Source organism: Eubalaena glacialis, chromosome 9, assembly GCF_028564815.1.
Source record: "Eubalaena glacialis isolate mEubGla1 chromosome 9, mEubGla1.1.hap2.+ XY, whole genome shotgun sequence".
Classification (NCBI taxonomy): Eukaryota; Metazoa; Chordata; class Mammalia; order Artiodactyla; family Balaenidae; genus Eubalaena; species Eubalaena glacialis.
Genome location: NC_083724.1, coordinates 94,109,197 through 94,179,661, shown reverse-complemented (window position 1 = coordinate 94,179,661; position 70,465 = coordinate 94,109,197).

Below are 70,465 nucleotides of genomic sequence, written 5' to 3'. Positions count from 1 at the left end.
CAAGCCGTCTTTCTCCTTGAGATACGGTGACTTCAGGTATGAGGTCCTCGAAGGACTTCAAAGCAGAGAGTTTTGCTCAGTACAGCTCAGAATAGGGCGATGAGGCAGACTTCCATGGTATGCTGGACTTGCTAGAACCGTGTTCCAGAGGCTGCTGGTGAGCTGAGGAAATCTAGCTTTCCCAAGAAAGAGTGCAGTTTGTTATGCTTCACTCGGCCTACAGAGGGGCACAGTGAAGGGCCTACGGGTGTGAGTGTGGCCCGGCAAGCCCAGGGGAGCCCTGGGGTACTCAGAGTTCTTGTACGGAAACGGGTACTGGCACGAGTGGGACTGGAGTCCTGAGAAGATTAGTACCTTTAAACTAATGCAGAACTGTGACTAAGGACTCAAGGAAAAGGCTGCACAACTACCCTTTTGGAGGGCTAATCAGAGCTGTAGGCCAGGGTAGAGTGCACGTCAAGATTCCCCTTAGCTCTAGTGCAGGGCAGGATATGCTCCTAACCAGAGCCTGGAAGCACCCGCTTTCTTTCGAGATAACTCATGTTCTTCCAGAGCCATGCCTGGAGTGAATACAAGTCCCACAACCACAGTGTTTCTCAGGTAGCTTTAAGGCCGCTTGAATGGAGCTTTCAAGACGGGAAAACAAGGCTTGACTCCTAAGGCCGCCATTTCCAGGTTGACACGCAGAAGAAGCATCTGTGCTTTCTAACAAGTCAAAAGAGACCTAGCTACTCCCTGGGTCTTGGAGAATCCACTTTCCTATGCCGGGTGTTCTGCGTGTAGCGAACTGCCTAAATGAAAGAATTCCCTAGGTGTCCTGGCTCCTGGGCATCTTCCAAAAGCCTGTAGCATTATACCAGAAAGTGTGCTCTAGTTGCACTTGGACCACAAGCCGACTTTCTCCTAGAGGTAGGTTGACTTCAGCTATGAGGTGGTAGAAGGAATTGTAAGCAAAGAGTTTTTCTCAGTACAGCTCGGACTACTGTAAGCAGGCAGACTTGCATGGCATGCTGCACCTCCTAGAATCATGTTCCTGAGGCTATTGGTGAGCTGAGAAAATCTAGGTCCCGCGACGAAGTGTGCATCATGCTCTCCTTCACTCGGCACAGACACGGGTACTCCGAAGGGTCTACGTGTCTGAATGTTGATCTTCGACTCAGGAGAGCCTGGGGGTGCTCAGTGCCTTTGTAGGGAAGCGAGTGCTGCCGCGAGGGGTCTAGGAGTCCAGAAAAGCTTACTAGCCTTCAGCTAAAGCAGAAGAGTGACTAAGGCTTCATAGAAGCTGTTGTACGCCTATCCCGCTGCATGGCATATCAGGGCCCTCCTTCGAAGCTAGGGCTCACTTTGAGTTTCCATTTAGCTACATAACAAGGCAGGATGAGCTCTGACTCAGAAACTGAAATACCCTGTCTCTTCGTGTAACCTCTTTTTCCCTCTCACAGCCATGCCTGCCGTGAGTATAAGCCTGACAACCACAGTGTTTTTAAGGGAGCTTCAAGGCGCATAAGAAGAGCTTTCAAGGTGGGAAAACAAAGCCAGTCGCATGAGGCACCATCACCAGGTTGACACGCAGCATAAGTGTCCGTGGGTACTGGCAGGTCAAAAGAGACCTAGCTACCTCCCTGGCTCTTCCCTGATTCAACTTTTCTGCATAGGGCGCTCTGCGTGTAGCGAACTGCTTAGATGAAAGACTGCCCTAGGTCTCCTAGGGTCCTGTGCCTCTCCCAAAAACCTGAAGTGTTCCACACAAAACTGTGCTGTAGTGGAAGTTGCTGTGCAAGCTGCCTTTCTCCTAGAGATACGGTGACTTCAGGGATGAGGTCCTAGAAGGACTTGTAAGCAGAGAGTTTTTCTCAGTACCGCTCAGACTAGGGCAACGAGGACGACTTCCATGGTATGCTGGCCTTGCTAGAACCGTGTTCATGAAGCCGTTGGTGAGCTGGGGATATCTAGCTCGCCCAAGGAAGAGTGCAGCGGGTTACCCTTCACTCGGCCTACCCAGGGGCACCCTGATGGGCCTACGGGTCTGAGTGTGGCCCAGCAAGCCCAGGGGAGCCTGGGGGTACTCAGTATCCTTGTACGGAAACGAGTGCTGCCGCGAGGGATCTAGGAGGCCTGAAAAGCTTACTGGCGTTCAACTAAAGCAGAAGAGCGCCTCAGGCCTCATGGAAGCTGTTGCACGCCTACCCCGCTGTAAGGCATATCAGGGGCCGCCTTCGAAGCGAGGGCTCACTTTGAGTTTCCCCTTAGCTATAAAACAGGACAGGATCAGCTCTGATTTAGAAACTGAAATACCCTGTCTCGTCGTGAAACCTCTTTTGCCCTCTCACAGCCATGCCTGCCGTGAGTATAAGCCTGACAACCACAGTGTTTTTAAGGGAGCTTCAAGGCGCATAAGAAGAGCTTTCAAGTTGGGAAAACAAGGCCAGTCGCATCAGGCACCATCACCAGATTGACACGCAGCATAAGTGTCCGTGGGTACTGGCAGGTCAAAAGAGACCTAGCTACCTCCCTGGCTCTTCCCTGATTCAACTTTTCTGCATAGGGCCCTCTGCGTGTAGCGAACTGCTTCGATGACAGACTGCCCTAGGTCTCCTAGGGTCCTGTGCCTCTCCCAAAAACCTGAAGTGTTCCACACAAAACTGTGCTGTAGTGGAAGTTGCTGTGCAAGCTGCCTTTCTCCTAGAGATACGGTGACTTCAGGGATGAGGTCCTAGAAGGACTTGTAAGCAGAGAGTTTTTCTCAGTACCGCTCAGACTAGGGCAACGAGGACGACTTCCATGGTATGCTGGCCTTGCTAGAACCGTGTTCATGAAGCCGTTGGTGAGCTGGGGATATCTAGCTCGCCCAAGGAAGAGTGCAGCGGGTTACCCTTCACTCGGCCTACCCAGGGGCACTCTTATGGGCCTACGAGTCTGAGTGCGGCCCAGCAAGCCCAGGGGAGCCTGGGGGTACTCAGTATCCTTGTACGGAAACGAGTGCTGCCGCGAGGGATCTAGGAGGCCTGAAAAGCTTACTGGCGTTCAACTAAAGCAGAAGAGCGACTCAGGCCTCATGGAAGCTGTTGCACGCCTACCCCGCTGTAAGGCATATCAGGGGCCGCCTTCGAAGCGAGGGCTCACTTTGAGTTTCCCCTTAGCTATAAAACAGGACAGGATCAGCTCTGATTTAGAAACTGAAATACACTGTCTCGTCGTGAAACCTTTTTGCCCTCTCACATCCATGCCTGCCGTGAGTATAAGCCTGACAACCACAGTGTTTTTAAGGGAGCTCAAGGCGCATAAGAAGAGCTTTCAAGGTGGGCAAACAAGGCCAGTCGCATCAGGCACCATCACCAGATTGACATGCAGCATAAGTGTCTGTGGGTACTGGCAGGTCAAAAGAGACCTAGCTACCTCCCTGGCTCTTCCCTGATTCAACTTTTCTGCATAGGGCCCTCTGCGTGTAGCGAACTGCTTCGATGACAGACTGCCCTAGGTCTCCTAGGGTCCTGTGCCTCTCCCAAAAACCTGAAGTGTTCCACACAAAACTGTGCTGTAGTGGAAGTTGCTGTGCAAGCTGCCTTTCTCCTAGAGATACGGTGACTTCAGGGATGAGGTCCTAGAAGGACTTGTAAGCAGAGAGTTTTTCTCAGTACCGCTCAGACTAGGGCAACGAGGACGACTTCCATGGTATGCTGGCCTTGCTAGAACCGTGTTCATGAAGCCGTTGGTGAGCTGGGGATATCTAGCTCGCCCAAGGAAGAGTGCAGCGGGTTACCCTTCACTCGGCCTACCCAGGGGCACCCTGATGGGCCTACGGGTCTGAGTGCTGCCCAGCAAGCCCAGGGGAGCCTGCGGGTACTCAGTATCCTTGTACGGAAACGAGTGCTGCCGCGAGGGATCTAGGCGGCCTGAAAAGCTTACTAGCGTTCAACTAAAGCAGGAGAGCGACTAAGGCCTCATGGAAGCTGTTGCACGCCTAACCCTCTGTAAGGCATATCAGGGCCCTCCTTCGAAGTTAGGCCTCACTTTGAGTTTCCCTTTAGCTATAGAACAGGACAGGATCAGCTCTGACTCAGAAACTGGAATACCATGTTTCTTCATGACACCTCTTTTTCCCTCTCACAGCCATGCCTGTCGTGTGTATAAGCCCGACACCAACAGTGTTTTTCACTTAGCTTCAAGGCGCATAAAAGGAGCTTTCATGATGGGAAACAAGGCTAGTCCCATCAGGTCCTGTTTCCAGATTGACACGCAGCGTAAGTATCTGTGGTTTCTAAGAGGACAAAAGAGACCTAGCTAGCTACTTGGCTCTTCCCAGAATCAAGTTTTCTGCACAGGGTGTTGTACATGTAGCGACGTGCCTAGACAATAGACTGCCCTAGGTCTCCTAAGAGCCCTGTGCATGTCCCCAAAGCCTGAAGTGTTACACAGAAAACTGTGCTTTAGTGGAAGTGGGAATGCAAGCCGTCTTTCTCCTTGAGATACGGTGACTTCAGGTATGAGGTCCTCGAAGGACTTCAAAGCAGAGAGTTTTGCTCAGTACAGCTCAGAATAGGGCGATGAGGCAGACTTCCATGGTATGCTGGACTTGCTAGAACCGTGTTCCAGAGGCTGCTGGTGAGCTGAGGAAATCTAGCTTTCCCAAGAAAGAGTGCAGTTTGTTATGCTTCACTCGGCCTACAGAGGGGCACAGTGAAGGGCCTACGGGTGTGAGTGTGGCCCGGCAAGCCCAGGGGAGCCCTGGGGTACTCAGAGTTCTTGTACGGAAACGGGTACTGGCACGAGTGGGACTGGAGTCCTGAGAAGATTAGTACCTTTAAACTAATGCAGAACTGTGACTAAGGACTCAAGGAAAAGGCTGCACAACTACCCTTCTGGAGGGCAAATCAGAGCTGTAGGCCAGGGTAGAGTGCACGTCAAGATTCCCCTTAGCTCTAGTGCAGGGCAGGATATGCTCCTAACCAGAGCCTGGAAGCACCCGCTTTCTTTCGAGATAACTCATGTTCTTCCAGAGCCATGCCTGGAGTGAATACAAGTCCCACAACCACAGTGTTTCTCAGGTAGCTTTAAGGCCGCTTGAATGGAGCTTTCAAGACGGGAAAACAAGGCTTGACTCCTAAGGCCGCCATTTCCAGGTTGACACGCAGAAGAAGCATCTGTGCTTTCTAACAAGTCAAAAGAGACCTAGCTACTCCCTGGGTCTTGGAGAATCCACTTTCCTATGCCGGGTGTTCTGCGTGTAGCGAACTGCCTAAATGAAAGAATTCCCTAGGTGTCCTGGCTCCTGGGCATCTTCCAAAAGCCTGTAGCATTATACCAGAAAGTGTGCTCTAGTTGCACTTGGACCACAAGCCGACTTTCTCCTAGAGGTAGGTTGACTTCAGCTATGAGGTGGTAGAAGGAATTGTAAGCAAAGAGTTTTTCTCAGTACAGCTCGGACTACTGTAAGCAGGCAGACTTGCATGGCATGCTGCACCTCCTAGAATCATGTTCCTGAGGCTATTGGTGAGCTGAGAAAATCTAGGTCCCGCGACGAAGTGTGCATCATGCTCTCCTTCACTCGGCACAGACACGGGTACTCCGAAGGGTCTACGTGTCTGAATGTTGATCTTCGACTCAGGAGAGCCTGGGGGTGCTCAGTGCCTTGGTAGGGAAGCGAGTGCTGCTGCGAGGGGTCTAGGAGTCCAGAAAAGCTTACTAGCCTTCAGCTAAAGCAGAAGAGTGACTAAGGCTTCATAGAAGCTGTTGTACGCCTATCCCGCTGCATGGCATATCAGGGCCCTCCTTCGAAGCTAGGGCTCACTTTGAGTTTCCATTTAGCTACATAACAAGGCAGGATGAGCTCTGACTCAGAAACTGAAATACCCTGTCTCTTCGTGTAACCTCTTTTTCCCTCTCACAGCCATGCCTGCCGTGAGTATAAGCCTGACAACCACAGTGTTTTTAAGGGAGCTTCAAGGCGCAGAAGAAGAGCTTTCAAGGTGGGAAAACAAAGCCAGTCGCATCAGGCACCATCACCAGGTTGACACGCAGCATAAGTGTCCGTGGGTACTGGCAGGTCAAAAGAGACCTAGCTACCTCCCTGGCTCTTCCCTGATTCAACTTTTCTGCATAGGGCGCTCTGCGTGTAGCGAACTGCTTCGATGACAGACTGCCCTAGGTCTCCTAGGGTCCTGTGCCTCTCCCAAAAACCTGAAGTGTTCCACACAAAACTGTGCTGTAGTGGAAGTTGCTGTGCAAGCTGCCTTTCTCCTAGAGATACGGTGACTTCAGGGATGAGGTCCTAGAAGGACTTGTAAGCAGAGAGTTTTTCTCAGTACCGCTCAGACTAGGGCAACGAGGACGACTTCCATGGTATGCTGGCCTTGCTAGAACCGTGTTCATGAAGCCGTTGGTGAGCTGGGGATATCTAGCTCGCCCAAGGAAGAGTGCAGCGGGTTACCCTTCACTCGGCCTACCCAGGGGCACCCTGATGGGCCTACGGGTCTGAGTGTGGCCCAGCAAGCCCAGGGGAGCCTGGGGGTACTCAGTATCCTTGTACGGAAACGAGTGCTGCCGCGAGGGATCTAGGAGGCCTGAAAAGCTTACTGGCGTTCAACTAAAGCAGAAGAGCGCCTCAGGCCTCATGGAAGCTGTTGCACGCCTACCCCGCTGTAAGGCATATCAGGGGCCGCCTTCGAAGCGAGGGCTCACTTTGAGTTTCCCCTTAGCTATAAAACAGGACAGGATCAGCTCTGATTTAGAAACTGAAATACCCTGTCTCGTCGTGAAACCTCTTTTGCCCTCTCACAGCCATGCCTGCCGTGAGTATAAGCCTGACAACCACAGTGTTTTTAAGGGAGCTTCAAGGCGCATAAGAAGAGCTTTCAAGGTGGGAAAACAAGGCCAGTCGCATCAGGCACCATCACCAGATTGACATGCAGCATAAGTGTCCGTGGGTACTGGCAGGTCAAAAGAGACCTAGCTACCTCCCTGGCTCTTCCCTGATTCAACTTTTCTGCATAGGGCCCTCTGCGTGTAGCGAACTGCTTCGATGACAGACTGCCCTAGGTCTCCTAGGGTCCTGTGCCTCTCCCAAAAACCTGAAGTGTTCCACACAAAACTGTGCTGTAGTGGAAGTTGCTGTGCAAGCTGCCTTTCTCCTAGAGATACGGTGACTTCAGGGATGAGGTCCTAGAAGGACTTGTAAGCAGAGAGTTTTTCTCAGTACCGCTCAGACTAGGGCAACGAGGACGACTTCCATGGTATGCTGGCCTTGCTAGAACCGTGTTCATGAAGCCGTTGGTGAGCTGGGGATATCTAGCTCGCCCAAGGAAGAGTGCAGCGGGTTACCCTTCACTCGGCCTACCCAGGGGCACCCTGATGGGCCTACGGGTCTGAGTGCTGCCCAGCAAGCCCAGGGGAGCCTGGGGGTACTCAGTATCCTTGTACGGAAACGAGTGCTGCCGCGAGGGATCTAGGCGGCCTGAAAAGCTTACTAGCGTTCAACTAAAGCAGGAGAGCGACTAAGGCCTCATGGAAGCTGTTGCACGCCTACCCCGCTGTAAGGCATATCAGGGCCCTCCTTCGAAGTTAGGCCTCACTTTGAGTTTCCCTTTAGCTATAGAACAGGACAGGATCAGCTCTGACTCAGAAACTGGAATACCATGTTTCTTCGTGACACCTCTTTTTCCCTCTCACAGCCATGCCTGTCGTGTGTATAAGCCCGACACCAACAGTGTTTTTCACTTAGCTTCAAGGCGCATAAAAGGAGCTTTCATGATGGGAAACAAGGCTAGTCCCATCAGGTCCTGTTTCCAGATTGACACGCAGCGTAAGTATCTGTGGTTTCTAAGAGGACAAAAGAGACCTAGCTAGCTACTTGGCTCTTCCCAGAATCAAGTTTTCTGCACAGGGTGTTGTACATGTAGCGACGTGCCTAGACAATAGACCGCCCTAGGTCTCCTAAGAGCCCTGTGCATGTCCCCAAAGCCTGAAGTGTTACACAGAAAACTGTGCTTTAGTGGAAGTGGGAATGCAAGCCGTCTTTCTCCTTGAGATACGGTGACTTCAGGTATGAGGTCCTCGAAGGACTTCAAAGCAGAGAGTTTTGCTCAGTACAGCTCAGAATAGGGCGATGAGGCAGACTTCCATGGTATGCTGGACTTGCTAGAACCGTGTTCCAGAGGCTGCTGGTGAGCTGAGGAAATCTAGCTTTCCCAAGAAAGAGTGCAGTTTGTTATGCTTCACTCGGCCTACAGAGGGGCACAGTGAAGGGCCTACGGGTGTGAGTGTGGCCCGGCAAGCCCAGGGGAGCCCTGGGGTACTCAGAGTTCTTGTACGGAAACGGGTACTGGCACGAGTGGGACTGGAGTCCTGAGAAGATTAGTACCTTTAAACTAATGCAGAACTGTGACTAAGGACTCAAGGAAAAGGCTGCACAACTACCCTTCTGGAGGGCAAATCAGAGCTGTAGGCCAGGGTAGAGTGCACGTCAAGATTCCCCTTAGCTCTAGTGCAGGGCAGGATATGCTCCTAACCAGAGCCTGGAAGCACCCGCTTTCTTTCGAGATAACTCATGTTCTTCCAGAGCCATGCCTGGAGTGAATACAAGTCCCACAACCACAGTGTTTCTCAGGTAGCTTTAAGGCCGCTTGAATGGAGCTTTCAAGACGGGAAAACAAGGCTTGACTCCTAAGGCCGCCATTTCCAGGTTGACACGCAGAAGAAGCATCTGTGCTTTCTAACAAGTCAAAAGAGACCTAGCTACTCCCTGGGTCTTGGAGAATCCACTTTCCTATGCCGGGTGTTCTGCGTGTAGTGAACTGCCTAAATGAAAGAATTCCCTAGGTGTCCTGGCTCCTGGGCATCTTCCAAAAGCCTGTAGCATTATACCAGAAAGTGTGCTCTAGTTGCACTTGGACCACAAGCCGACTTTCTCCTAGAGGTAGGTTGACTTCAGCTATGAGGTGGTAGAAGGAATTGTAAGCAAAGAGTTTTTCTCAGTACAGCTCGGACTACTGTAAGCAGGCAGACTTGCATGGCATGCTGCACCTCCTAGAATCATGTTCCTGAGGCTATTGGTGAGCTGAGAAAATCTAGGTCCCGCGACGAAGTGTGCATCATGCTCTCCTTCACTCGGCACAGACACGGGTACTCCGAAGGGTCTACGTGTCTGAATGTTGATCTTCGACTCAGGAGAGCCTGGGGGTGCTCAGTGCCTTTGTAGGGAAGCGAGTGCTGCCGCGAGGGGTCTAGGAGTCCAGAAAAGCTTACTAGCCTTCAGCTAAAGCAGAAGAGTGACTAAGGCTTCATAGAAGCTGTTGTACGCCTATCCCGCTGCATGGCATATCAGGGCCCTCCTTCGAAGCTAGGGCTCACTTTGAGTTTCCATTTAGCTACATAACAAGGCAGGATGAGCTCTGACTCAGAAACTGAAATACCCTGTCTCTTCGTGTAACCTCTTTTTCCCTCTCACAGCCATGCCTGCCGTGAGTATAAGCCTGACAACCACAGTGTTTTTAAGGGAGCTTCAAGGCGCAGAAGAAGAGCTTTCAAGGTGGGAAAACAAAGCCAGTCGCATGAGGCACCATCACCAGGTTGACACGCAGCATAAGTGTCCGTGGGTACTGGCAGGTCAAAAGAGACCTAGCTACCTCCCTGGCTCTTCCCTGATTCAACTTTTCTGCATAGGGCGCTCTGCGTGTAGCGAACTGCTTCGATGACAGACTGCCCTAGGTCTCCTAGGGTCCTGTGCCTCTCCCAAAAACCTGAAGTGTTCCACACAAAACTGTGCTGTAGTGGAAGTTGCTGTGCAAGCTGCCTTTCTCCTAGAGATACGGTGACTTCAGGGATGAGGTCCTAGAAGGACTTGTAAGCAGAGAGTTTTTCTCAGTACCGCTCAGACTAGGGCAACGAGGACGACTTCCATGGTATGCTGGCCTTGCTAGAACCGTGTTCATGAAGCCGTTGGTGAGCTGGGGATATCTAGCTCGCCCAAGGAAGAGTGCAGCGGGTTACCCTTCACTCGGCCTACCCAGGGGCACCCTGATGGGCCTACGGGTCTGAGTGCGGCCCAGCAAGCCCAGGGGAGCCTGGGGGTACTCAGTATCCTTGTACGGAAACGAGTGCTGCCGCGAGGGATCTAGGAGGCCTGAAAAGCTTACTGGCGTTCAACTAAAGCAGAAGAGCGACTCAGGCCTCATGGAAGCTGTTGCACGCCTACCCCGCTGTAAGGCATATCAGGGGCCGCCTTCGAAGCGAGGGCTCACTTTGAGTTTCCCCTTAGCTATAAAACAGGACAGGATCAGCTCTGATTTAGAAACTGAAATACCCTGTCTCGTCGTGAAACCTCTTTTGCCCTCTCACAGCCATGCCTGCCGTGAGTATAAGCCTGACAACCACAGTGTTTTTAAGGGAGCTTCAAGGCGCAGAAGAAGAGCTTTCAAGGTGGGAAAACAAGGCCAGTCGCATCAGGCACCATCACCAGATTGACATGCAGCATAAGTGTCTGTGGGTACTGGCAGGTCAAAAGAGACCTAGCTACCTCCCTGGCTCTTCCCTGATTCAACTTTTCTGCATAGGGCCCTCTGCGTGTAGCGAACTGCTTCGATGACAGACTGCCCTAGGTCTCCTAGGGTCCTGTGCCTCTCCCAAAAACCTGAAGTGTTCCACACAAAACTGTGCTGTAGTGGAAGTTGCTGTGCAAGCTGCCTTTCTCCTAGAGATACGGTGACTTCAGGGATGAGGTCCTAGAAGGACTTGTAAGCAGAGAGTTTTTCTCAGTACCGCTCAGACTAGGGCAACGAGGACGACTTCCATGGTATGCTGGCCTTGCTAGAACCGTGTTCATGAAGCCGTTGGTGAGCTGGGGATATCTAGCTCGCCCAAGGAAGAGTGCAGCGGGTTACCCTTCACTCGGCCTACCCAGGGGCACCCTGATGGGCCTACGGGTCTGAGTGTGGCCCAGCAAGCCCAGGGGAGCCTGGGGGTACTCAGTATCCTTGTACGGAAACGAGTGCTGCCGCGAGGGATCTAGGCGGCCTGAAAAGCTTACTAGCGGTTCAACTAAAGCAGGAGAGCGACTAAGGCCTCATGGAAGCTGTTGCACGCCTACCCCGCTGTAAGGCATATCAGGGCCCTCCTTCGAAGTTAGGCCTCACTTTGAGTTTCCCTTTAGCTATAGAACAGGGACAGGATCAGCTCTGACTCAGAAACTGGAATACCATGTTTCTTCGTGACACCATCTTTTTTCCCTCTCACAGCCTTGCCCTGTCGTGTGTATAAGCCCGACACAACAGTGTTTTTCACTTAGCTTCAAGGCGCATAAAAGGAGCTTTCCATGATGGGAAACAAGGCTAGTCCCATCAGGTCCTGTTTCCAGATTGACACGCAGCGTAAGTATCTGTGGTTTCTAAGAGGACAAAAGAGACCTAGCTAGCTACTTGGCTCTTCCCAGAATCAAGTTTTCTGCACAGGGTGTTGTACATTGTAGCGACGTGCTAGACAATAGACTGCCCTAGGTCTCCTAAGAGCCCTGTGCATGTCCCCAAAGCCTGAAGTGTTACACAGAAAACTGTGCTTTAGTGGAAGTGGGAATGCAAGCCGTCTTTCTCCTTGAGATACGGTGACTTCAGGTATGAGGTCCTCGAAGGACTTCAAAGCAGAGAGTTTTGCTCAGTACAGCTCAGAATAGGGCGATGAGGCAGACTTCCATGGTATGCTGGACTTGCTAGAACCGTGTTCCAGAGGCTGCTGGTGAGCTGAGGAAATCTAGCTTCCCCAAGAAAGAGTGCAGTTTGTTATGCTTCACTCGGCCTACAGAGGGCACAGTGAAGGGCCTACGGGTGTGAGTGTGGCCCGGCAAGCCCAGGGGAGCCCTGGGGTACTCAGAGTTCTTGTACGGAAACGGGTACTGGCACGAGTGGGACTGAGTCCTGAGAAGATTAGTACCTTTAAACTAATGCAGAACTGTGACTAAGGACTCAAGGAAAAGGCTGCACAACTACCCTTTGGAGGGCAAATCAGAGCTGTAGGCCAGGGTAGAGTGCACGTCAAGATTCCCCTTAGCTCTAGTGCAGGGCAGGATATGCTCCTAACCAGAGCCTGGAAGCACCCGCTTTCTTTCGAGATAAACTCATGTTCTTCCAGAGCCATGCCTGGAGTGAATACAAGTCCCACAACCACAGTGTTTCTCAGGTAGTTTTAAGGCCGCTTGAATGGAGCTTTCAAGACGGGAAAACAAGGCTTGACTCCTAAGGCCGCCATTTCCAGTTGACACGCAGAAGAAGCATCTGTGCTTTCTAACAAGTCAAAAGAGACCTAGCTACTCCCTGGGTCTTGGAGAATCCACTTTCCTATGCCGGGTGTTCTGCGTGTAGCGAACTGCCTAAATGAAAGAATTCCCTAGGTGTCCTGGCTCCTGGGCATCTTCCAAAAGCCTGGAGCAATATACCAGAAGTGTGCTCTAGTTGCACTTGGACCACAAGCCGACTTTCTCCTAGAGGTAGGTTGACTTCAGCTATGAGGTGGTAGAAGGAATTGTAAGCAAAGAGTTTTTTCTCAGTACAGCTCGGACTACTGTAAGCAGCAGACTTGCATGGCATGCTGCACCTCCTAGAATCATGTTCCTGAGGCTATTGGTGAGCTGAGAAAATCTAGGTCCCGCGACGAAGTGTGCATCATGCTCTCCTTCACTCGGCACAGACACGGGTACTCCGAAGGGTCTACGTGTCTGAATGTTGATCTTCGACTCAGGAGAGCCTGGGGGGTGCTCAGTGCCTTTGTAGGGAAGCGAGTGCTGCCGCGAGGGGTCTAGGAGTCCAGAAAAGCTTACTAGCCTTCAGCTAAAGCAGAAGAGTGACTAAGGCTTCATAGAAGCTGTTTGTACGCCTATCCCGCTGCATGGCATATCAGGGCCCTCCTTCGAAGCTAGGGCTCACTTTGAGTTTCCATTTAGCTACATAACAAGGCAGGATGAGCTCTGACTCAGAAACTGAAATACCCTGTCTCTTCGTGTAACCTCTTTTTCCCTCTCACAGCCATGCCTGCCGTGAGTATAAGCCTGACAACCACAGTGTTTTTAAGGGAGCTTCAAGGCGCAAGAAGAAGAGCTTTCAAGGTGGAAAACAAAGCCAGTCGCATGAGGCACCATCACCAGGTTGACACGCAGCATAAGTGTCCGTGGGTACTGGCAGGTCAAAAGAGACCTAGCTACCTCCCTGGCTCTTCCCTGATTCAACTTTTCTGCATAGGGCGCTCTGCGTGTAGCGAACTGCTTCGATGACAGACTGCCCTAGGTCTCCTAGGGTCCTGTGCCTCTCCCAAAAACCTGAAGTGTTCCACACAAAACTGTGCTGTAGTGGAAGTTGCAGTGCAAGCTGCCTTTCTCCTAGAGATACGGTGACTTCAGGGATGAGGTCCTAGAAGGACTTGTAAGCAGAGAGTTTTTCTCAGTACCGCTCAGACTAGGGCAACGAGGACGACTTCCATGGTATGCTGGCCTTGCTAGAACCGTGTTCATGAAGCCGTTGGTGAGCTGGGGATATCTAGCTCGCCCAAGGAAGAGTGCAGCGGGTTACCCTTCACTCGGCCTACCCAGGGGGCACCCTGATGGGCCTACGGGTCTGAGTGCGGCCCAGCAAGCCCAGGGGAGCCTGGGGTACTCAGTATCTTTGTACGGAAACGAGTGCTGCGCGAGGGATCTAGGAGGCCTGAAAAGCTTACTGGCGTTCAACTAAAGCAGAAGAGCGACTCCAGGCCTCATGGAAGCTGTTGCACGCCTACCCCGCTGTAAGGCATATCAGGGGCCGCCTTCGAAGCGAGGGCTCACTTTGAGTTTCCCCTTAGCTATAAAACAGGACAGGGATCAGCTCTGATTTAGAAACTGAAATACCCTGTCTCGTCGTGAAACCTCTTTTGCCCTCTCACAGCCATGCCTGCCGTGAGTATAAGCCTGACAACCACAGGTGTTTTTAAGGGAGCTTCAAGGCGCAGAAGAAGAGCTTTCAAGGTGGGAAAACAAGCCAGTCGCATCAGGCACCATCACCAGATTGACATGCAGCATAAGTGTCTGTGGGTACTGGCAGGTCAAAAGAGACCTAGCTACCTCCCTGGCTCTTCCCTGATTCAACTTTTCTGCATAGGGCCCTCTGCGTGTAGCGAACTGCTTCGATGACAGACTTGCCCTAGGTCTCCTAGGGTCCTGTGCCTCTCCCAAAAACCTGAAGTGTTCCACACAAAACTGTGCTGTAGTGGAAGTTGCTGTGCAAGCTGCCTTTCTCCTAGAGATACGGTGACTTCAGGGATGAGGTCCTAGAAGGACCTTGTAAGCAGAGAGTTTTTCTCAGATACCGCTCAGACTAGGGCAACGAGGACGACTTCCATGGTATGCTGGCCTTGCTAGAACCGTGTTCATGAAGCCGTTGGTGAGCTGGGGATATCTAGCTCGCCCAAGGAAGAGTGCAGCGGGTTACCCTTCACTCGGCCTACCCAGGGGCACCCTGATGGGCCTACGGGTCTGAGTGTGGCCCAGCAAGCCCAGGGGAGCCTGGGGTACTCAGTATCCTTGTACGGAAACGAGTGCTGCCGCGAGGGATCTAGGCGGCCTGAAAAGCTTACTAGCGTTCAACTAAAGCAGGAGAGCGACTAAGGCCTCATGGAAGCTGTTGCACGCCTACCCCGCTGTAAGGCATATCAGGGCCCTCCTTCGAAGTTAGGCCTCACTTTGAGTTTCCTTTAGCTATAGGAACAGGACAGGATCAGCCTCTGACTCAGAAACTGGAATACCATGTTTCTTCGTGACACCTCTTTTTCCCTCTCACAGCCATGCCTGTCGTGTGTATAAGCCCGACACCAACAGTGTTTTTCACTTAGCTTCAAGGCGCATAAAAGGAGCTTTCATGATGGGAAACAAGGCTAGTCCCATCAGGTCCTGTTTCCAGATTGACACGCAGCATAAGTATCTGTGGTTTCTAAGAGGACAAAAGAGACCCTAGCTAGCTACTTGGCTCTTCCCAGAATCAAGTTTTCTGCACAGGGTGTTGTACATGTAGCGACGTGCTAGACAATAGACTGCCCTAGGTCTCCTAAGAGCCCTGTGCATGTCCCCAAAGCCTGAAGTGTTACACAGAAAAACTGTGCTTTAGTGGAAGTGGGAATGCAAGCCATCTTTCTCCTTGAGATACGGTGACTTCAGGTATGAGGTCCTCGAAGGACTTCAAGCAGAGAGTTTTTGCTCAGTACAGCTCAGAATAGGGCGATGAGCAGACTTCCATGGTATGCTGGACTTGCTAGAACCGTGTTCCAGAGGCTGATGGTGAGCTGAGGAAATCTAGCTTTCCCAAGAAAGAGTGCAGTTTGTTATGCTTCACTCGGCCTACAGAGGGGCACAGTGAAGGGGCCTACGGGTGTGAGTGTGGCCCGGCAAGCCCAGGGGAGCCCCTGTGGTACCTATCAGAGTTCTTGTACGGAAACGGGTACTGGCAACGAGTGGGACTGGAGGTCCTGAGAAGATTAGTACCTTTAAACTAATGCAGAACTGTGACTAAGGACTCAAGGAAAAGGCTGCACAACTACCCTTTTGGAGGGCAAATCAGAGCTGGTAGGCCAGGGTAGAGTGCACGTCAAGATTCCCCTTAGCTCTAGTGCAGGGCAGGATATGCTCCTAACCAGAGCCTGAAGCACCCGCTTTCTTCGAGATAACTCATGTTCTTCCAGAGCATGCCTGGAGTGAATACAAGTCCCACAACCACAGTGTTTCTCAGGTAGCTTTAAGGCCGCTTGAATGGAGCTTTCAAGACGGGAAAACAAGGCTTGACTCCTAAGGCCGCCATTTCCAGGTTGACACGCAGAAGAAGCATCTGTGCTTTCTAACAAGTCAAAAGAGACCTAGCTACTCCCTGGGTCTTGGAGAATCCACTTTCCTATGCCGGGTGTTCTGCGTGTAGCGAACTGCCTAATGAAAGAATTCCCTAGGTGTCCTGGCTCCTGGGCATCTTCCAAAAGCCTGTAGCATTATACCAGAAAGTGTGCTCTAGTTGCACTTGGACCACAAGCCGACTTTCTCCTAGAGGTAGGTTGACTTCAGCTATGAGGTGGTAGAAGGAATTGTAAGCAAAGAGTTTTTCTCAGTACAGCTCGGACTACTGTAAGCAGGCAGACTTGCAATGGCATGCTGCACCTCCTAGAATCATGTTCCTGAGGCTATTGGTGAGCTGAGAAAATCTAGGTCCGCGCGACGAAGTGTGCATCATGCTCTCCTTCACTCGGCACAGACACGGGTACTCCGAAGGGTCTACGTGTCTGAATGTTGATCTTCGACTCAGGAGAGCCTGGGGGTGCTCAGTGCCTTTGTAGGGAAGCGAGTGCTGCCGCGAGGGGTCTAGGAGTCCAGAAAAGCTTACTAGCCTTCAGCTAAAGCAGAAGAGTGACTAAGGCTTCATAGAAGCTGTTGTACGCCTATCCCGCTGCATGGCATATCAGGGCCCTCCTTCGAAGCTAGGGCTCACTTTGAGTTTCATTTAGCTACATAACAAGGCAGGATGAGCTCTGACTCAGAAACTGAAATACCCTGTCTCTTCGTGTAACCTCTTTTTCCCTCTCACAGCCATGCCTGCCGTGAGTATAAGCCTGACAACCACAGTGTTTTTTAAGGGAGCTTCAAGGCGCAGAAGAAGAGCTTTCAAGGTGGGAAAACAAAGCCAGTCGCATGAGGCACCATCACCAGGTTGACACGCAGCATAAGTGTCCGTGGGTACTGGCAGGTCAAAAGAGACCTAGCTACCTCCCTGGCTCTTCCCTGATTCAACTTTTCTGCATAGGGCGCTCTGCGTGTAGCGAACTGCTTAGATGAAAGACTGCCCTAGGTCTCCTAGGGTCCTGTGCCTCTCCCAAAAACCTGAAGTGTTCCACACAAAACTGTGCTGTAGTGGAAGTTGCTGTGCAAGCTGCCTTTCTCCTAGAGATACGGTGACTTCAGGGATGAGGTCCTAGAAGACTTGTAAGCAGAGAGTTTTTTCTCAGTACCGCTCAGACTAGGGCAACGAGGACGACTTCCATGGTATGCTGGCCTTGCTAGAACCGTGTTCATGAAGCCGTTGGTGAGCTGGGATATCTAGCTCACCCAAGGAAGAGTGCAGCGGGTTACCCTTCACTCGGCCTACCCAGGGGCACCCTGATGGGCCTACGGGTCTGAGTGTGGCCCAGCAAGCCCAGGGGAGCCTGGGGTACTCAGTATCCTTGTACGGAAACGAGTGCTGCCGCGAGGGATCTAGGAGGCCTGAAAAGCCTTACTGGCGTTCAACTAAAGCAGAAGAGCGACTCAGGCCACATGGAAGCTGTTGCAACGCCTACCGCATATCAGGGGCCGCCTTCGAAGCGAGGGCTCACTTTGAGTTTCCCCTTAGCTATAAAACAGGACAGGATCAGCTCTGATTTAGAAACTGAAATACCCTGTCTCGTCGTGAAACCTCTTTTGCCCTCTCACAGCCATGCCTGCCGTGAGTATAAGCCTGACAACCACAGTGTTTTTAAGGGAGCTTCAAGGCGCAGAAGAAGAGCTTTCAAGGTGGGAAAACAAGGCCAGTCGCATCAGGCACCATCACCAGATTGACATGCAGCATAAGTGTCTGTGGGTACTGGCAGGTCAAAAGAGACCTAGCTACCTCCCTGGCTCTTCCCTGATTCAACTTTTCTGCATAGGGCCCTCTGCGTGTAGCGAACTGCTTCGATGACAGACTGCCCTAGGTCTCCTAGGGTCCTGTGCCTCTCCCAAAAACCTGAAGTGTTCCACACAAAACTGTGCTGTAGTGGAAGTTGCAGTGCAAGCTGCCTTTCTCCTAGAGATACGGTGACTTCAGGGATGAGGTCCTAGAAGGACTTGTAAGCAGAGAGTTTTTCTCAGTACCGCTCAGACTAGGGCAACGAGGACGACTTCCATGGTATGCTGGCCTTGCTAGAACCGTGTTCATGAAGCCGTTGGTGAGCTGGGGATATCTAGCTCGCCCAAGGAAGAGTGCAGCGGGTTACCCTTCACTCGGCCTACCCAGGGGCACCCTGATGGGCCTACGGGTCTGAGTGCGGCCCAGCAAGCCCAGGGGAGCCTGGGGGTACTCAGTATCTTTGTACGGAAACGAGTGCTGCCGCGAGGGATCTAGGAGGCCTGAAAAGCTTACTGGCGTTCAACTAAAGCAGAAGAGCGACTCAGGCCTCATGGAAGCTGTTGCACGCCTACCCCGCTGTAAGGCATATCAGGGGCCGCCTTCGAAGCGAGGGCTCACTTTGAGTTTCCCCTTAGCTATAAAACAGGACAGGATCAGCTCTGATTTAGAAACTGAAATACCCTGTCTCGTCGTGAAACCTCTTTTGCCCTCTCACAGCCATGCCTGCCGTGAGTATAAGCCTGACAACCACAGTGTTTTTAAGGGAGCTTCAAGGCGCAGAAGAAGAGCTTTCAAGGTGGGAAAACAAGGCCAGTCGCATCAGGCACCATCACCAGATTGACATGCAGCATAAGTGTCTGTGGGTACTGGCAGGTCAAAAGAGACCTAGCTACCTCCCTGGCTCTTCCCTGATTCAACTTTTCTGCATAGGGCCCTCTGCGTGTAGCGAACTGCTTCGATGACAGACTGCCCTAGGTCTCCTAGGGTCCTGTGCCTCTCCCAAAAACCTGAAGTGTTCCACACAAAACTGTGCTGTAGTGGAAGTTGCTGTGCAAGCTGCCTTTCTCCTAGAGATACGGTGACTTCAGGGATGAGGTCCTAGAAGGACTTGTAAGCAGAGAGTTTTTCTCAGTACCGCTCAGACTAGGGCAACGAGGACGACTTCCATGGTATGCTGGCCTTGCTAGAACCGTGTTCATGAAGCCGTTGGTGAGCTGGGGATATCTAGCTCGCCCAAGGAAGAGTGCAGCGGGTTACCCTTCACTCGGCCTACCCAGGGGCACCCTGATGGGCCTACGGGTCTGAGTGTGGCCCAGCAAGCCCAGGGGAGCCTGGGGGTACTCAGTATCCTTGTACGGAAACGAGTGCTGCCGCGAGGGATCTAGGCGGCCTGAAAAGCTTACTAGCGTTCAACTAAAGCAGGAGAGCGACTAAGGCCTCATGGAAGCTGTTGCACGCCTACCCCGCTGTAAGGCATATCAGGGCCCTCCTTCGAAGTTAGGCCTCACTTTGAGTTTCCCTTTAGCTATAGAACAGGACAGGATCAGCTCTGACTCAGAAACTGGAATACCATGTTTCTTCGTGACACCTCTTTTTCCCTCTCACAGCCATGCCTGTCGTGTGTATAAGCCCGACACCAACAGTGTTTTTCACTTAGCTTCAAGGCGCATAAAAGGAGCTTTCATGATGGGAAACAAGGCTAGTCCCATCAGGTCCTGTTTCCAGATTGACACGCAGCATAAGTATCTGTGGTTTCTAAGAGGACAAAAGAGACCTAGCTAGCTACTTGGCTCTTCCCAGAATCAAGTTTTCTGCACAGGGTGTTGTACATGTAGCGACGTGCCTAGACAATAGACTGCCCTAGGTCTCCTAAGAGCCCTGTGCATGTCCCCAAAGCCTGAAGTGTTACACAGAAAACTGTGCTTTAGTGGAAGTGGGAATGCAAGCCATCTTTCTCCTTGAGATACGGTGACTTCAGGTATGAGGTCCTCGAAGGACTTCAAAGCAGAGAGTTTTGCTCAGTACAGCTCAGAATAGGGCGATGAGGCAGACTTCCATGGTATGCTGGACTTGCTAGAACCGTGTTCCAGAGGCTGCTGGTGAGCTGAGGAAATCTAGCTTTCCCAAGAAAGAGTGCAGTTTGTTATGCTTCACTCGGCCTACAGAGGGGCACAGTGAAGGGCCTACGGGTGTGAGTGTGGCCCGGCAAGCCCAGGGGAGCCCTGGGGTACTCAGAGTTCTTGTACGGAAACGGGTACTGGCACGAGTGGGACTGGAGTCCTGAGAAGATTAGTACCTTTAAACTAATGCAGAACTGTGACTAAGGACTCAAGGAAAAGGCTGCACAACTACCCTTTTGGAGGGCAAATCAGAGCTGTAGGCCAGGGTAGAGTGCACGTCAAGATTCCCCTTAGCTCTAGTGCAGGGCAGGATATGCTCCTAACCAGAGCCTGGAAGCACCCGCTTTCTTTCGAGATAACTCATGTTCTTCCAGAGCCATGCCTGGAGTGAATACAAGTCCCACAACCACAGTGTTTCTCAGGTAGCTTTAAGGCCGCTTGAATGGAGCTTTCAAGACGGGAAAACAAGGCTTGACTCCTAAGGCCGCCATTTCCAGGTTGACACGCAGAAGAAGCATCTGTGCTTTCTAACAAGTCAAAAGAGACCTAGCTACTCCCTGGGTCTTGGAGAATCCACTTTCCTATGCCGGGTGTTCTGCGTGTAGCGAACTGCCTAAATGAAAGAATTCCCTAGGTGTCCTGGCTCCTGGGCATCTTCCAAAAGCCTGGAGCATTATACCAGAAAGTGTGCTCTAGTTGCACTTGGACCACAAGCCGACTTTCTCCTAGAGGTAGGTTGACTTCAGCTATGAGGTGGTAGAAGGAATTGTAAGCAAAGAGTTTTTCTCAGTACAGCTCGGACTACTGTAAGCAGGCAGACTTGCATGGCATGCTGCACCTCCTAGAATCATGTTCCTGAGGCTATTGGTGAGCTGAGAAAATCTAGGTCCCGCGACGAAGTGTGCATCATGCTCTCCTTCACTCGGCACAGACACGGGTACTCCGAAGGGTCTACGTGTCTGAATGTTGATCTTCGACTCAGGAGAGCCTGGGGGTGCTCAGTGCCTTTGTAGGGAAGCGAGTGCTGCCGCGAGGGGTCTAGGAGTCCAGAAAAGCTTACTAGCCTTCAGCTAAAGCAGAAGAGTGACTAAGGCTTCATAGAAGCTGTTGTACGCCTATCCCGCTGCATGGCATATCAGGGCCCTCCTTCGAAGCTAGGGCTCACTTTGAGTTTCCATTTAGCTACATAACAAGGCAGGATGAGCTCTGACTCAGAAACTGAAATACCCTGTCTCTTCGTGTAACCTCTTTTTCCCTCTCACAGCCATGCCTGCCGTGAGTATAAGCCTGACAACCACAGTGTTTTTAAGGGAGCTTCAAGGCGCAGAAGAAGAGCTTTCAAGGTGGGAAAACAAAGCCAGTCGCATGAGGCACCATCACCAGGTTGACACGCAGCATAAGTGTCCGTGGGTACTGGCAGGTCAAAAGAGACCTAGCTACCTCCCTGGCTCTTCCCTGATTCAACTTTTCTGCATAGGGCGCTCTGCGTGTAGCGAACTGCTTAGATGAAAGACTGCCCTAGGTCTCCTAGGGTCCTGTGCCTCTCCCAAAAACCTGAAGTGTTCCACACAAAACTGTGCTGTAGTGGAAGTTGCTGTGCAAGCTGCCTTTCTCCTAGAGATACGGTGACTTCAGGGATGAGGTCCTAGAAGGACTTGTAAGCAGAGAGTTTTTCTCAGTACCGCTCAGACTAGGGCAACGAGGACGACTTCCATGGTATGCTGGCCTTGCTAGAACCGTGTTCATGAAGCCGTTGGTGAGCTGGGGATATCTAGCTCGCCCAAGGAAGAGTGCAGCGGGTTACCCTTCACTCGGCCTACCCAGGGGCACCCTGATGGGCCTACGGGTCTGAGTGTGACCCAGCAAGCCCAGGGGAGCCTGGGGGTACTCAGTATCCTTGTACGGAAACGAGTGCTGCCGCGAGGGATCTAGGAGGCCTGAAAAGCTTACTGGCGTTCAACTAAAGCAGAAGAGCGACTCAGGCCTCATGGAAGCTGTTGCACGCCTACCCCGCTGTAAGGCATATCAGGGGCCGCCTTCGAAGCGAGGGCTCACTTTGAGTTTCCCCTTAGCTATAAAACAGGACAGGATCAGCTCTGATTTAGAAACTGAAATACCCTGTCTCGTCGTGAAACCTCTTTTGCCCTCTCACAGCCATGCCTGCCGTGAGTATAAGCCTGACAACCACAGTGTTTTTAAGGGAGCTTCAAGGCGCAGAAGAAGAGCTTTCAAGGTGGGAAAACAAGGCCAGTCGCATCAGGCACCATCACCAGATTGACATGCAGCATAAGTGTCTGTGGGTACTGGCAGGTCAAAAGAGACCTAGCTACCTCCCTGGCTCTTCCCTGATTCAACTTTTCTGCATAGGGCCCTCTGCGTGTAGCGAACTGCTTCGATGACAGACTGCCCTAGGTCTCCTAGGGTCCTGTGCCTCTCCCAAAAACCTGAAGTGTTCCACACAAAACTGTGCTGTAGTGGAAGTTGCTGTGCAAGCTGCCTTTCTCCTAGAGATACGGTGACTTCAGGGATGAGGTCCTAGAAGGACTTGTAAGCAGAGAGTTTTTCTCAGTACCGCTCAGACTAGGGCAACGAGGACGACTTCCATGGTATGCTGGCCTTGCTAGAACCGTGTTCATGAAGCCGTTGGTGAGCTGGGGATATCTAGCTCGCCCAAGGAAGAGTGCAGCGGGTTACCCTTCACTCGGCCTACCCAGGGGCACCCTGATGGGCCTACGGGTCTGAGTGTGGCCCAGCAAGCCCAGGGGAGCCTGGGGGTACTCAGTATCCTTGTACGGAAACGAGTGCTGCCGCGAGGGATCTAGGCGGCCTGAAAAGCTTACTAGCGTTCAACTAAAGCAGGAGAGCGACTAAGGCCTCATGGAAGCTGTTGCACGCCTACCCCGCTGTAAGGCATATCAGGGCCCTCCTTCGAAGTTAGGCCTCACTTTGAGTTTCCCTTTAGCTATAGAACAGGACAGGATCAGCTCTGACTCAGAAACTGGAATACCATGTTTCTTCGTGACACCTCTTTTTCCCTCTCACAGCCATGCCTGTCGTGTGTATAAGCCCGACACCAACAGTGTTTTTCACTTAGCTTCAAGGCGCATAAAAGGAGCTTTCATGATGGGAAACAAGGCTAGTCCCATCAGGTCCTGTTTCCAGATTGACACGCAGCATAAGTATCTGTGGTTTCTAAGAGGACAAAAGAGACCTAGCTAGCTACTTGGCTCTTCCCAGAATCAAGTTTTCTGCACAGGGTGTTGTACATGTAGCGACGTGCCTAGACAATAGACTGCCCTAGGTCTCCTAAGAGCCCTGTGCATGTCCCCAAAGCCTGAAGTGTTACACAGAAAACTGTGCTTTAGTGGAAGTGGGAATGCAAGCCATCTTTCTCCTTGAGATACGGTGACTTCAGGTATGAGGTCCTCGAAGGACTTCAAAGCAGAGAGTTTTGCTCAGTACAGCTCAGAATAGGGCGATGAGGCAGACTTCCATGGTATGCTGGACTTGCTAGAACCGTGTTCCAGAGGCTGCTGGTGAGCTGAGGAAATCTAGCTTTCCCAAGAAAGAGTGCAGTTTGTTATGCTTCACTCGGCCTACAGAGGGGCACAGTGAAGGGCCTACGGGTGTGAGTGTGGCCCGGCAAGCCCAGGGGAGCCCTGGGGTACTCAGAGTTCTTGTACGGAAACGGGTACTGGCACGAGTGGGACTGGAGTCCTGAGAAGATTAGTACCTTTAAACTAATGCAGAACTGTGACTAAGGACTCAAGGAAAAGGCTGCACAACTACCCTTTTGGAGGGCAAATCAGAGCTGTAGGCCAGGGTAGAGTGCACGTCAAGATTCCCCTTAGCTCTAGTGCAGGGCAGGATATGCTCCTAACCAGAGCCTGGAAGCACCCGCTTTCTTTCGAGATAACTCATGTTCTTCCAGAGCCATGCCTGGAGTGAATACAAGTCCCACAACCACAGTGTTTCTCAGGTAGCTTTAAGGCCGCTTGAATGGAGCTTTCAAGACGGGAAAACAAGGCTTGACTCCTAAGGCCGCCATTTCCAGGTTGACACGCAGAAGAAGCATCTGTGCTTTCTAACAAGTCAAAAGAGACCTAGCTACTCCCTGGGTCTTGGAGAATCCACTTTCCTATGCCGGGTGTTCTGCGTGTAGCGAACTGCCTAAATGAAAGAATTCCCTAGGTGTCCTGGCTCCTGGGCATCTTCCAAAAGCCTGTAGCATTATACCAGAAAGTGTGCTCTAGTTGCACTTGGACCACAAGCCGACTTTCTCCTAGAGGTAGGTTGACTTCAGCTATGAGGTGGTAGAAGGAATTGTAAGCAAAGAGTTTTTCTCAGTACAGCTCGGACTACTGTAAGCAGGCAGACTTGCATGGCATGCTGCACCTCCTAGAATCATGTTCCTGAGGCTATTGGTGAGCTGAGAAAATCTAGGTCCCGCGACGAAGTGTGCATCATGCTCTCCTTCACTCGGCACAGACACGGGTACTCCGAAGGGTCTACGTGTCTGAATGTTGATCTTCGACTCAGGAGAGCCTGGGGGTGCTCAGTGCCTTTGTAGGGAAGCGAGTGCTGCCGCGAGGGGTCTAGGAGTCCAGAAAAGCTTACTAGCCTTCAGCTAAAGCAGAAGAGTGACTAAGGCTTCATAGAAGCTGTTGTACGCCTATCCCGCTGCATGGCATATCAGGGCCCTCCTTCGAAGCTAGGGCTCACTTTGAGTTTCCATTTAGCTACATAACAAGGCAGGATGAGCTCTGACTCAGAAACTGAAATACCCTGTCTCTTCGTGTAACCTCTTTTTCCCTCTCACAGCCATGCCTGCCGTGAGTATAAGCCTGACAACCACAGTGTTTTTAAGGGAGCTTCAAGGCGCAGAAGAAGAGCTTTCAAGGTGGGAAAACAAAGCCAGTCGCATGAGGCACCATCACCAGGTTGACACGCAGCATAAGTGTCCGTGGGTACTGGCAGGTCAAAAGAGACCTAGCTACCTCCCTGGCTCTTCCCTGATTCAACTTTTCTGCATAGGGCGCTCTGCGTGTAGCGAACTGCTTAGATGAAAGACTGCCCTAGGTCTCCTAGGGTCCTGTGCCTCTCCCAAAAACCTGAAGTGTTCCACACAAAACTGTGCTGTAGTGGAAGTTGCTGTGCAAGCTGCCTTTCTCCTAGAGATACGGTGACTTCAGGGATGAGGTCCTAGAAGGACTTGTAAGCAGAGAGTTTTTCTCAGTACCGCTCAGACTAGGGCAACGAGGACGACTTCCATGGTATGCTGGCCTTGCTAGAACCGTGTTCATGAAGCCGTTGGTGAGCTGGGGATATCTAGCTCGCCCAAGGAAGAGTGCAGCGGGTTACCCTTCACTCGGCCTACCCAGGGGCACCCTGATGGGCCTACGGGTCTGAGTGTGACCCAGCAAGCCCAGGGGAGCCTGGGGGTACTCAGTATCCTTGTACGGAAACGAGTGCTGCCGCGAGGGATCTAGGAGGCCTGAAAAGCTTACTGGCGTTCAACTAAAGCAGAAGAGCGACTCAGGCCTCATGGAAGCTGTTGCACGCCTACCCCGCTGTAAGGCATATCAGGGGCCGCCTTCGAAGCGAGGGCTCACTTTGAGTTTCCCCTTAGCTATAAAACAGGACAGGATCAGCTCTGATTTAGAAACTGAAATACCCTGTCTCGTCGTGAAACCTCTTTTGCCCTCTCACAGCCATGCCTGCCGTGAGTATAAGCCTGACAACCACAGTGTTTTTAAGGGAGCTTCAAGGCGCAGAAGAAGAGCTTTCAAGGTGGGAAAACAAGGCCAGTCGCATCAGGCACCATCACCAGATTGACATGCAGCATAAGTGTCTGTGGGTACTGGCAGGTCAAAAGAGACCTAGCTACCTCCCTGGCTCTTCCCTGATTCAACTTTTCTGCATAGGGCCCTCTGCGTGTAGCGAACTGCTTCGATGACAGACTGCCCTAGGTCTCCTAGGGTCCTGTGCCTCTCCCAAAAACCTGAAGTGTTCCACACAAAACTGTGCTGTAGTGGAAGTTGCTGTGCAAGCTGCCTTTCTCCTAGAGATACGGTGACTTCAGGGATGAGGTCCTAGAAGGACTTGTAAGCAGAGAGTTTTTCTCAGTACCGCTCAGACTAGGGCAACGAGGACGACTTCCATGGTATGCTGGCCTTGCTAGAACCGTGTTCATGAAGCCGTTGGTGAGCTGGGGATATCTAGCTCGCCCAAGGAAGAGTGCAGCGGGTTACCCTTCACTCGGCCTACCCAGGGGCACCCTGATGGGCCTACGGGTCTGAGTGCGGCCCAGCAAGCCCAGGGGAGCCTGGGGGTACTCAGTATCCTTGTACGGAAACGAGTGCTGCCGCGAGGGATCTAGGAGGCCTGAAAAGCTTACTGGCGTTCAACTAAAGCAGAAGAGCGACTCAGGCCTCATGGAAGCTGTTGCACGCCTACCCCGCTGTAAGGCATATCAGGGGCCGCCTTCGAAGCGAGGGCTCACTTTGAGTTTCCCCTTAGCTATAAAACAGGACAGGATCAGCTCTGATTTAGAAACTGAAATACCCTGTCTCGTCGTGAAACCTCTTTTGCCCTCTCACAGCCATGCCTGCCGTGAGTATAAGCCTGACAACCACAGTGTTTTTAAGGGAGCTTCAAGGCGCATAAGAAGAGCTTTCAAGGTGGGAAAACAAGGCCAGTCGCATCAGGCACCATCACCAGATTGACATGCAGCATAAGTGTCTGTGGGTACTGGCAGGTCAAAAGAGACCTAGCTACCTCCCTGGCTCTTCCCTGATTCAACTTTTCTGCATAGGGCCCTCTGCGTGTAGCGAACTGCTTCGATGACAGACTGCCCTAGGTCTCCTAGAGTCCTGTGCCTCTCCCAAAAACCTGAAGTGTTCCACACAAAACTGTGCTGTAGTGGAAGTTGCTGTGCAAGCTGCCTTTCTCCTAGAGATACGGTGACTTCAGGGATGAGGTCCTAGAAGGACTTGTAAGCAGAGAGTTTTTCTCAGTACCGCTCAGACTAGGGCAACGAGGACGACTTCCATGGTATGCTGGCCTTGCTAGAACCGTGTTCATGAAGCCGTTGGTGAGCTGGGGATATCTAGCTCGCCCAAGGAAGAGTGCAGCGGGTTACCCTTCACTCGGCCTACCCAGGGGCACCCTGATGGGCCTACGGGTCTGAGTGCGGCCCAGCAAGCCCAGGGGAGCCTGCGGGTACTCAGTATCCTTGTACGGAAACGAGTGCTGCCGCGAGGGATCTAGGCGGCCTGAAAAGCTTACTAGCGTTCAACTAAAGCAGGAGAGCGACTAAGGCCTCATGGAAGCTGTTGCACGCCTAACCCGCTGTAAGGCATATCAGGGCCCTCCTTCGAAGTTAGGCCTCACTTTGAGTTTCCCTTTAGCTATAGAACAGGACAGGATCAGCTCTGACTCAGAAACTGGAATACCATGTTTCTTCGTGACACCTCTTTTTCCCTCTCACAGCCATGCCTGTCGTGTGTATAAGCCCGACACCAACAGTGTTTTTCACTTAGCTTCAAGGCGCATAAAAGGAGCTTTCATGATGGGAAACAAGGCTAGTCCCATCAGGTCCTGTTTCCAGATTGACACGCAGCGTAAGTATCTGTGGTTTCTAAGAGGACAAAAGAGACCTAGCTAGCTACTTGGCTCTTCCCAGAATCAAGTTTTCTGCACAGGGTGTTGTACATGTAGCGACGTGCCTAGACAATAGACTGCCCTAGGTCTCCTAAGAGCCCTGTGCATGTCCCCAAAGCCTGAAGTGTTACACAGAAAACTGTGCTTTAGTGGAAGTGGGAATGCAAGCCGTCTTTCTCCTTGAGATACGGTGACTTCAGGTATGAGGTCCTCGAAGGACTTCAAAGCAGAGAGTTTTGCTCAGTACAGCTCAGAATAGGGCGATGAGGCAGACTTCCATGGTATGCTGGACTTGCTAGAACCGTGTTCCAGAGGCTGCTGGTGAGCTGAGGAAATCTAGCTTTCCCAAGAAAGAGTGCAGTTTGTTATGCTTCACTCGGCCTACAGAGGGGCACAGTGAAGGGCCTACGGGTGTGAGTGTGGCCCGGCAAGCCCAGGGGAGCCCTGGGGTACTCAGAGTTCTTGTACGGAAACGGGTACTGGCACGAGTGGGACTGGAGTCCTGAGAAGATTAGTACCTTTAAACTAATGCAGAACTGTGACTAAGGACTCAAGGAAAAGGCTGCACAACTACCCTTCTGGAGGGCAAATCAGAGCTGTAGGCCAGGGTAGAGTGCACGTCAAGATTCCCCTTAGCTCTAGTGCAGGGCAGGATATGCTCCTAACCAGAGCCTGGAAGCACCCGCTTTCTTTCGAGATAACTCATGTTCTTCCAGAGCCATGCCTGGAGTGAATACAAGTCCCACAACCACAGTGTTTCTCAGGTAGCTTTAAGGCCGCTTGAATGGAGCTTTCAAGACGGGAAAACAAGGCTTGACTCCTAAGGCCGCCATTTCCAGGTTGACACGCAGAAGAAACATCTGTGCTTTCTAACAAGTCAAAAGAGACCTAGCTACTCCCTGGGTCTTGGAGAATCCACTTTCCTATGCCGGGTGTTCTGCGTGTAGCGAACTGCCTAAATGAAAGAATTCCCTAGGTGTCCTGGCTCCTGGGCATCTTCCAAAAGCCTGTAGCATTATACCAGAAAGTGTGCTCTAGTTGCACTTGGACCACAAGCCGACTTTCTCCTAGAGGTAGGTTGACTTCAGCTATGAGGTGGTAGAAGGAATTGTAAGCAAAGAGTTTTTCTCAGTACAGCTCGGACTACTGTAAGCAGGCAGACTTGCATGGCATGCTGCACCTCCTAGAATCATGTTCCTGAGGCTATTGGTGAGCTGAGAAAATCTAGGTCCCGCGACGAAGTGTGCATCATGCTCTCCTTCACTCGGCACAGACACGGGTACTCCGAAGGGTCTACGTGTCTGAATGTTGATCTTCGACTCAGGAGAGCCTGGGGGTGCTCAGTGCCTTTGTAGGGAAGCGAGTGCTGCCGCGAGGGGTCTAGGAGTCCAGAAAAGCTTACTAGCCTTCAGCTAAAGCAGAAGAGTGACTAAGGCTTCATAGAAGCTGTTGTACGCCTATCCCGCTGCATGGCATATCAGGGCCCTCCTTCGAAGCTAGGGCTCACTTTGAGTTTCCATTTAGCTACATAACAAGGCAGGATGAGCTCTGACTCAGAAACTGAAATACCCTGTCTCTTCGTGTAACCTCTTTTTCCCTCTCACAGCCATGCCTGCCGTGAGTATAAGCCTGACAACCACAGTGTTTTTAAGGGAGCTTCAAGGCGCAGAAGAAGAGCTTTCAAGGTGGGAAAACAAAGCCAGTCGCATGAGGCACCATCACCAGGTTGACACGCAGCATAAGTGTCCGTGGGTACTGGCAGGTCAAAAGAGACCTAGCTACCTCCCTGGCTCTTCCCTGATTCAACTTTTCTGCATAGGGCGCTCTGCGTGTAGCGAACTGCTTAGATGAAAGACTGCCCTAGGTCTCCTAGGGTCCTGTGCCTCTCCCAAAAACCTGAAGTGTTCCACACAAAACTGTGCTGTAGTGGAAGTTGCTGTGCAAGCTGCCTTTCTCCTAGAGATACGGTGACTTCAGGGATGAGGTCCTAGAAGGACTTGTAAGCAGAGAGTTTTTCTCAGTACCGCTCAGACTAGGGCAACGAGGACGACTTCCATGGTATGCTGGCCTTGCTAGAACCGTGTTCATGAAGCCGTTGGTGAGCTGGGGATATCTAGCTCGCCCAAGGAAGAGTGCAGCGGGTTACCCTTCACTCGGCCTACCCAGGGGCACCCTGATGGGCCTACGGGTCTGAGTGCGGCCCAGCAAGCCCAGGGGAGCCTGGGGGTACTCAGTATCCTTGTACGGAAACGAGTGCTGCCGCGAGGGATCTAGGAGGCCAGAAAAGCTTACTGGCGTTCAACTAAAGCAGAAGAGCGACTCAGGCCTCATGGAAGCTGTTGCACGCCTACCCCGCTGTAAGGCATATCAGGGGCCGCCTTCGAAGCGAGGGCTCACTTTGAGTTTCCCCTTAGCTATAAAACAGGACAGGATCAGCTCTGATTTAGAAACTGAAATACCCTGTCTCGTCGTGAAACCTCTTTTGCCCTCTCACAGCCATGCCTGCCGTGAGTATAAGCCTGACAACCACAGTGTTTTTAAGGGAGCTTCAAGGCGCAGAAGAAGAGCTTTCAAGGTGGGAAAACAAGGCCAGTCGCATCAGGCACCATCACCAGATTGACATGCAGCATAAGTGTCTGTGGGTACTGGCAGGTCAAAAGAGACCTAGCTACCTCCCTGGCTCTTCCCTGATTCAACTTTTCTGCATAGGGCCCTCTGCGTGTAGCGAAGTGCTTCGATGACAGACTGCCCTAGGTCTCCTAGGGTCCTGTGCCTCTCCCAAAAACCTGAAGTGTTCCACACAAAACTGTGCTGTAGTGGAAGTTGCTGTGCAAGCTGCCTTTCTCCTAGAGATACGGTGACTTCAGGGATGAGGTCCTAGAAGGACTTGTAAGCAGAGAGTTTTTCTCAGTACCGCTCAGACTAGGGCAACGAGGACGACTTCCATGGTATGCTGGCCTTGCTAGAACCGTGTTCATGAAGCCGTTGGTGAGCTGGGGATATCTAGCTCGCCCAAGGAAGAGTGCAGCGGGTTACCCTTCACTCGGCCTACCCAGGGGCACCCTGATGGGCCTACGGGTCTGAGTGCGGCCCAGCAAGCCCAGGGGAGCCTGGGGGTACTCAGTATCCTTGTACGGAAACGAGTGCTGCCGCGAGGGATCTAGGCGGCCTGAAAAGCTTACTAGCGTTCAACTAAAGCAGGAGAGCGACTAAGGCCTCATGGAAGCTGTTGCACGCCTACCCCGCTGTAAGGCATATCAGGGCCCTCCTTCGAAGTTAGGCCTCACTTTGAGTTTCCCTTTAGCTATAGAACAGGACAGGATCAGCTCTGACTCAGAAACTGGAATACCATGTTTCTTCGTGACACCTCTTTTTCCCTCTCACAGCCATGCCTGTCGTGTGTATAAGCACGACACCAACAGTGTTTTTCACTTAGCTTCAAGGCGCATAAAAGGAGCTTTCATGATGGGAAACAAGGCTAGTCCCATCAGGTCCTGTTTCCAGATTGACACGCAGCGTAAGTATCTGTGGTTTCTAAGAGGACAAAAGAGACCTAGCTAGCTACTTGGCTCTTCCCAGAATCAAGTTTTCTGCACAGGGTGTTGTACATGTAGCGACGTGCCTAGACAATAGACTGCCCTAGGTCTCCTAAGAGCCCTGTGCATGTCCCCAAAGCCTGAAGTGTTACACAGAAAACTGTGCTTTAGTGGAAGTGGGAATGCAAGCCGTCTTTCTCCTTGAGATACGGTGACTTCAGGTATGAGGTCCTCGAAGGACTTCAAAGCAGAGAGTTTTGCTCAGTACAGCTCAGAATAGGGCGATGAGGCAGACTTCCATGGTATGCTGGACTTGCTAGAACCGTGTTCCAGAGGCTGCTGGTGAGCTGAGGAAATCTAGCTTTCCCAAGAAAGAGTGCAGTTTGTTATGCTTCACTCGGCCTACAGAGGGGCACAGTGAAGGGCCTACGGGTGTGAGTGTGGCCCGGCAAGCCCAGGGGAGCCCTGGGGTACTCAGAGTTCTTGTACGGAAACGGGTACTGGCACGAGTGGGACTGGAGTCCTGAGAAGATTAGTACCTTTAAACTAATGCAGAACTGTGACTAAGGACTCAAGGAAAAGGCTGCACAACTACCCTTCTGGAGGGCAAATCAGAGCTGTAGGCCAGGGTAGAGTGCACGTCAAGATTCCCCTTAGCTCTAGTGCAGGGCAGGATATGCTCCTAACCAGAGCCTGGAAGCACCCGCTTTCTTTCGAGATAACTCATGTTCTTCCAGAGCCATGCCTGGAGTGAATACAAGTCCCACAACCACAGTGTTTCTCAGGTAGCTTTAAGGCCGCTTGAATGGAGCTTTCAAGACGGGAAAACAAGGCTTGACTCCTAAGGCCGCCATTTCCAGGTTGACACGCAGAAGAAGCATCTGTGCTTTCTAACAAGTCAAAAGAGACCTAGCTACTCCCTGGGTCTTGGAGAATCCACTTTCCTATGCCGGGTGTTCTGCGTGTAGCGAACTGCCTAAATGAAAGAATTCCCTAGGTGTCCTGGCTCCTGGGCATCTTCCAAAAGCCTGTAGCATTATACCAGAAAGTGTGCTCTAGTTGCACTTGGACCACAAGCCGACTTTCTCCTAGAGGTAGGTTGACTTCAGCTATGAGGTGGTAGAAGGAATTGTAAGCAAAGAGTTTTTCTCAGTACAGCTCGGACTACTGTAAGCAGGCAGACTTGCATGGCATGCTGCACCTCCTAGAATCATGTTCCTGAGGCTATTGGTGAGCTGAGAAAATCTAGGTCCCGCGACGAAGTGTGCATCATGCTCTCCTTCACTCGGCACAGACACGGGTACTCCGAAGGGTCTACGTGTCTGAATGTTGATCTTCGACTCAGGAGAGCCTGGGGGTGCTCAGTGCCTTGGTAGGGAAGCGAGTGCTGCCGCGAGGGGTCTAGGAGTCCAGAAAAGCTTACTAGCGTTCAGCTAAAGCAGAAGAGTGACTAAGGCTTCATAGAAGCTGTTGTACGCCTATCCCGCTGCATGGCATATCAGGGCCCTCCTTCGAAGCTAGGGCTCACTTTGAGTTTCCATTTAGCTACATAACAAGGCAGGATGAGCTCTGACTCAGAAACTGAAATACCCTGTCTCTTCGTGTAACCTCTTTTTCCCTCTCACAGCCATGCCTGCCGTGAGTATAAGCCTGACAACCACAGTGTTTTTAAGGGAGCTTCAAGGCGCAGAAGAAGAGCTTTCAAGGTGGGAAAACAAAGCCAGTCGCATGAGGCACCATCACCAGGTTGACACGCAGCATAAGTGTCCGTGGGTACTGGCAGGTCAAAAGAGACCTAGCTACCTCCCTGGCTCTTCCCTGATTCAACTTTTCTGCATAGGGCGCTCTGCGTGTAGCGAACTGCTTAGATGAAAGACTGCCCTAGGTCTCCTAGGGTCCTGTGCCTCTCCCAAAAACCTGAAGTGTTCCACACAAAACTGTGCTGTAGTGGAAGTTGCTGTGCAAGCTGCCTTTCTCCTAGAGATACGGTGACTTCAGGGATGAGGTCCTAGAAGGACTTGTAAGCAGAGAGTTTTTCTCAGTACCGCTCAGACTAGGGCAACGAGGACGACTTCCATGGTATGCTGGCCTTGCTAGAACCGTGTTCATGAAGCCGTTGGTGAGCTGGGGATATCTAGCTCGCCCAAGGAAGAGTGCAGCGGGTTACCCTTCACTCGGCCTACCCAGGGGCACCCTGATGGGCCTACGGGTCTGAGTGCGGCCCAGCAAGCCCAGGGGAGCCTGGGGGTACTCAGTATCCTTGTACGGAAACGAGTGCTGCCGCGAGGGATCTAGGAGGCCTGAAAAGCTTACTGGCGTTCAACTAAAGCAGAAGAGCGACTCAGGCCTCATGGAAGCTGTTGCACGCCTACCCCGCTGTAAGGCATATCAGGGGCCGCCTTCGAAGCGAGGGCTCACTTTGAGTTTCCCCTTAGCTATAAAACAGGACAGGATCAGCTCTGATTTAGAAACTGAAATACCCTGTCTCGTCGTGAAACCTCTTTTGCCCTCTCACAGCCATGCCTGCCGTGAGTATAAGCCTGACAACCACAGTGTTTTTAAGGGAGCTTCAAGGCGCAGAAGAAGAGCTTTCAAGGTGGGAAAACAAGGCCAGTCGCATCAGGCACCATCACCAGATTGACATGCATCATAAGTGTCTGTGGGTACTGGCAGGTCAAAAGAGACCTAGCTACCTCCCTGGCTCTTCCCTGATTCAACTTTTCTGCATAGGGCCCTCTGCGTGTAGCGAACTGCTTCGATGACAGACTGCCCTAGGTCTCCTAGGGTCCTGTGCCTCTCCCAAAAACCTGAAGTGTTCCACACAAAACTGTGCTGTAGTGGAAGTTGCTGTGCAAGCTGCCTTTCTCCTAGAGATACGGTGACTTCAGGGATGAGGTCCTAGAAGGACTTGTAAGCAGAGAGTTTTTCTCAGTACCGCTCAGACTAGGGCAACGAGGACGACTTCCATGGTATGCTGGCCTTGCTAGAACCGTGTTCATGAAGCCGTTGGTGAGCTGGGGATATCTAGCTCGCCCAAGGAAGAGTGCAGCGGGTTACCCTTCACTCGGCCTACCCAGGGGCACCCTGATGGGCCTACGGGTCTGAGTGCGGCCCAGCAAGCCCAGGGGAGCCTGCGGGTACTCAGTATCCTTGTACGGAAACGAGTGCTGCCGCGAGGGATCTAGGCGGCCTGAAAAGCTTACTAGCGTTCAACTAAAGCAGGAGAGCGACTAAGGCCTCATGGAAGCTGTTGCACGCCTAACCCGCTGTAAGGCATATCAGGGCCCTCCTTCGAAGTTAGGCCTCACTTTGAGTTTCCCTTTAGCTATAGAACAGGACAGGATCAGCTCTGACTCAGAAACTGGAATACCATGTTTCTTCGTGACACCTCTTTTTCCCTCTCACAGCCATGCCTGTCGTGTGTATAAGCCCGACACCAACAGTGTTTTTCACTTAGCTTCAAGGCGCATAAAAGGAGCTTTCATGATGGGAAACAAGGCTAGTCCCATCAGGTCCTGTTTCCAGATTGACACGCAGCGTAAGTATCTGTGGTTTCTAAGAGGACAAAAGAGACCTAGCTAGCTACTTGGCTCTTCCCAGAATCAAGTTTTCTGCACAGGGTGTTGTACATGTAGCGACGTGCCTAGACAATAGACTGCCCTAGGTCTCCTAAGGGCCCTGTGCATGTCCCCAAAGCCTGAAGTGTTACACAGAAAACTGTGCTTTAGTGGAAGTGGGAATGCAAGCCGTCTTTCTCCTTGAGATACGGTGACTTCAGGTATGAGGTCCTCGAAGGACTTCAAAGCAGAGAGTTTTGCTCAGTACAGCTCAGAATAGGGCGATGAGGCAGACTTCCATGGTATGCTGGACTTGCTAGAACCGTGTTCCAGAGGCTGCTGGTGAGCTGAGGAAATCTAGCTTTCCCAAGAAAGAGTGCAGTTTGTTATGCTTCACTCGGCCTACAGAGGGGCACAGTGAAGGGCCTACGGGTGTGAGTGTGGCCCGGCAAGCCCAGGGGAGCCCTGGGGTACTCAGAGTTCTTGTACGGAAACGGGTACTGGCACGAGTGGGACTGGAGTCCTGAGAAGATTAGTACCTTTAAACTAATGCAGAACTGTGACTAAGGACTCAAGGAAAAGGCTGCACAACTACCCTTCTGGAGGGCAAATCAGAGCTGTAGGCCAGGGTAGAGTGCACGTCAAGATTCCCCTTAGCTCTAGTGCAGGGCAGGATATGCTCCTAACCAGAGCCTGGAAGCACCCGCTTTCTTTCGAGATAACTCATGTTCTTCCAGAGCCATGCCTGGAGTGAATACAAGTCCCACAACCACAGTGTTTCTCAGGTAGCTTTAAGGCCGCTTGAATGGAGCTTTCAAGACGGGAAAACAAGGCTTGACTCCTAAGGCCGCCATTTCCAGGTTGACACGCAGAAGAAGCATCTGTGCTTTCTAACAAGTCAAAAGAGACCTAGCTACTCCCTGGGTCTTGGAGAATCCACTTTCCTATGCCGGGTGTTCTGCGTGTAGCGAACTGCCTAAATGAAAGAATTCCCTAGGTGTCCTGGCTCCTGGGCATCTTCCAAAAGCCTGTAGCATTATACCAGAAAGTGTGCTCTAGTTGCACTTGGACCACAAGCCGACTTTCTCCTAGAGGTAGGTTGACTTCAGCTATGAGGTGGTAGAAGGAATTGTAAGCAAAGAGTTTTTCTCAGTACAGCTCGGACTACTGTAAGCAGGCAGACTTGCATGGCATGCTGCACCTCCTAGAATCATGTTCCTGAGGCTATTGGTGAGCTGAGAAAATCTAGGTCCCGCGACGAAGTGTGCATCATGCTCTCCTTCACTCGGCACAGACACGGGTACTCCGAAGGGTCTACGTGTCTGAATGTTGATCTTCGACTCAGGAGAGCCTGGGGGTGCTCAATGCCTTTGTAGGGAAGCGAGTGCTGCCGCCAGGGGTCTAGGAGTCCAGAAAAGCTTACTAGCGTTCAGCTAAAGCAGAAGAGTGACTAAGGCTTCATAGAAGTTGTTGTACGCCTATCCCGCTGCATGGCATATCAGGGCCCTCCTTCGAAGCTAGGGCTCACTTTGAGTTTCCATTTAGCTACATAACAAGGCAGGATGAGCTCTGACTCAGAAACTGAAATACCCTGTCTCTTCGTGTAACCTCTTTTTCCCTCTCACAGCCATGCCTGCCGTGAGTATAAGCCTGACAACCACAGTGTTTTTAAGGGAGCTTCAAGGCGCAGAAGAAGAGCTTTCAAGGTGGGAAAACAAAGCCAGTCGCATGAGGCACCATCACCAGGTTGACACGCAGCATAAGTGTCCGTGGGTACTGGCAGGTCAAAAGAGACCTAGCTACCTCCCTGGCTCTTACCTGATTCAAGTTTTCTGCATAGGGCGCTCTGCGTGTAGCGAACTGCTTAGATGAAAGACTGCCCTAGGTCTCCTAGGGTCCTGTGCCTCTCCCAAAAACCTGAAGTGTTCCACACAAAACTGTGCTGTAGTGGAAGTTGCTGTGCAAGCTGCCTTTCTCCTAGAGATACGGTGACTTCAGGGATGAGGTCCTAGAAGGACTTGTAAGCAGAGAGTTTTTCTCAGTACCGCTCAGACTAGGGCAACGAGGACGACTTCCATGGTATGCTGGCCTTGCTAGAACCGTGTTCATGAAGCCGTTGGTGAGCTGGGGATATCTAGCTCGCCCAAGGAAGAGTGCAGCGGGTTACCCTTCACTCGGCCTACCCAGGGGCACCCTGATTGGCCTACGGGTCTGAGTGCGGCCCAGCAAGCCCAGGGGAGCCTGGGGGTACTCAGTATCCTTGTACGGAAACGAGTGCTGCCGCGAGGGATCTAGGAGGCCTGAAAAGCTTACTGGCGTTCAACTAAAGCAGAAGAGCGACTCAGGCCTCATGGAAGCTGTTGCACGCCTACCCCGCTGTAAGGCATATCAGGGGCCGCCTTCGAAGCGAGGGCTCACTTTGAGTTTCCCCTTAGCTATAAAACAGGACAGGATCAGCTCTGATTTAGAAACTGAAATACCCTGTCTCGTCGTGAAACCTCTTTTGCCCTCTCACAACCATGCCTGCTGTGAGTATAAGCCTGACAACCACAGTGTTTTTAAGGGAGCTTCAAGGCGCAGAAGAAGAGCTTTCAAGGTGGGAAAACAAGGCCAGTCGCATCAGGCACCATCACCAGATTGACATGCAGCATAAGTGTCTGTGGGTACTGGCAGGTCAAAAGAGACCTAGCTACCTCCCTGGCTCTTCCCTGATTCAACTTTTCTGCATAGGGCCCTCTGCGTGTAGCGAACTGCTTCGATGACAGACTGCCCTAGGTCTCCTAGGGTCCTGTGCCTCTCCCAAAAACCTGAAGTGTTCCACACAAAACTGTGCTGTAGTGGAAGTTGCTGTGCAAGCTGCCTTTCTCCTAGAGATACGGTGACTTCAGGGATGAGGTCCTAGAAGGACTTGTAAGCAGAGAGTTTTTCTCAGTACCGCTCAGACTAGGGCAACGAGGACGACTTCCATGGTATGCTGGCCTTGCTAGAACCGTGTTCATGAAGCCGTTGGTGAGCTGGGGATATCTAGCTCGCCCAAGGAAGAGTGCAGCGGGTTACCCTTCACTCGGCCTACCCAGGGGCACCCTGATGGGCCTACGGGTCTGAGTGCGGCCCAGCAAGCCCAGGGGAGCCTGCGGGTACTCAGTATCCTTGTACGGAAACGAGTGCTGCCGCGAGGGATCTAGGCGGCCTGAAAAGCTTACTAGCGTTCAACTAAAGCAGGAGAGCGACTAAGGCCTCATGGAAGCTGTTGCACGCCTAACCCGCTGTAAGGCATATCAGGGCCCTCCTTCGAAGTTAGGCCTCACTTTGAGTTTCCCTTTAGCTATAGAACAGGACAGGATCAGCTCTGACTCAGAAACTGGAATACCATGTTTCTTCGTGACACCTCTTTTTCCCTCTCACAGCCATGCCTGTCGTGTGTATAAGCCCGACACCAACAGTGTTTTTCACTTAGCTTCAAGGCGCATAAAAGGAGCTTTCATGATGGGAAACAAGGCTAGTCCCATCAGGTCCTGTTTCCAGATTGACACGCAGCGTAAGTATCTGTGGTTTCTAAGAGGACAAAAGAGACCTAGCTAGCTACTTGGCTCTTCCCAGAATCAAGTTTTCTGCACAGGGTGTTGTACATGTAGCGACGTGCCTAGACAATAGACTGCCCTAGGTCTCCTAAGAGCCCTGTGCATGTCCCCAAAGCCTGAAGTGTTACACAGAAAACTGTGCTTTAGTGGAAGTGGGAATGCAAGCCGTCTTTCTCCTTGAGATACGGTGACTTCAGGTATGAGGTCCTCGAAGGACTTCAAAGCAGAGAGTTTTGCTCAGTACAGCTCAGAATAGGGCGATGAGGCAGACTTCCATGGTATGCTGGACTTGCTAGAACCGTGTTCCAGAGGCTGCTGGTGAGCTGAGGAAATCTAGCTTTCCCAAGAAAGAGTGCAGTTTGTTATGCTTCACTCGGCCTACAGAGGGGCACAGTGAAGGGCCTACGGGTGTGAGTGTGGCCCGGCAAGCCCAGGGGAGCCCTGGGGTACTCAGAGTTCTTGTACGGAAACGGGTACTGGCACGAGTGGGACTGGAGTCCTGAGAAGATTAGTACCTTTAAACTAATGCAGAACTGTGACTAAGGACTCAAGGAAAAGGCTGCACAACTACCCTTCTGGAGGGCAAATCAGAGCTGTAGGCCAGGGTAGAGTGCACGTCAAGATTCCCCTTAGCTCTAGTGCAGGGCAGGATATGCTCCTAACCAGAGCCTGGAAGCACCCGCTTTCTTTCGAGATAACTCATGTTCTTCCAGAGCCATGCCTGGAGTGAATACAAGTCCCACAACCACAGTGTTTCTCAGGTAGCTTTAAGGCCGCTTGAATGGAGCTTTCAAGACGGGAAAACAAGGCTTGACTCCTAAGGCCGCCATTTCCAGGTTGACACGCAGAAGAAGCATCTGTGCTTTCTAACAAGTCAAAAGAGACCTAGCTACTCCCTGGGTCTTGGAGAATCCACTTTCCTATGCCGGGTGTTCTGCGTGTAGTGAACTGCCTAAATGAAAGAATTCCCTAGGTGTCCTGGCTCCTGGGCATCTTCCAAAAGCCTGTAGCATTATACCAGAAAGTGTGCTCTAGTTGCACTTGGACCACAAGCCGACTTTCTCCTAGAGGTAGGTTGACTTCAGCTATGAGGTGGTAGAAGGAATTGTAAGCAAAGAGTTTTTCTCAGTACAGCTCGGACTACTGTAAGCAGGCAGACTTGCATGGCATGCTGCACCTCCTAGAATCATGTTCCTGAGGCTATTGGTGAGCTGAGGAAATCTAGGTCCCGCGACGAAGTGTGCATCATGCTCTCCTTCACTCGGCACAGACACGGGTACTCCGAAGGGTCTACGTGTCTGAATGTTGATCTTCGACTCAGGAGAGCCTGGGGGTGCTCAGTGCCTTTGTAGGGAAGCGAGTGCTGCCGCGAGGGGTCTAGGAGTCCAGAAAAGCTTACTAGCGTTCAGCTAAAGCAGAAGAGTGACTAAGGCTTCATAGAAGCTGTTGTACGCCTATCCCGCTGCATGGCATATCAGGGCCCTCCTTCGAAGCTAGGGCTCACTTTGAGTTTCCATTTAGCTACATAACAAGGCAGGATGAGCTCTGACTCAGAAACTGAAATACCCTGTCTCTTCGTGTAACCTCTTTTTCCCTCTCACAGCCATGCCTGCCGTGAGTATAAGCCTGACAACCACAGTGTTTTTAAGGGAGCTTCAAGGCGCAGAAGAAGAGCTTTCAAGGTGGGAAAACAAAGCCAGTCGCATGAGGCACCATCACCAGGTTGACACGCAGCATAAGTGTCCGTGGGTACTGGCAGGTCAAAAGAGACCTAGCTACCTCCCTGGCTCTTCCCTGATTCAACTTTTCTGCATAGGGCGCTCTGCGTGTAGCGAACTGCTTCGATGACAGACTGCCCTAGGTCTCCTAGGGTCCTGTGCCTCTCCCAAAAACCTGAAGTGTTCCACACAAAACTGTGCTGTAGTGGAAGTTGCAGTGCAAGCTGCCTTTCTCCTAGAGATACGGTGACTTCAGGGATGAGGTCCTAGAAGGACTTGTAAGCAGAGAGTTTTTCTCAGTACCGCTCAGACTAGGGCAACGAGGACGACTTCCATGGTATGCTGGCCTTGCTAGAACCGTGTTCATGAAGCCGTTGGTGAGCTGGGGATATCTAGCTCGCCCAAGGAAGAGTGCAGCGGGTTACCCTTCACTCGGCCTACCCAGGGGCACCCTGATGGGCCTACGGGTCTGAGTGTGGCCCAGCAAGCCCAGGGGAGCCTGGGGGTACTCAGTATCCTTTACGGAAACGAGTGCTGCCGCGAGGGATCTAGGAGGCCTGAAAAGCTTACTGGCGTTCAACTAAAGCAGAAGAGCGACTCAGGCCTCATGGAAGCTGTTGCACGCCTACCCCGCTGTAAGGCATATCAGGGGCCGCCTTCGAAGCGAGGGCTCACTTTGAGTTTCCCCTTAGCTATAAAACAGGACAGGATCAGCTCTGATTTAGAAACTGAAATACCCTGTCTCGTCGTGAAACCTCTTTTGCCCTCTCACAGCCATGCCTGCCGTGAGTATAAGCCTGACAACCACAGTGTTTTTAAGGGAGCTTCAAGGCGCAGAAGAAGAGCTTTCAAGGTGGGAAAACAAGGCCAGTCGCATCAGGCACCATCACCAGATTGACATGCAGCATAAGTGTCTGTGGGTACTGGCAGGTCAAAAGAGACCTAGCTACCTCCCTGGCTCTTCCCTGATTCAACTTTTCTGCATAGGGCCCTCTGCGTGTAGCGAACTGCTTCGATGACAGACTGCCCTAGGTCTCCTAGGGTCCTGTGCCTCTCCCAAAAACCTGAAGTGTTCCACACAAAACTGTGCTGTAGTGGAAGTTGCTGTGCAAGCTGCCTTTCTCCTAGAGATACGGTGACTTCAGGGATGAGGTCCTAGAAGGACTTGTAAGCAGAGAGTTTTTCTCAGTACCGCTCAGACTAGGGCAACGAGGACGACTTCCATGGTATGCTGGCCTTGCTAGAACCGTGTTCATGAAGCCGTTGGTGAGCTGGGGATATCTAGCTCGCCCAAGGAAGAGTGCAGCGGGTTACCCTTCACTCGGCCTACCCAGGGGCACCCTGATGGGCCTACGGGTCTGAGTGCGGCCCAGCAAGCCCAGGGGAGCCTGCGGGTACTCAGTATCCTTGTACGGAAACGAGTGCTGCCGCGAGGGATCTAGGCGGCCTGAAAAGCTTACTAGCGTTCAACTAAAGCAGGAGAGCGACTAAGGCCTCATGGAAGCTGTTGCACGCCTAACCCGCTGTAAGGCATATCAGGGCCCTCCTTCGAAGTTAGGCCTCACTTTGAGTTTCCCTTTAGCTATAGAACAGGACAGGATCAGCTCTGACTCAGAAACTGGAATACCATGTTTCTTCGTGACACCTCTTTTTCCCTCTCACAGCCATGCCTGTCGTGTGTATAAGCCCGACACCAACAGTGTTTTTCACTTAGCTTCAAGGCGCATAAAAGGAGCTTTCATGATGGGAAACAAGGCTAGTCCCATCAGGTCCTGTTTCCAGATTGACACGCAGCGTAAGTATCTGTGGTTTCTAAGAGGACAAAAGAGACCTAGCTAGCTACTTGGCTCTTCCCAGAATCAAGTTTTCTGCACAGGGTGTTGTACATGTAGCGACGTGCCTAGACAATAGACTGCCCTAGGTCTCCTAAGGGCCCTGTGCATGTCCCCAAAGCCTGAAGTGTTACACAGAAAACTGTGCTTTAGTGGAAGTGGGAATGCAAGCCGTCTTTCTCCTTGAGATACGGTGACTTCAGGTATGAGGTCCTCGAAGGACTTCAAAGCAGAGAGTTTTGCTCAGTACAGCTCAGAATAGGGCGATGAGGCAGACTTCCATGGTATGCTGGACTTGCTAGAACCGTGTTCCAGAGGCTGCTGGTGAGCTGAGGAAATCTAGCTTTCCCAAGAAAGAGTGCAGTTTGTTATGCTTCACTCGGCCTACAGAGGGGCACAGTGAAGGGCCTACGGGTGTGAGTGTGGCCCGGCAAGCCCAGGGGAGCCCTGGGGTACTCAGAGTTCTTGTACGGAAACGGGTACTGGCACGAGTGGGACTGGAGTCCTGAGAAGATTAGTACCTTTAAACTAATGCAGAACTGTGACTAAGGACTCAAGGAAAAGGCTGCACAACTACCCTTCTGGAGGGCAAATCAGAGCTGTAGGCCAGGGTAGAGTGCACGTCAAGATTCCCCTTAGCTCTAGTGCAGGGCAGGATATGCTCCTAACCAGAGCCTGGAAGCACCCGCTTTCTTTCGAGATAACTCATGTTCTTCCAGAGCCATGCCTGGAGTGAATACAAGTCCCACAACCACAGTGTTTCTCAGGTAGCTTTAAGGCCGCTTGAATGGAGCTTTCAAGACGGGAAAACAAGGCTTGACTCCTAAGGCCGCCATTTCCAGGTTGACACGCAGAAGAAGCATCTGTGCTTTCTAACAAGTCAAAAGAGACCTAGCTACTCCCTGGGTCTTGGAGAATCCACTTTCCTATGCCGGGTGTTCTGCGTGTAGCGAACTGCCTAAATGAAAGAATTCCCTAGGTGTCCTGGCTCCTGGGCATCTTCCAAAAGCCTGTAGCATTATACCAGAAAGTGTGCTCTAGTTGCACTTGGACCACAAGCCGACTTTCTCCTAGAGGTAGGTTGACTTCAGCTATGAGGTGGTAGAAGGAATTGTAAGCAAAGAGTTTTTCTCAGTACAGCTCGGACTACTGTAAGCAGGCAGACTTGCATGGCATGCTGCACCTCCTAGAATCATGTTCCTGAGGCTATTGGTGAGCTGAGAAAATCTAGGTCCCGCGACGAAGTGTGCATCATGCTCTCCTTCACTCGGCACAGACACGGGTACTCCGAAGGGTCTACGTGTCTGAATGTTGATCTTCGACTCAGGAGAGCCTGGGGGTGCTCAATGCCTTTGTAGGGAAGCGAGTGCTGCCGCGAGGGGTCTAGGAGTCCAGAAAAGCTTACTAGCGTTCAGCTAAAGCAGAAGAGTGACTAAGGCTTCATAGAAGTTGTTGTACGCCTATCCCGCTGCATGGCATATCAGGGCCCTCCTTCGAAGCTAGGGCTCACTTTGAGTTTCCATTTAGCTACATAACAAGGCAGGATGAGCTCTGACTCAGAAACTGAAATACCCTGTCTCTTCGTGTAACCTCTTTTTCCCTCTCACAGCCATGCCTGCCGTGAGTATAAGCCTGACAACCACAGTGTTTTTAAGGGAGCTTCAAGGCGCAGAAGAAGAGCTTTCAAGGTGGGAAAACAAAGCCAGTCGCATGAGGCACCATCACCAGGTTGACACGCAGCATAAGTGTCCGTGGGTACTGGCAGGTCAAAAGAGACCTAGCTACCTCCCTGGCTCTTCCCTGATTCAAGTTTTCTGCATAGGGCGCTCTGCGTGTAGCGAACTGCTTAGATGAAAGACTGCCCTAGGTCTCCTAGGGTCCTGTGCCTCTCCCAAAAACCTGAAGTGTTCCACACAAAACTGTGCTGTAGTGGAAGTTGCTGTGCAAGCTGCCTTTCTCCTAGAGATACGGTGACTTCAGGGATGAGGTCCTAGAAGGACTTGTAAGCAGAGAGTTTTTCTCAGTACCGCTCAGACTAGGGCAACGAGGACGACTTCCATGGTATGCTGGCCTTGCTAGAACCGTGTTGATGAAGCCGTTGGTGAGCTGGGGATATCTAGCTCGCCCAAGGAAGAGTGCAGCGGGTTACCCTTCACTCGGCCTACCCAGGGGCACCCTGATTGGCCTACGGGTCTGAGTGCGGCCCAGCAAGCCCAGGGGAGCCTGGGGGTACTCAGTATCCTTGTACGGAAACGAGTGCTGCCGCGAGGGATCTAGGAGGCCTGAAAAGCTTACTGGCGTTCAACTAAAGCAGAAGAGCGACTCAGGCCTCATGGAAGCTGTTGCACGCCTACCCCGCTGTAAGGCATATCAGGGGCCGCCTTCGAAGCGAGGGCTCACTTTGAGTTTCCCCTTAGCTATAAAACAGGACAGGATCAGCTCTGATTTAGAAACTGAAATACCCTGTCTCGTCGTGAAACCTCTTTTGCCCTCTCACAGCCATGCCTGCCGTGAGTATAAGCCTGACAACCACAGTGTTTTTAAGGGAGCTTCAAGGCGCATAAGAAGAGCTTTCAAGGTGGGAAAACAAAGCCAGTCGCATGAGGCACCATCACCAGGTTGACACGCAGCATAAGTGTCCGTGGGTACTGGCAGGTCAAAAGAGACCTAGCTACCTCCCTGGCTCTTCCCTGATTCAACTTTTCTGCATAGGGCCCTCTGCGTGTAGCGAACTGCTTCGATGACAGACTGCCCTAGGTCTCCTAGGGTCCTGTGCCTCTCCCAAAAACCTGAAGTGTTCCACACAAAACTGTGCTGTAGTGGAAGTTGCTGTGCAAGCTGCCTTTCTCCTAGAGATACGGTGACTTCAGGGATGAGGTCCTAGAAGGACTTGTAAGCAGAGAGTTTTTCTCAGTACTGCTCAGACTAGGGCAACGAGGACGACTTCCATGGTATGCTGGCCTTGCTAGAACCGTGTTCATGAAGCCGTTGGTGAGCTGGGGATATCTAGCTCGCCCAAGGAAGAGTGCAGCGGGTTACCCTTCACTCGGCCTACCCAGGGGCACCCTGATGGGCCTACGGGTCTGAGTGCGGCCCAGCAAGCCCAGGGGAGCCTGGGGGTACTCAGTATCCTTGTACGGAAACGAGTGCTGCCGCGAGGGATCTAGGCGGCCTGAAAAGCTTACTAGCGTTCAACTAAAGCAGGAGAGCGACTAAGGCCTCATGGAAGCTGTTGCACGCCTATCCCGCTGTAAGGCATATCAGGGCCCTCCTTCGAAGTTAGGCCTCACTTTGAGTTTCCCTTTAGCTATAGAACAGGACAGGATCAGCTCTGACTCAGAAACTGGAATACCATGTTTCTTCGTGACACCTCTTTTTCCCTCTCACAGCCATGCCTGTCGTGTGTATAAGCACGACACCAACAGTGTTTTTCACTTAGCTTCAAGGCGCATAAAAGGAGCTTTCATGATGGGAAACAAGGCTAGTCCCATCAGGTCCTGTTTCCAGATTGACACGCAGCGTAAGTATCTGTGGTTTCTAAGAGGACAAAAGAGACCTAGCTAGCTACTTGGCTCTTCCCAGAATCAAGTTTTCTGCACAGGGTGTTGTACATGTAGCGACGTGCCTAGACAATAGACTGCCCTAGGTCTCCTAAGAGCCCTGTGCATGTCCCCAAAGCCTGAAGTGTTACACAGAAAACTGTGCTTTAGTGGAAGTGGGAATGCAAGCCGTCTTTCTCCTTGAGATACGGTGACTTCAGGTATGAGGTCCTCGAAGGACTTCAAAGCAGAGAGTTTTGCTCAGTACAGCTCAGAATAGGGCGATGAGGCAGACTTCCATGGTATGCTGGACTTGCTAGAACCGTGTTCCAGAGGCTGCTGGTGAGCTGAGGAAATCTAGCTTTCCCAAGAAAGAGTGCAGTTTGTTATGCTTCACTCGGCCTACAGAGGGGCACAGTGAAGGGCCTACGGGTGTGAGTGTGGCCCGGCAAGCCCAGGGGAGCCCTGGGGTACTCAGAGTTCTTGTACGGAAACGGGTACTGGCACGAGTGGGCCTGGAGTCCTGAGAAGATTAGTACCTTTAAACTAATGCAGAACTGTGACTAAGGACTCAAGGAAAAGGCTGCACAACTACCCTTCTGGAGGGCAAATCAGAGCTGTAGGCCAGGGTAGAGTGCACGTCAAGATTCCCCTTAGCTCTAGTGCAGGGCAGGATATGCTCCTAACCAGAGCCTGGAAGCACCCGCTTTCTTTCGAGATAACTCATGTTCTTCCAGAGCCATGCCTGGAGTGAATACAAGTCCCACAACCACAGTGTTTCTCAGGTAGCTTTAAGGCCGCTTGAATGGAGCTTTCAAGACGGGAAAACAAGGCTTGACTCCTAAGGCCGCCATTTCCAGGTTGACACGCAGAAGAAGCATCTGTGCTTTCTAACAAGTCAAAAGAGACCTAGCTACTCCCTGGGTCTTGGAGAATCCACTTTCCTATGCCGGGTGTTCTGCGTGTAGTGAACTGCCTAAATGAAAGAATTCCCTAGGTGTCCTGGCTCCTGGGCATCTTCCAAAAGCCTGTAGCATTATACCAGAAAGTGTGCTCTAGTTGCACTTGGACCACAAGCCGACTTTCTCCTAGAGATAGGTTGACTTCAGCTATGAGGTGGTAGAAGGAATTGTAAGCAAAGAGTTTTTCTCAGTACAGCTCGGACTACTGTAAGCAGGCAGACTTGCATGGCATGCTGCACCTCCTAGAATCATGTTCCTGAGGCTATTGGTGAGCTGAGGAAATCTAGGTCCCGCGACGAAGTGTGCATCATGCTCTCCTTCACTCGGCACAGACACGGGTACTCCGAAGGGTCTACGTGTCTGAATGTTGATCTTCGACTCAGGAGAGCCTGGGGGTGCTCAGTGCCTTTGTAGGGAAGCGAGTGCTGCCGCCAGGGGTCTAGGAGTCCAGAAAAACTTACTAGCGTTCAGCTAAAGCAGAAGAGTGACTAAGGCTTCATAGAAGCTGTTGTACGCCTATCCCGCTGCATGGCATATCAGGGCCCTCCTTCGAAGCTAGGGCTCACTTTGAGTTTCCATTTACCTACATAACAAGGCAGGATGAGCTCTGACTCAGAAACTGAAATACCCTGTCTCTTCGTGTAACCTCTTTTTCCCTCTCACAGCCATGCCTGCCGTGAGTATAAGCCTGACAACCACAGTGTTTTTAAGGGAGCTTCAAGGCGCAGAAGAAGAGCTTTCAAGGTGGGAAAACAAAGCCAGTCGCATGAGGCACCATCACCAGGTTGACACGCAGCATAAGTGTCCGTGGGTACTGGCAGGTCAAAAGAAACATAGCTACCTCCCTGGCTCTTCCCTGATTCAACTTTTCTGCATAGGGCGCTCTGCGTGTAGCGAACTGCTTCGATGACAGACTGCCCTAGGTCTCCTAGGGTGCTGTGCCTCTCCCAAAAACCTGAAGTGTTCCACACAAAACTGTGCTGTAGTGGAAGTTGCAGTGCAAGCTGCCTTTCTCCTAGAGATACGGTGACTTCAGGGATGAGGTCCTAGAAGGACTTGTAAGCAGAGAGTTTTTCTCAGTACCGCTCAGACTAGGGCAACGAGGACGACTTCCATGGTATGCTGGCCTTGCTAGAACCGTGTTCATGAAGCCGTTGGTGAGCTGGGGATATCTAGCTCGCCCAAGGAAGAGTGCAGCGGGTTACCCTTCACTCGGCCTACCCAGGGACACCCTGATGGGCCTACGGGTCTGAGTGTGGCCCAGCAAGCCCAGGGGAGCCTGGGGGTACTCAGTATCCTTGTACGGAAACGAGTGCTGCCGCGAGGGATCTAGGAGGCCTGAAAAGCTTACTGGCGTTCAACTAAAGCAGAAGAGCGACTCAGGCCTCATGGAAGCTGTTGCACGCCTACCCCGCTGTAAGGCATATCAGGGGCCGCCTTCGAAGCGAGGGCTCACTTTGAGTTTCCCCTTAGCTATAAAACAGGACAGGATCAGCTCTGATTTAGAAACTGAAATACCCTGTCTCGTCGTGAAACCTCTTTTGCCCTCTCACAGCCATGCCTGCCGTGAGTATAAGCCTGACAACCACAGTGTTTTTAAGGGAGCTTCAAGGCGCATAAGAAGAGCTTTCAAGGTGGGAAAACAAGGCCAGTCGCATCAGGCACCATCACCAGATTGACATGCAGCATAAGTGTCTGTGGGTACTGGCAGGTCAAAAGAGACCTAGCTACCTCCCTGGCTCTTCCCTGATTCAACTTTTCTGCATAGGGCCCTCTGCGTGTAGCGAACTGCTTCGATGACAGACTGCCCTAGGTCTCCTAGGGTCCTGTGCCTCTCCCAAAAACCTGAAGTGTTCCACACAAAACTGTGCTGTAGTGGAAGTTGCTGTGCAAGCTGCCTTTCTCCTAGAGATACGGTGACTTCAGGGATGAGGTCCTAGAAGGACTTGTAAGCAGAGAGTTTTTCTCAGTACTGCTCAGACTAGGGCAACGAGGACGACTTCCATGGTATGCTGGCCTTGCTAGAACCGTGTTCATGAAGCCGTTGGTGAGCTGGGGATATCTAGCTCGCCCAAGGAAGAGTGCAGCGGGTTACCCTTCACTCGGCCTACCCAGGGGCACCCTGATGGGCCTACGGGTCTGAGTGCGGCCCAGCAAGCCCAGGGGAGCCTGGGGGTACTCAGTATCCTTGTACGGAAACGAGTGCTGCCGCGAGGGATCTAGGCGGCCTGAAAAGCTTACTAGCGTTCAACTAAAGCAGGAGAGCGACTAAGGCCTCATGGAAGCTGTTGCACGCCTACCCCGCTGTAAGGCATATCAGGGCCCTCCTTCGAAGTTAGGCCTCACTTTGAGTTTCCCTTTAGCTATAGAACAGGACAGGATCAGCTCTGACTCAGAAACTGGAATACCATGTTTCTTCGTGACACCTCTTTTTCCCTCTCACAGCCATGCCTGTCGTGTGTATAAGCCCGACACCAACAGTGTTTTTCACTTAGCTTCAAGGCGCATAAAAGGAGCTTTCATGATGGGAAACAAGGCTAGTCCCATCAGGTCCTGTTTCCAGATTGACACGCAGCGTAAGTATCTGTGGTTTCTAAGAGGACAAAAGAGACCTAGCTAGCTACTTGGCTCTTCCCAGAATCAAGTTTTCTGCACAGGGTGTTGTACATGTAGCGACGTGCCTAGACAATAGACTGCCCTAGGTCTCCTAAGAGCCCTGTGCATGTCCCCAAAGCCTGAAGTGTTACACAGAAAACTGTGCTTTAGTGGAAGTTGGAATGCAAGCCGTCTTTCTCCTTGAGATACGGTGACTTCAGGTATGAGGTCCTCGAAGGACTTCAAAGCAGAGAGTTTTGCTCAGTACAGCTCAGAATAGGGCGATGAGGCAGACTTCCATGGTATGCTGGACTTGCTAGAACCGTGTTCCAGAGGCTGCTGGTGAGCTGAGGAAATCTAGCTTTCCCAAGAAAGAGTGCAGTTTGTTATGCTTCACTCGGCCTACAGAGGGGCACAGTGAAGGGCCTACGGGTGTGAGTGTGGCCCGGCAAGCCCAGGGGAGCCCTGGGGTACTCAGAGTTCTTGTACGGAAACGGGTACTGGCACGAGTGGGCCTGGAGTCCTGAGAAGATTAGTACCTTTAAACTAATGCAGAACTGTGACTAAGGACTCAAGGAAAAGGCTGCACAACTACCCTTCTGGAGGGCAAAACAGAGCTGTAGGCCAGGGTAGAGTGCACGTCAAGATTCCCCTTAGCTCTAGTGCAGGGCAGGATATGCTCCTAACCAGAGCCTGGAAGCACCCGCTTTCTTTCGAGATAACTCATGTTCTTCCAGAGCCATGCCTGGAGTGAATACAAGTCCCACAACCACAGTGTTTCTCAGGTAGCTTTAAGGCCGCTTGAATGGAGCTTTCAAGACGGGAAAACAAGGCTTGACTCCTAAGGCCGCCATTTCCAGGTTGACACGCAGAAGAAGCATCTGTGCTTTCTAACAAGTCAAAAGAGACCTAGCTACTCCCTGGGTCTTGGAGAATCCACTTTCCTATGCCGGGTGTTCTGCGTGTAGTGAACTGCCTAAATGAAAGAATTCCCTAGGTGTCCTGGCTCCTGGGCATCTTCCAAAAGCCTGTAGCATTATACCAGAAAGTGTGCTCTAGTTGCACTTGGACCACAAGCCGACTTTCTCCTAGAGGTAGGTTGACTTCAGCTATGAGGTGGTAGAAGGAATTGTAAGCAAAGAGTTTTTCTCAGTACAGCTCGGACTACTGTAAGCAGGCAGACTTGCATGGCATGCTGCACCTCCTAGAATCATGTTCCTGAGGCTATTGGTGAGCTGAGGAAATCTAGGTCCCGCGACGAAGTGTGCATCATGCTCTCCTTCACTCGGCACAGACACGGGTACTCCGAAGGGTCTACGTGTCTGAATGTTGATCTTCGACTCAGGAGAGCCTGGGGGTGCTCAGTGCCTTTGTAGGGAAGCGAGTGCTGCCGCGAGGGGTCTAGGAGTCCAGAAAAGCTTACTAGCCTTCAGCTAAAGCAGAAGAGTGACTAAGGCTTCATAGAAGCTGTTGTACGCCTATCCCGCTGCATGGCATATCAGGGCCCTCCTTCGAAGCTAGGGCTCACTTTGAGTTTCCATTTAGCTACATAACAAGGCAGGATGAGCTCTGACTCAGAAACTGAAATACCCTGTCTCTTCGTGTAACCTCTTTTTCCCTCTCACAGCCATGCCTGCCGTGAGTATAAGCCTGACAACCACAGTGTTTTTAAGGGAGCTTCAAGGCGCAGAAGAAGAGCTTTCAAGGTGGGAAAACAAAGCCAGTCGCATGAGGCACCATCACCAGGTTGACACGCAGCATAAGTGTCCGTGGGTACTGGCAGGTCAAAAGAGACCTAGCTACCTCCCTGGCTCTTCCCTGATTCAACTTTTCTGCATAGGGCGCTCTGCGTGTAGCGAACTGCTTAGATGAAAGACTGCCCTAGGTCTCCTAGGGTCCTGTGCCTCTCCCAAAAACCTGAAGTGTTCCACACAAAACTGTGCTGTAGTGGAAGTTGCTGTGCAAGCTGCCTTTCTCCTAGAGATACGGTGACTTCAGGGATGAGGTCCTAGAAGGACTTGTAAGCAGAGAGTTTTTCTCAGTACCGCTCAGACTAGGGCAACGAGGACGACTTCCATGGTATGCTGGCCTTGCTAGAACCGTGTTCATGAAGCCGTTGGTGAGCTGGGGATATCTAGCTCGCCCAAGGAAGAGTGCAGCGGGTTACCCTTCACTCGGCCTACCCAGGGGCACCCTGATGGGCCTACGGGTCTGAGTGTGGCCCAGCAAGCCCAGGGGAGCCTGGGGGTACTCAGTATCCTTGTACGGAAACGAGTGCTGCCGCGAGGGATCTAGGAGGCCTGAAAAGCTTACTGGCGTTCAACTAAAGCAGAAGAGCGACTCAGGCCTCATGGAAGCTGTTGCACGCCTACCCCGCTGTAAGGCATATCAGGGGCCGCCTTTGAAGCGAGGGCTCACTTTGAGTTTCCCCTTAGCTATAAAACAGGACAGGATCAGCTCTGATTTAGAAACTGAAATACCCTGTCTCGTCGTGAAACCTCTTTTGCCCTCTCACAGCCATGCCTGCCGTGAGTATAAGCCTGACAACCACAGTGTTTTTAAGGGAGCTTCAAGGCGCAGAAGAAGAGCTTTCAAGGTGGGAAAACAAGGCCAGTCGCATCAGGCACCATCACCAGATTGACATGCAGCATAAGTGTCTGTGGGTACTGGCAGGTCAAAAGAGACCTAGCTACCTCCCTGGCTCTTCCCTGATTCAACTTTTCTGCATAGGGCCCTCTGCGTGTAGCGAACTGCTTCGATGACAGACTGCCCTAGGTCTCCTAGGGTCCTGTGCCTCTCCCAAAAACCTGAAGTGTTCCACACAAAACTGTGCTGTAGTGGAAGTTGCTGTGCAAGCTGCCTTTCTCCTAGAGATACGGTGACTTCAGGGATGAGGTCCTAGAAGGACTTGTAAGCAGAGAGTTTTTCTCAGTACTGCTCAGACTAGGGCAACGAGGACGACTTCCATGGTATGCTGGCCTTGCTAGAACCGTGTTCATGAAGCCGTTGGTGAGCTGGGGATATCTAGCTCGCCCAAGGAAGAGTGCAGCGGGTTACCCTTCACTCGGCCTACCCAGGGGCACCCTGATGGGCCTACGGGTCTGAGTGCGGCCCAGCAAGCCCAGGGGAGCCTGGGGGTACTCAGTATCCTTGTACGGAAACGAGTGCTGCCGCGAGGGATCTAGGCGGCCTGAAAAGCTTACTAGCGTTCAACTAAAGCAGGAGAGCGACTAAGGCCTCATGGAAGCTGTTGCACGCCTACCCCGCTGTAAGGCATATCAGGGCCCTCCTTCGAAGTTAGGCCTCACTTTGAGTTTCCCTTTAGCTATAGAACAGGACAGGATCAGCTCTGACTCAGAAACTGGAATACCATGTTTCTTCGTGACACCTCTTTTTCCCTCTCACAGCCATGCCTGTCGTGTGTATAAGCCCGACACCAACAGTGTTTTTCACTTAGCTTCAAGGCGCATAAAAGGAGCTTTCATGATGGGAAACAAGGCTAGTCCCATCAGGTCCTGTTTCCAGATTGACACGCAGCGTAAGTATCTGTGGTTTCTAAGAGGACAAAAGAGACCTAGCTAGCTACTTGGCTCTTCCCAGAATCAAGTTTTCTGCACAGGGTGTTGTACATGTAGCGACGTGCCTAGACAATAGACTGCCCTAGGTCTCCTAAGAGCCCTGTGCATGTCCCCAAAGCCTGAAGTGTTACACAGAAAACTGTGCTTTAGTGGAAGTTGGAATGCAAGCCGTCTTTCTCCTTGAGATACGGTGACTTCAGGTATGAGGTCCTCGAAGGACTTCAAAGCAGAGAGTTTTGCTCAGTACAGCTCAGAATAGGGCAATGAGGCAGACTTCCATGGTATGCTGGACTTGCTAGAACCGTGTTCCAGAGGCTGCTGGTGAGCTGAGGAAATCTAGCTTTCCCAAGAAAGAGTGCAGTTTGTTATGCTTCACTCGGCCTACAGAGGGGCACAGTGAAGGGCCTACGGGTGTGAGTGTGGCCCGGCAAGCCCAGGGGAGCCCTGGGGTACTCAGAGTTCTTGTACGGAAACGGGTACTGGCACGAGTGGGCCTGGAGTCCTGAGAAGATTAGTACCTTTAAACTAATGCAGAACTGTGACTAAGGACTCAAGGAAAAGGCTGCACAACTACCCTTCTGGAGGGCAAATCAGAGCTGTAGGCCAGGGTAGAGTGCACGTCAAGATTCCCCTTAGCTCTAGTGCAGGGCAGGATATGCTCCTAACCAGAGCCTGGAAGCACCCGCTTTCTTTCGAGATAACTCATGTTCTTCCAGAGCCATGCCTGGAGTGAATACAAGTCCCACAACCACAGTGTTTCTCAGGTAGCTTTAAGGCCGCTTGAATGGAGCTTTCAAGACGGGAAAACAAGGCTTGACTCCTAAGGCCGCCATTTCCAGGTTGACACGCAGAAGAAGCATCTGTGCTTTCTAACAAGTCAAAAGAGACCTAGCTACTCCCTGGGTCTTGGAGAATCCACTTTCCTATGCCGGGTGTTCTGCGTGTAGCGAACTGCCTAAATGAAAGAATTCCCTAGGTGTCCTGGCTCCTGGGCATCTTCCAAAAGCCTGTAGCATTATACCAGAAAGTGTGCTCTAGTTGCACTTGGACCACAAGCCGACTTTCTCCTAGAGGTAGGTTGACTTCAGCTATGAGGTGGTAGAAGGAATTGTAAGCAAAGAGTTTTTCTCAGTACAGCTCGGACTACTGTAAGCAGGCAGACTTGCATGGCATGCTGCACCTCCTAGAATCATGTTCCTGAGGCTATTGGTGAGCTGAGAAAATCTAGGTCCCGCGACGAAGTGTGCATCATGCTCTCCTTCACTCGGCACAGACACGGGTACTCCGAAGGGTCTACGTGTCTGAATGTTGATCTTCGACTCAGGAGAGCCTGGGGGTGCTCAGTGCCTTTGTAGGGAAGCGAGTGCTGCCGCGAGGGGTCTAGGAGTCCAGAAAAGCTTACTAGCGTTCAGCTAAAGCAGAAGAGTGACTAAGGCTTCATAGAAGCTGTTGTACGCCTATCCCGCCGCATGGCATATCAGGGCCCTCCTTCGAAGCTAGGGCTCACTTTGAGTTTCCATTTAGCTACATAACAAGGCAGGATGAGCTCTGACTCAGAAACTGAAATACCCTGTCTCTTCGTGTAACCTCTTTTTCCCTCTCACAGCCATGCCTGCCGTGAGTATAAGCCTGACAACCACAGTGTTTTTAAGGGAGCTTCAAGGCGCAGAAGAAGAGCTTTCAAGGTGGGAAAACAAAGCCAGTCGCATGAGGCACCATCACCAGGTTGACACGCAGCATAAGTGTCCGTGGGTACTGGCAGGTCAAAAGAGACCTAGCTACCTCCCTGGCTCTTCCCTGATTCAACTTTTCTGCATAGGGCGCTCTGCGTGTAGCGAACTGCTTAGATGAAAGACTGCCCTAGGTCTCCTAGGGTCCTGTGCCTCTCCCAAAAACCTGAAGTGTTCCACACAAAACTGTGCTGTAGTGGAAGTTGCTGTGCAAGCTGCCTTTCTCCTAGAGATACGGTGACTTCAGGGATGAGGTCCTAGAAGGACTTGTAAGCAGAGAGTTTTTCTCAGTACCGCTCAGACTAGGGCAACGAGGACGACTTCCATGGTATGCTGGCCTTGCTAGAACCGTGTTCATGAAGCCGTTGGTGAGCTGGGGATATCTAGCTCGCCCAAGGAAGAGTGCAGCGGGTTACCCTTCACTCGGCCTACCCAGGGGCACCCTGATGGGCCTACGGGTCTGAGTGTGGCCCAGCAAGCCCAGGGGAGCCTGGGGGTACTCAGTATCCTTGTACGGAAACGAGTGCTGCCGCGAGGGATCTAGGAGGCCTGAAAAGCTTACTGGCGTTCAACTAAAGCAGAAGAGCGACTCAGGCCTCATGGAAGCTGTTGCACGCCTACCCCGCTGTAAGGCATATCAGGGGCCGCCTTTGAAGCGAGGGCTCACTTTGAGTTTCCCCTTAGCTATAAAACAGGACAGGATCAGCTCTGATTTAGAAACTGAAATACACTGTCTCGTCGTGAAACCTCTTTTGCCCTCTCACAGCCATGCCTGCCGTGAGTATAAGCCTGACAACCACAGTGTTTTTAAGGGAGCTTCAAGGCGCATAAGAAGAGCTTTCAAGGTGGGAAAACAAGGCCAGTCGCATCAGGCACCATCACCAGATTGACATGCAGCATAAGTGTCTGTGGGTACTGGCAGGTCAAAAGAGACCTAGCTACCTCCCTGGCTCTTCCCTGATTCAACTTTTCTGCATAGGGCCCTCTGCGTGTAGCGAACTGCTTCGATGACAGACTGCCCTAGGTCTCCTAGGGTCCTGTGCCTCTCCCAAAAACCTGAAGTGTTCCACACAAAACTGTGCTGTAGTGGAAGTTGCTGTGCAAGCTGCCTTTCTCCTAGAGATACGGTGACTTCAGGGATGAGGTCCTAGAAGGACTTGTAAGCAGAGAGTTTTTCTCAGTACTGCTCAGACTAGGGCAACGAGGACGACTTCCATGGTATGCTGGCCTTGCTAGAACCGTGTTCATGAAGCCGTTGGTGAGCTGGGGATATCTAGCTCGCCCAAGGAAGAGTGCAGCGGGTTACCCTTCACTCGGCCTACCCAGGGGCACCCTGATGGGCCTACGGGTCTGAGTGCGGCCCAGCAAGCCCAGGGGAGCCTGGGGGTACTCAGTATCCTTGTACGGAAACGAGTGCTGCCGCGAGGGATCTAGGCGGCCTGAAAAGCTTACTAGCGTTCAACTAAAGCAGGAGAGCGACTAAGGCCTCATGGAAGCTGTTGCACGCCTACCCCGCTGTAAGGCATATCAGGGCCCTCCTTCGAAGTTAGGCCTCACTTTGAGTTTCCCTTTAGCTATAGAACAGGACAGGATCAGCTCTGACTCAGAAACTGGAATACCATGTTTCTTCGTGACACCTCTTTTTCCCTCTCACAGCCATGCCTGTCGTGTGTATAAGCCCGACACCAACAGTGTTTTTCACTTAGCTTCAAGGCGCATAAAAGGAGCTTTCATGATGGGAAACAAGGCTAGTCCCATCAGGTCCTGTTTCCAGATTGACACGCAGCGTAAGTATCTGTGGTTTCTAAGAGGACAAAAGAGACCTAGCTAGCTACTTGGCTCTTCCCAGAATCAAGTTTTCTGCACAGGGTGTTGTACATGTAGCGACGTGCCTAGACAATAGACTGCCCTAGGTCTCCTAAGAGCCCTGTGCATGTCCCCAAAGCCTGAAGTGTTACACAGAAAACTGTGCTTTAGTGGAAGTTGGAATGCAAGCCGTCTTTCTCCTTGAGATACGGTGACTTCAGGTATGAGGTCCTCGAAGGACTTCAAAGCAGAGAGTTTTGCTCAGTACAGCTCAGAATAGGGCGATGAGGCAGACTTCCATGGTATGCTGGACTTGCTAGAACCGTGTTCCAGAGGCTGCTGGTGAGCTGAGGAAATCTAGCTTTCCCAAGAAAGAGTGCAGTTTGTTATGCTTCACTCGGCCTACAGAGGGGCACAGTGAAGGGCCTACGGGTGTGAGTGTGGCCCGGCAAGCCCAGGGGAGCCCTGGGGTACTCAGAGTTCTTGTACGGAAACGGGTACTGGCACGAGTGGGACTGGAGTCCTGAGAAGATTAGTACCTTTAAACTAATGCAGAACTGTGACTAAGGACTCAAGGAAAAGGCTGCACAACTACCCTTCTGGAGGGCAAATCAGAGCTGTAGGCCAGGGTAGAGTGCACGTCAAGATTCCCCTTAGCTCTAGTGCAGGGCAGGATATGCTCCTAACCAGAGCCTGGAAGCACCCGCTTTCTTTCGAGATAACTCATGTTCTTCCAGAGCCATGCCTGGAGTGAATACAAGTCCCACAACCACAGTGTTTCTCAGGTAGCTTTAAGGCCGCTTGAATGGAGCTTTCAAGACGGGAAAACAAGGCTTGACTCCTAAGGCCGCCATTTCCAGGTTGACACGCAGAAGAAGCATCTGTGCTTTCTAACAAGTCAAAAGAGACCTAGCTACTCCCTGGGTCTTGGAGAATCCACTTTCCTATGCCGGGTGTTCTGCGTGTAGTGAACTGCCTAAATGAAAGAATTCCCTAGGTGTCCTGGCTCCTGGGCATCTTCCAAAAGCCTGTAGCATTATACCAGAAAGTGTGCTCTAGTTGCACTTGGACCACAAGCCGACTTTCTCCTAGAGGTAGGTTGACTTCAGCTATGAGGTGGTAGAAGGAATTGTAAGCAAAGAGTTTTTCTCAGTACAGCTCGGACTACTGTAAGCAGGCAGACTTGCATGGCATGCTGCACCTCCTAGAATCATGTTCCTGAGGCTATTGGTGAGCTGAGGAAATCTAGGTCCCGCGACGAAGTGTGCATCATGCTCTCCTTCACTCGGCACAGACACGGGTACTCCGAAGGGTCTACGTGTCTGAATGTTGATCTTCGACTCAGGAGAGCCTGGGGGTGCTCAGTGCCTTTGTAGGGAAGCGAGTGCTGCCGCGAGGGGTCTAGGAGTCCAGAAAAGCTTACTAGCCTTCAGCTAAAGCAGAAGAGTGACTAAGGCTTCATAGAAGCTGTTGTACGCCTATCCCGCTGCATGGCATATCAGGGCCCTCCTTCGAAGCTAGGGCTCACTTTGAGTTTCCATTTAGCTACATAACAAGGCAGGATGAGCTCTGACTCAGAAACTGAAATACCCTGTCTCTTCGTGTAACCTCTTTTTCCCTCTCACAGCCATGCCTGCCGTGAGTATAAGCCTGACAACCACAGTGTTTTTAAGGGAGCTTCAAGGCGCAGAAGAAGAGCTTTCAAGGTGGGAAAACAAAGCCAGTCGCATGAGGCACCATCACCAGGTTGACACGCAGCATAAGTGTCCGTGGGTACTGGCAGGTCAAAAGAGACCTAGCTACCTCCCTGGCTCTTCCCTGATTCAACTTTTCTGCATAGGGCGCTCTGCGTGTAGCGAACTGCTTAGATGAAAGACTGCCCTAGGTCTCCTAGGGTCCTGTGCCTCTCCCAAAAACCTGAAGTGTTCCACACAAAACTGTGCTGTAGTGGAAGTTGCTGTGCAAGCTGCCTTTCTCCTAGAGATACGGTGACTTCAGGGATGAGGTCCTAGAAGGACTTGTAAGCAGAGAGTTTTTCTCAGTACCGCTCAGACTAGGGCAACGAGGACGACTTCCATGGTATGCTGGCCTTGCTAGAACCGTGTTCATGAAGCCGTTGGTGAGCTGGGGATATCTAGCTCGCCCAAGGAAGAGTGCAGCGGGTTACCCTTCACTCGGCCTACCCAGGGGCACCCTGATGGGCCTACGGGTCTGAGTGTGGCCCAGCAAGCCCAGGGGAGCCTGGGGGTACTCAGTATCCTTGTACGGAAACGAGTGCTGCCGCGAGGGATCTAGGAGGCCTGAAAAGCTTACTGGCGTTCAACTAAAGCAGAAGAGCGACTCAGGCCTCATGGAAGCTGTTGCACGCCTACCCCGCTGTAAGGCATATCAGGGGCCGCCTTTGAAGCGAGGGCTCACTTTGAGTTTCCCCTTAGCTATAAAACAGGACAGGATCAGCTCTGATTTAGAAACTGAAATACCCTGTCTCGTCGTGAAACCTCTTTTGCCCTCTCACAGCCATGCCTGCCGTGAGTATAAGCCTGACAACCACAGTGTTTTTAAGGGAGCTTCAAGGCGCATAAGAAGAGCTTTCAAGGTGGGAAAACAAGGCCAGTCGCATCAGGCACCATCACCAGATTGACATGCAGCATAAGTGTCTGTGGGTACTGGCAGGTCAAAAGAGACCTAGCTACCTCCCTGGCTCTTCCCTGATTCAACTTTTCTGCATAGGGCCCTCTGCGTGTAGCGAACTGCTTCGATGACAGACTGCCCTAGGTCTCCTAGGGTCCTGTGCCTCTCCCAAAAACCTGAAGTGTTCCACACAAAACTGTGCTGTAGTGGAAGTTGCTGTGCAAGCTGCCTTTCTCCTAGAGATACGGTGACTTCAGGGATGAGGTCCTAGAAGGACTTTTAAGCAGAGAGTTTTTCTCAGTACCGCTCAGACTAGGGCAACGAGGACGACTTCCATGGTATGCTGGCCTTGCTAGAACCGTGTTCATGAAGCCGTTGGTGAGCTGGGGATATCTAGCTCGCCCAAGGAAGAGTGCAGCGGGTTACCCTTCACTCGGCCTACCCAGGGGCACCCTGATGGGCCTACGGGTCTGAGTGCGGCCCAGCAAGCCCAGGGGAGCCTGGGGGTACTCAGTATCCTTGTACGGAAACGAGTGCTGCCGCGAGGGATCTAGGCGGCCTGAAAAGCTTACTAGCGTTCAACTAAAGCAGGAGAGCGACTAAGGCCTCATGGAAGCTGTTGCACGCCTACCCCGCTGTAAGGCATATCAGGGCCCTCCTTCGAAGTTAGGCCTCACTTTGAGTTTCCCTTTAGCTATAGAACAGGACAGGATCAGCTCTGACTCAGAAACTGGAATACCATGTTTCTTCGTGACACCTCTTTTTCCCTCTCACAGCCATGCCTGTCGTGTGTATAAGCCCGACACCAACAGTGTTTTTCACTTAGCTTCAAGGCGCATAAAAGGAGCTTTCATGATGGGAAACAAGGCTAGTCCCATCAGGTCCTGTTTCCAGATTGACACGCAGCGTAAGTATCTGTGGTTTCTAAGAGGACAAAAGAGACCTAGCTAGCTACTTGGCTCTTCCCAGAATCAAGTTTTCTGCACAGGGTGTTGTACATGTAGCGACGTGCCTAGACAATAGACTGCCCTAGGTCTCCTAAGAGCCCTGTGCATGTCCCCAAAGCCTGAAGTGTTACACAGAAAACTGTGCTTTAGTGGAAGTGGGAATGCAAGCCGTCTTTCTCCTTGAGATACGGTGACTTCAGGTATGAGGTCCTCGAAGGACTTCAAAGCAGAGAGTTTTGCTCAGTACAGCTCAGAATAGGGCGATGAGGCAGACTTCCATGGTATGCTGGACTTGCTAGAACCGTGTTCCAGAGGCTGCTGGTGAGCTGAGGAAATCTAGCTTTCCCAAGAAAGAGTGCAGTTTGTTATGCTTCACTCGGCCTACAGAGGGGCACAGTGAAGGGCCTACGGGTGTGAGTGTGGCCCGGCAAGCCCAGGGGAGCCCTGGGGTACTCAGAGTTCTTGTACGGAAACGGGTACTGGCACGAGTGGGACTGGAGTCCTGAGAAGATTAGTACCTTTAAACTAATGCAGAACTGTGACTAAGGACTCAAGGAAAAGGCTGCACAACTACCCTTCTGGAGGGCAAATCAGAGCTGTAGGCCAGGGTAGAGTGCACGTCAAGATTCCCCTTAGCTCTAGTGCAGGGCAGGATATGCTCCTAACCAGAGCCTGGAAGCACCCGCTTTCTTTCGAGATAACTCATGTTCTTCCAGAGCCATGCCTGGAGTGAATACAAGTCCCACAACCACAGTGTTTCTCAGGTAGCTTTAAGGCCGCTTGAATGGAGCTTTCAAGACGGGAAAACAAGGCTTGACTCCTAAGGCCGCCATTTCCAGGTTGACACGCAGAAGAAGCATCTGTGCTTTCTAACAAGTCAAAAGAGACCTAGCTACTCCCTGGGTCTTGGAGAATCCACTTTCCTATGCCGGGTGTTCTGCGTGTAGCGAACTGCCTAAATGAAAGAATTCCCTAGGTGTCCTGGCTCCTGGGCATCTTCCAAAAGCCTGTAGCATTATACCAGAAAGTGTGCTCTAGTTGCACTTGGACCACAAGCCGACTTTCTCCTAGAGGTAGGTTGACTTCAGCTATGAGGTGGTAGAAGGAATTGTAAGCAAAGAGTTTTTCTCAGTACAGCTCGGACTACTGTAAGCAGGCAGACTTGCATGGCATGCTGCACCTCCTAGAATCATGTTCCTGAGGCTATTGGTGAGCTGAGAAAATCTAGGTCCCGCGACGAAGTGTGCATCATGCTCTCCTTCACTCGGCACAGACACGGGTACTCCGAAGGGTCTACGTGTCTGAATGTTGATCTTCGACTCAGGAGAGCCTGGGGGTGCTCAGTGCCTTTGTAGGGAAGCGAGTGCTGCCGCGAGGGGTCTAGGAGTCCAGAAAAGCTTACTAGCCTTCAGCTAAAGCAGAAGAGTGACTAAGGCTTCATAGAAGCTGTTGTACGCCTATCCCGCTGCATGGCATATCAGGGCCCTCCTTCGAAGCTAGGGCTCACTTTGAGTTTCCATTTAGCTACATAACAAGGCAGGATGAGCTCTGACTCAGAAACTGAAATACCCTGTCTCTTCGTGTAACCTCTTTTTCCCTCTCACAGCCATGCCTGCCGTGAGTATAAGCCTGACAACCACAGTGTTTTTAAGGGAGCTTCAAGGCGCAGAAGAAGAGCTTTCAAGGTGGGAAAACAAAGCCAGTCGCATGAGGCACCATCACCAGGTTGACACGCAGCATAAGTGTCCGTGGGTACTGGCAGGTCAAAAGAGGCCTAGCTACCTCCCTGGCTCTTCCCTGATTCAACTTTTCTGCATAGGGCGCTCTGCGTGTAGCGAACTGCTTAGATGAAAGACTGCCCTAGGTCTCCTAGGGTCCTGTGCCTCTCCCAAAAACCTGAAGTGTTCCACACAAAACTGTGCTGTAGTGGAAGTTGCTGTGCAAGCTGCCTTTCTCCTAGAGATACGGTGACTTCAGGGATGAGGTCCTAGAAGGACTTGTAAGCAGAGAGTTTTTCTCAGTACCGCTCAGACTAGGGCAACGAGGACGACTTCCATGGTATGCTGGCCTTGCTAGAACCGTGTTCATGAAGCCGTTGGTGAGCTGGGGATATCTAGCTCGCCCAAGGAAGAGTGCAGCGGGTTACCCTTCACTCGGCCTACCCAGGGGCACCCTGATGGGCCTACGGGTCTGAGTGCGGCCCAGCAAGCCCAGGGGAGCCTGGGGGTACTCAGTATCCTTGTACGGAAACGAGTGCTGCCGCGAGGGATCTAGGAGGCCTGAAAAGCTTACTGGCGTTCAACTAAAGCAGAAGAGCGACTCAGGCCTCATGGAAGCTGTTGCACGCCTACCCCGCTGTAAGGCATATCAGGGGCCGCCTTCGAAGCGAGGGCTCACTTTGAGTTTCCCCTTAGCTATAAAACAGGACAGGATCAGCTCTGATTTAGAAACTGAAATACCCTGTCTCGTCGTGAAACCTCTTTTGCCCTCTCACAGCCATGCCTGCCGTGAGTATAAGCCTGACAACCACAGTGTTTTTAAGGGAGCTTCAAGGCGCATAAGAAGAGCTTTCAAGGTGGGAAAACAAGGCCAGTCGCATCAGGCACCATCACCAGATTGACATGCAGCATAAGTGTCTGTGGGTACTGGCAGGTCAAAAGAGACCTAGCTACCTCCCTGGCTCTTCCCTGATTCAACTTTTCTGCATAGGGCCCTCTGCGTGTAGCGAACTGCTTCGATGACAGACTGCCCTAGGTCTCCTAGGGTCCTGTGCCTCTCCCAAAAACCTGAAGTGTTCCACACAAAACTGTGCTGTAGTGGAAGTTGCTGTGCAAGCTGCCTTTCTCCTAGAGATACGGTGACTTCAGGGATGAGGTCCTAGAAGGACTTGTAAGCAGAGAGTTTTTCTCAGTACCGCTCAGACTAGGGCAACGAGGACGACTTCCATGGTATGCTGGCCTTGCTAGAACCGTGTTCATGAAGCCGTTGGTGAGCTGGGGATATCTAGCTCGCCCAAGGAAGAGTGCAGAGGGTTACCCTTCACTCGGCCTACCCAGGGGCACCCTGATGGGCCTACGGGTCTGAGTGCGGCCCAGCAAGCCCAGGGGAGCCTGGGGGTACTCAGTATCCTTGTACGGAAACGAGTGCTGCCGCGAGGGATCTAGGCAGCCTGAAAAGCTTACTAGCGTTCAACTAAAGCAGGAGAGCGGCTAAGGCCTCATGGAAGCTGTTGCACGCCTAACCCGCTGTAAGGCATATCAGGGCCCTCCTTCGAAGTTAGGCCTCTCTTTGAGTTTCCCTTTAGCTATAGAACAGGACAGGATCAGCTCTGACTCAGAAACTGGAATACCATGTTTCTTCGTGACACCTCTTTTTCCCTCTCACAGCCATGCCTGTCGTGTGTATAAGCCCGACACCAACAGTGTTTTTCACTTAGCTTCAAGGCGCATAAAAGGAGCTTTCATGATGGGAAACAAGGCTAGTCCCATCAGGTCCTGTTTCCAGATTGACACGCAGTGTATCTGTGGTTTCTAAGAGGACAAAAGAGACCTAGCTAGCTACTTGGCTCTTCCCAGAATCAAGTTTTCTGCACAGGGTGTTGTACATGTAGCGACGTGCCTAGACAATAGACTGCCCTAGGTCTCCTAAGAGCCCTGTGCATGTCCCCAAAGCCTGAAGTGTTACACAGAAAACTGTGCTTTAGTGGAAGTTGGAATGCAAGCCGTCTTTCTCCTTGAGATACGGTGACTTCAGGTATGAGGTCCTCGAAGGACTTCAAAGCAGAGAGTTTTGCTCAGTACAGCTCAGAATAGGGCGATGAGGCAGACTTCCATGGTATGCTGGACTTGCTAGAACCGTGTTCCAGAGGCTGCTGGTGAGCTGAGGAAATCTAGCTTTCCCAAGAAAGAGTGCAGTTTGTTATGCTTCACTCGGCCTACAGAGGGGCACAGTGAAGGGCCTACGGGTGTGAGTGTGGCCCGGCAAGCCCAGGGGAGCCCTGGGGTACTCAGAGTTCTTGTACGGAAACGGGTACTGGCACGAGTGGGCCTGGAGTCCTGAGAAGATTAGTACCTTTAAACTAATGCAGAACTGTGACTAAGGACTCAAGGAAAAGGCTGCACAACTACCCTTCTGGAGGGCAAATCAGAGCTGTAGGCCAGGGTAGAGTGCACGTCAAGATTCCCCTTAGCTCTAGTGCAGGGCAGGATATGCTCCTAACCAGAGCCTGGAAGCACCCGCTTTCTTTCGAGATAACTCATATTCTTCCAGAGCCATGCCTGGAGTGAATACAAGTCCCACAACCACAGTGTTTCTCAGGTAGCTTTAAGGCCGCTTGAATGGAGCTTTCAAGACGGGAAAACAAGGCTTGACTCCTAAGGCCGCCGTTTCCAGGTTGACACGCAGAAGAAGCATCTGTGCTTTCTAACAAGTCAAAAGAGACCTAGCTACTCCCTGGGTCTTGGAGAATCCACTTTCCTATGCCGGGTGTTCTGCGTGTAGCGAACTGCCTAAATGAAAGAATTCCCTAGGTGTCCTGGCTCCTGGGCATCTTCCAAAAGCCTGTAGCATTATACCAGAAAGTGTGCTCTAGTTGCACTTGGACCACAAGCCGACTTTCTCCTAGAGGTAGGTTGACTTCAGCTATGAGGTGGTAGAAGGAATTGTAAGCAAAGAGTTTTTCTCAGTACAGCTCGGACTACTGTAAGCAGGCAGACTTGCATGGCATGCTGCACCTCCTAGAATCATGTTCCTGAGGCTATTGGTGAGCTGAGAAAATCTAGGTCCCGCGACGAAGTGTGCATCATGCTCTCCTTCACTCGGCACAGACACGGGTACTCCGAAGGGTCTACGTGTCTGAATGTTGATCTTCGACTCAGGAGAGCCTGGGGGTGCTCAGTGCCTTTGTAGGGAAGCGAGTGCTGCCGCGAGGGGTCTAGGAGTCCAGAAAAGCTTACTAGCCTTCAGCTAAAGCAGAAGAGTGACTAAGGCTTCATAGAAGCTGTTGTACGCCTATCCCGCTGCATGGCATATCAGGGCCCTCCTTCGAAGCGAGGGCTCACTTTGAGTTTCCCCTTAGCTATAAAACAGGACAGGATCAGCTCTGATTTAGAAACTGAAATACCCTGTCTCGTCGTGAAACCTCTTTTGCCCTCTCACAGCCATGCCTGCCGTGAGTATAAGCCTGACAACCACAGTGTTTTTAAGGGAGCTTCAAGGCGCATAAGAAGAGCTTTCAAGGTGGGAAAACAAGGCCAGTCGCATCAGGCACCATCACCAGATTGACATGCAGCATAAGTGTCTGTGGGTACTGGCAGGTCAAAAGAGACCTAGCTACCTCCCTGGCTCTTCCCTGATTCAACTTTTCTGCATAGGGCCCTCTGCGTGTAGCGAACTGCTTCGATGACAGACTGCCCTAGGTCTCCTAGGGTCCTGTGCCTCTCCCAAAAACCTGAAGTGTTCCACACAAAACTGTGCTGTAGTGGAAGTTGCTGTGCAAGCTGCCTTTCTCCTAGAGATACGGTGACTTCAGGGATGAGGTCCTAGAAGGACTTGTAAGCAGAGAGTTTTTCTCAGTACCGCTCAGACTAGGGCAACGAGGACGACTTCCATGGTATGCTGGCCTTGCTAGAACCGTGTTCATGAAGCCGTTGGTGAGCTGGGGATATCTAGCTCGCCCAAGGAAGAGTGCAGCGGGTTACCCTTCACTCGGCCTACCCAGGGGCACCCTGATGGGCCTACGGGTCTGAGTGCGGCCCAGCAAGCCCAGGGGAGCCTGGGGGTACTCAGTATCCTTGTACGGAAACGAGTGCTGCCGCGAGGGATCTAGGCGGCCTGAAAAGCTTACTAGCGTTCAACTAAAGCAGGAGAGTGACTAAGGCCTCATGGAAGCTGTTGCACGCCTACCCCGCTGTAAGGCATATCAGGGCCCTCCTTCGAAGTTAGGCCTCACTTTGAGTTTCCCTTTAGCTATAGAACAGGACAGGATCAGCTCTGACTCAGAAACTGGAATACCATGTTTCTTCGTGACACCTCTTTTTCCCTCTCACAGCCATGCCTGTCGTGTGTATAAGCCCGACACCAACAGTGTTTTTCACTTAGCTTCAAGGCGCATAAAAGGAGCTTTCATGATGGGAAACAAGGCTAGTCCCATCAGGTCCTGTTTCCAGATTGACACGCAGCGTAAGTATCTGTGGTTTCTAAGAGGACAAAAGAGACCTAGCTAGCTACTTGGCTCTTCCCAGAATCAAGTTTTCTGCACAGGGTGTTGTACATGTAGCGACGTGCCTAGACAATAGACTGCCCTAGGTCTCCTAAGAGCCCTGTGCATGTCCCCAAAGCCTGAAGTGTTACACAGAAAACTGTGCTTTAGTGGAAGTTGGAATGCAAGCCGTCTTTCTCCTTGAGATACGGTGACTTCAGTTATGAGGTCCTCGAAGGACTTCAAAGCAGAGAGTTTTGCTCAGTACAGCTCAGAATAGGGCGATGAGGCAGACTTCCATGGTATGCTGGACTTGCTAGAACCGTGTTCCAGAGGCTGCTGGTGAGCTGAGGAAATCTAGCTTTCCCAAGAAAGAATGCAGTTTGTTATGCTTCACTCGGCCTACAGAGGGGCACAGTGAAGGGCCTACGGGTGTGAGTGTGGCCCGGCAAGCCCAGGGGAGCCCTGGGGTACTCAGAGTTCTTGTACAGAAACGGGTACTGGCACGAGTGGGACTGGAGTCCTGAGAAGATTAGTACCTTTAAACTAATGCAGAACTGTGACTAAGGACTCAAGGAAAAGGCTGCACAACTACCCTTCTGGAGGGCAAATCAGAGCTGTAGGCCAGGGTAGAGTGCACGTCAAGATTCCCCTTAGCTCTAGTGCAGGGCAGGATATGCTCCTAACCAGAGCCTGGAAGCACCCGCTTTCTTTCGAGATAACTCATGTTCTTCCAGAGCCATGCCTAGAGTGAATACAAGTCCCACAACCACAGTGTTTCTCAGGTAGCTTTAAGGCCGCTTGAATGGAGCTTTCAAGACGGGAAAACAAGGCTTGACTCCTAAGGCTGCCATTTCCAGGTTGACACGCAGAAGAAGCATCTGTGCTTTCTAACAAGTCAAAAGAGACCTAGCTACTCCCTGGGTCTTGGAGAATCCACTTTCCTATGCCGGGTGTTCTGCGTGTAGCGAACTGCCTAAATGAAAGAATTCCCTAGGTGTCCTGGCTCCTGGGCATCTTCCAAAAGCCTGTAGCATTATACCAGAAAGTGTGCTCTAGTTGCACTTGGACCACAAGCCGACTTTCTCCTAGAGGTAGGTTGACTTCAGCTATGAGGTGGTAGAAGGAATTGTAAGCAAAGAGTTTTTCTCAGTACAGCTCGGACTACTGTAAGCAGGCAGACTTGCATGGCATGCTGCACCTCCTAGAATCATGTTCCTGAGGCTATTGGTGAGCTGAGAAAATCTAGGTCCCGCGACGAAGTGTGCATCATGCTCTCCTTCACTCGGCACAGACACGGGTACTCCGAAGGGTCTACGTGTCTGAATGTTGATCTTCGACTCAGGAGAGCCTGGGGGTGCTCAGTGCCTTTGTAGGGAAGCGAGTGCTGCCGCGAGGGGTCTAGGAGTCCAGAAAAGCTTACTAGCCTTCAGCTAAAGCAGAAGAGTGACTAAGGCTTCATAGAAGCTGTTGTACGCCTATCCCGCTGCATGGCATATCAGGGCCCTCCTTCGAAGCTAGGGCTCACTTTGAGTTTCCATTTAGCTACATAACAAGGCAGGATGAGCTCTGACTCAGAAACTGAAATACCCTGTCTCTTCGTGTAACCTCTTTTTCCCTCTCACAGCCATGCCTGCCGTGAGTATAAGCCTGACAACCACAGTGTTTTTAAGGGAGCTTCAAGGCGCAGAAGAAGAGCTTTCAAGGTGGGAAAACAAAGCCAGTCGCATGAGGCACCATCACCAGGTTGACACGCAGCATAAGTGTCCGTGGGTACTGGCAGGTCAAAAGAGACCTAGCTACCTCCCTGGCTCTTCCCTGATTCAACTTTTCTGCATAGGGCGCTCTGCGTGTAGCGAACTGCTTAGATGAAAGACTGCCCTAGGTCTCCTAGGGTCCTGTGCCTCTCCCAAAAACCTGAAGTGTTCCACACAAAACTGTGCTGTAGTGGAAGTTGCTGTGCAAGCTGCCTTTCTCCTAGAGATACGGTGACTTCAGGGATGAGGTCCTAGAAGGAATTGTAAGCAGAGAGTTTTTCTCAGTACCGCTCAGACTAGGGCAACGAGGACGACTTCCATGGTATGCTGGCCTTGCTAGAACCGTGTTCATGAAGCCGTTGGTGAGCTGGGGATATCTAGCTCGCCCAAGGAAGAGTGCAGCGGGTTACCCTTCACTCGGCCTACCCAGGGGCACCCTGATGGGCCTACGGGTCTGAGTGCGGCCCAGCAAGCCCAGGGGAGCCTGGGGGTACTCAGTATCCTTGTACGGAAACGAGTGCTGCCGCGAGGGATCTAGGAGGCCTGAAAAGCTTACTGGCGTTCAACTAAAGCAGAAGAGCGACTCAGGCCTCATGGAAGCTGTTGCACGCCTACCCCGCTGTAAGGCATATCAGGGGCCGCCTTCGAAGCGAGGGCTCACTTTGAGTTTCCCCTTAGCTATAAAACAGGACAGGATCAGCTCTGATTTAGAAACTGAAATACCCTGTCTCGTCGTGAAACCTCTTTTGCCCTCTCACAGCCATGCCTGCCGTGAGTATAAGCCTGACAACCACAGTGTTTTTAAGGGAGCTTCAAGGCGCATAAGAAGAGCTTTCAAGGTGGGAAAACAAGGCCAGTCGCATCAGGCACCATCACCAGATTGACATGCAGCATAAGTGTCTGTGGGTACTGGCAGGTCAAAAGAGACCTAGCTACCTCCCTGGCTCTTCCCTGATTCAACTTTTCTGCATAGGGCCCTCTGCGTGTAGCGAACTGCTTCGATGACAGACTGCCCTAGGTCTCCTAGGGTCCTGTGCCTCTCCCAAAAACCTGAAGTGTTCCACACAAAACTGTGCTGTAGTGGAAGTTGCTGTGCAAGCTGCCTTTCTCCTAGAGATACGGTGACTTCAGGAATGAGGTCCTAGAAGGACTTGTAAGCAGAGAGTTTTTCTCAGTACCGCTCAGACTAGGGCAACGAGGACGACTTCCATGGTATGCTGGCCTTGCTAGAACCGTGTTCATGAAGCCGTTGGTGAGCTGGGGATATCTAGCTCGCCCAAGGAAGAGTGCAGCGGGTTACCCTTCACTCGGCCTACCCAGGGGCACCCTGATGGGCCTACGGGTCTGAGTGCGGCCCAGCAAGCCCAGGGGAGCCTGCGGGTACTCAGTATCCTTGTACGGAAACGAGTGCTGCCGCGAGGGATCTAGGCGGCCTGAAAAGCTTACTAGCGTTCAACTAAAGCAGGAGAGCGGCTAAGGCCTCATGGAAGCTGTTGCACGCCTAACCCGCTGTAAGGCATATCAGGGCCCTCCTTCGAAGTTAGGCCTCTCTTTGAGTTTCCCTTTAGCTATAGAACAGGACAGGATCAGCTCTGACTCAGAAACTGGAATACCATGTTTCTTCGTGACACCTCTTTTTCCCTCTCACAGCCATGCCTGTCGTGTGTATAAGCACGACACCAACAGTGTTTTTCACTTAGCTTCAAGGCGCATAAAAGGAGCTTTCATGATGGGAAACAAGGCTAGTCCCATCAGGTCCTGTTTCCAGATTGACACGCAGCGTAAGTATCTGTGGTTTCTAAGAGGACAAAAGAGACCTAGCTAGCTACTTGGCTCTTCCCAGAATCAAGTTTTCTGCACAGGGTGTTGTACATGTAGCGACGTGCCTAGACAATAGACTGCCCTAGGTCTCCTAAGAGCCCTGTGCATGTCCCCAAAGCCTGAAGTGTTACACAGAAAACTGTGCTTTAGTGGAAGTTGGAATGCAAGCCGTCTTTCTCCTTGAGATACGGTGACTTCAGGTATGAGGTCCTCGAAGGACTTCAAAGCAGAGAGTTTTGCTCAGTACAGCTCAGAATAGGGCGATGAGGCAGACTTCCATGGTATGCTGGACTTGCTAGAACCGTGTTCCAGAGGCTGCTGGTGAGCTGAGGAAATCTAGCTTTCCCAAGAAAGAGTGCAGTTTGTTATGCTTCACTCGGCCTACAGAGGGGCACAGTGAAGGGCCTACGGGTGTGAGTGTGGCCCGGCAAGCCCAGGGGAGCCCTGGGGTACTCAGAGTTCTTGTACGGAAACGGGTACTGGCACGAGTGGGACTGGAGTCCTGAGAAGATTAGTACCTTTAAACTAATGCAGAACTGTGACTAAGGACTCAAGGAAAAGGCTGCACAACTACCCTTCTGGAGGGCAAATCAGAGCTGTAGGCCAGGGTAGAGTGCACGTCAAGATTCCCCTTAGCTCTAGTGCAGGGCAGGATATGCTCCTAACCAGAGCCTGGAAGCACCCGCTTTCTTTCGAGATAACTCATGTTCTTCCAGAGCCATGCCTGGAGTGAATACAAGTCCCACAACCACAGTGTTTCTCAGGTAGCTTTAAGGCCGCTTGAATGGAGCTTTCAAGACGGGAAAACAAGGCTTGACTCCTAAGGCCGCCATTTCCAGGTTGACACGCAGAAGAAGCATCTGTGCTTTCTAACAAGTCAAAAGAGACCTAGCTACTCCCTGGGTCTTGGAGAATCCACTTTCCTATGCCGGGTGTTCTGCGTGTAGCGAACTGCCTAAATGAAAGAATTCCCTAGGTGTCCTGGCTCCTGGGCATCTTCCAAAAGCCTGTAGCATTATACCAGAAAGTGTGCTCTAGTTGCACTTGGACCACAAGCCGACTTTCTCCTAGAGGTAGGTTGACTTCAGCTATGAGGTGGTAGAAGGAATTGTAAGCAAAGAGTTTTTCTCAGTACAGCTCGGACTACTGTAAGCAGGCAGACTTGCATGGCATGCTGCACCTCCTAGAATCATGTTCCTGAGGCTATTGGTGAGCTGAGAAAATCTAGGTCCCGCGACGAAGTGTGCATCATGCTCTCCTTCACTCGGCA